The sequence below is a fragment of the Tursiops truncatus genome, chromosome X, assembly GCF_011762595.2.
Source record: "Tursiops truncatus isolate mTurTru1 chromosome X, mTurTru1.mat.Y, whole genome shotgun sequence".
In the NCBI taxonomy this organism is placed as follows: Eukaryota; Metazoa; Chordata; class Mammalia; order Artiodactyla; family Delphinidae; genus Tursiops; species Tursiops truncatus.
The window spans coordinates 69,534,450-69,605,662 of NC_047055.1; the positions used below are offsets into that span (position 1 = coordinate 69,534,450).

At 40.6% G+C, this 71,213-nt stretch overlaps 3 protein-coding genes across 6 annotated transcripts in view; 2 read left to right on the forward strand and 1 right to left on the reverse strand.

Moving 5' to 3' along the window:
- LOC117310192 (actin-like protein 7A) overlaps positions 1–989 on the forward strand; it is a 2,989-nt gene extending 2,000 nt beyond the window's left edge. The window contains exon 2 of the mRNA XM_033849294.1: positions 1–989. This exon is cut by the window's left edge and continues 362 nt beyond it. Coding sequence (XP_033705185.1) covers positions 1–989 — 989 coding nt within the window.
- A 15,994-nt stretch (positions 990–16,983) lies between these two features.
- LOC101321064 (protein Abitram) lies at positions 16,984–26,331 on the reverse strand. 4 transcript variants are annotated; one of them, XM_073799250.1, is made up of 7 exons: positions 25,788–26,331; positions 24,606–24,657; positions 24,365–24,472; positions 23,872–24,001; positions 21,651–21,727; positions 18,190–18,381; positions 16,984–17,398 (listed from the first exon to the last, which is right to left on the reverse strand). In XM_073799250.1, exons 1-6 carry the CDS (start codon positions 25,882–25,884, stop codon positions 18,192–18,194), a joined length of 654 nt encoding a protein of 217 aa, XP_073655351.1. In that variant the 5' UTR covers positions 25,885–26,331; the 3' UTR covers positions 16,984–17,398; positions 18,190–18,191. The 4 variants fall into 4 exon arrangements, with proteins under 4 accessions (XP_073655351.1, XP_073655350.1, XP_019802065.2 ...); XM_019946506.3 differs by lacking the exons at positions 16,984–17,398; positions 18,190–18,381 and adding exons at positions 20,110–21,406; positions 21,502–21,571 and having other exon boundaries at positions 21,651–21,718; XM_019946505.3 differs by lacking the exons at positions 16,984–17,398; positions 18,190–18,381 and adding exons at positions 20,110–21,406; positions 21,502–21,571.
- LOC117310123 (elongator complex protein 1-like) lies at positions 26,316–58,173 on the forward strand. Its single transcript, XM_033849078.2, is given in 14 exon segments — positions 26,316–26,424; positions 31,020–31,182; positions 31,975–32,127; positions 33,811–33,892; positions 34,557–34,637; positions 37,929–38,014; positions 40,577–40,650; positions 40,652–40,671; positions 40,980–41,070; positions 42,139–42,262; positions 43,219–43,312; positions 46,484–46,714; positions 47,820–47,990; positions 48,803–58,173. Coding segments are annotated over 13 exon segments (1,461 nt in total). The 5' UTR covers positions 26,316–26,424; positions 31,020–31,032; the 3' UTR covers positions 48,907–58,173.
- Positions 58,174–71,213: the final 13,040 nt, after the last annotated feature.

A 71,213-nucleotide genomic window follows, 5' to 3' on the forward strand; every position in this document is an offset into this window, starting at 1 on the left:
CCAAAACCGGGGACAATCACAAGGAGACATTTGTGTGGCACGAGCTTATCAACCCAGAAGTTTGTCTCAAGCTAATTAATCTTCTGCAACATGGCATCATCATGGACTGGGATACAGTGCAGGATATCTGGGAATATCTTTTCCATCAAGAGATGAAGATTGCCCCAGAGGAGCACGCCGCCTTGGTTTCAGACCCAACCCTGAGACCACACACAAATAGAGAGAAGTATGCTGAAATGCTGTTTGAGACCTTCAAAACTCCCGCAATGCATATCGCCTACCAGTCCCGCCTGTCCATGTACTCCTACGGAAGGACCTCTGGCCTGGTTGTGGAGGTCGGCCACGGTGTGTCCTATGTAGTTCCCATCTACGAGGGCTATCCTTTGCCCAGCATCACTGGACGGCTGGACTACGCGGGTTCTGACCTGACAACCTACTTAATGGGCCTGATGAACAATTTGGGGAAACACTTCACTGAGGACCAGCTGGGCATTGTGGAGGACATCAAGAAGAAATGCTGCTTTGTGGCCCTGGTCCCCACTGAAGAGAAGAAAGTCCCAGCTACTGAGCATACAATCCAGTACACCCTGCTGGATGGGCAGGAGATATACCTGTGCCAGGAAAGGTTCCTCTGCTCAGAGATGTTCTTCAAGCCTTCTCTGATCAAGTCCATGCAGCTGGGCCTCCACACCCAGACAGTGTCCTGCCTTAACAAGTGTGACATCACCCTCAAACGAGACCTCATGGGGTATATCCTACTCTGTGGGGGGAGCACCATGCTCAGCGGTTTCCCTAACCATCTGCAGAAGGAGCTGAGAAGCATGTGTCCTAATGACACCCCCCAGGTAAACGTGTTGCCCGAAAGAGACACTGCAGTGTGGACGGGTGGCTCCCTCCTACCATCGCTTCAGGGCTTCCAACCACTGTGGGTCCACCGCTTTGAGTATGAGGAACATGGGCCTTTCTTCCTCTACAGAAGGTGCTTCTGAACTCCGATGAAGCATGGTTGCTGTGGTGGCCATGCGTCAGCTTTGCTGGGTGAGCACCCATCCCATACATAGGGAGCTGAGCCAGCCAGTTCACTCCTGCAGCATTAAACAATCCTTGCGTTTCCCTCCACAATGTGTTTCTCTATTTCCTCATGCAATGAGAACTTCATACATGCAGCATCTGCCTTAAAATGTCCATTTGCCAAAACAACAGCGGGGGCTGGGTGAAGGAGACGGGCAGTGCGGGGGGTGGGGGGGGAGAAGGGGGGAGTGATTATGGACCAAAAAGACGTAGCTTATAGTTTAATTGCTTACGTATTGGGGGGAGAAACTACCTCTAAAATTATTCTGTCCCTTATTTTGTATATTCCCCACTTTAGGTACTACAGTATTGTTAAACTCTGCTTGGAAGGGGGAGTGTGATAAAGATAGACTAGGTAGATAGAGCAAATGCTGTTGTGGCCTATAAGACGATCCCTTTCAATAAACACCAACAGGAAGTATGCTGTAATGGTTCAGTCGCCCACAAAGCAGCAGAGTGCATTTCACACTTGATCAGTGACTCTGAAGACTTGGAAAGAGCTGATGAAGATGTCTGATGCCTGCTTTAACTGTACTTTCTTTTAGTTCCAGTAGTCATTTATGTCTCGATACCAGTTCTTACCAAGCCATCATGGTGACTGGCTGCTGAAGCCTGGTGTATTATGAGCAAGATATGTGTATCTTAAGGGAAAAACTCTTCAGGGAATAGATGCTATATAGATTTCCCCCTTTAAAAAATTGGGGGCAGATTTGTCTTGGGTTATCAGCACTAAGGTCATGAGGATGCAACCCACAGCCATTCTCCAGACACTTCAAGCAGCAGATGCTCCTCTCCAACCAGACTGGATTCTCCATCAACCTGCAGGGTATACAACTGGAGTCTGGAATGGGTGCGGGATAAAGGCTGCCAGTTCTGCAGTGTGGGTTTATGGGAGGCTGGTCCATGCTGGTCATTCTAACCCAACTAAGGAACTGAAGGAACATAAAGATCTTCATGGTCCGGGAAGCCTTTCCAGAGCCCAGCATGTTCTGTGGCATTTCCTGCGGGGCAGTTTATAATTGGACCTTCCGTTTTTTAGAGGAGTCCCCAGTACATTCTCTGCCCTGTCTCCAACACTGGCAGGCAGCATAAAATAGTGGAAAGAACATGGGCTTTAGACTCTGTGATTTGAAACTGTTTTGCTACCAACTAGCTGTGTGACCTGAGTCTGCTCACCTGTAAAATTGAATTCAAATGCCTACCTCACACAGCTGATGTAAATATCAGAGGTAAACACCTGAATACCAGTGTGTGGCCTCCAGGAGGTGATCCCAAGGGTTGTTAGCTAGTATTATCTTGTAGAATTCTACCTCTTATAAGGAGTCCAAATGCCTTACTATGATCCTGAGCCACACGTACACCCAAAGACACACACATTCAATCACTCATAGGAGAGCGATGGCATCTCTACCATTCCCAGGGAGAAGCCCTACAGAACCACCCTCATAGCCTCCAGGTTTACCTAGACAGCCTTGAAAGACCTAAATGCTCCACCCTGGAGGCCTGGTAAGTAAGCACAGCTGGCTGGCACCAGCAAGCTAGAGTAGGGAAGCAAAAATAGCCACAGAAGAGCTTAGTCAGCAAGGACTAAGCCTTACCCTGGAGGATCAGGGAATCAGCTAAGAGTTGGGTACATTGACTTGAGAGAGGTATGCCTTGTTCACCTCAGTTTCTGCCCAAACCACTACTGTCAACACTCTATGAGCATTCACTGATGGGTAGGTTGAAGTTTAGTTAATTCTTAACCTTTGGACCTCTTTGGCAGGGTGGTAAAGCCTATGGACCCCTCAGAATAATAGAATACTATTTTTAACTGTATCAAATAAAATACATAGGATTACAGAAATATTCTATTTTAGATCCCTTAAGGGTCTATGAACCCCCAGTCTATTACCCCGAAAAAGGTGAGGGTCTTGATGAAGGGGAGGCATGAGAGGTGGTTCTGGAGAATGGGAACTCCCAGGCCATCCTAGGACCAAATGCTATACGGCATTTTAAAATGAAAAATACCAATATAAGGGTAAACAACTGTGTAATCTCTTTCAAAGCACATTTATGAATTCTCTCACTTGATCCATATAAATCACCCTTGCAGAAAAAAAGAATCCTCCTCACACATTAAAAAAGATGAATAGTTTTTAGTAAGTATTTGGAAGTCATCTTAGCCCAATGGTTCTCAACTGAGGACAATTTTGAACCCCAAGGGACATTTGACAATGTCTAAAGATATTGGTGGTTATCATAACAGGAGTAGAGGGTACGTAGTACTGGCATCAAATGTGTAGAGGCCAGGGATATTGCTAAACGTCCTATAGGCACAGGACAGCAAAGAATGACGTAACCAAAACTATCAACAGTGCCAAGGCTGAGAAACCCAGGTTATCCCAGTGGGCACACAAGGTTGTAGAAAAGCAAGATTCAGTGAGATTAAATGACTTTGTTCAAGGACACTAAGATGAGTGGACCCATGACTTTGTTCTTTCCGTATACCAAGAGGACATCTGTTGGTCTTGAAGTTCCTGGGACTTCAAAGCTAGTAAGAATAATGGTGGAACAGCCCACTGTAGGCATGAAGCATAGGCAAGGGCTTAGGGAGCACAGAGAAAATAGGAATCAAGAGCAGGCCTTCAGGGTTGCCAAACATCACCAATATAAACTTTGGCTTGTCTACAGATCTCGGATATTTATGGTTACCTAGCTTCTAAGATGTTCATCCTCAACTCAGTTACTACTAAATATGACAGAAAAGGAAGGACAGCCAAAGACTCCCAAGGACTTGTCCAGGTGGTGCTTCTAGTGAAGCAAAGAAGGTTATGGGCCAGCACAGGAGGAGGAAAAAAAGCTAATTTTGCTTCCCAAACTTGTAGTCACCTTAAATTACTAAGAGTTGTCAGTTTTGTTTATTTTTAAAAACATCCTCTCAATTATGGCTATGAAAAATTCCTCAGATGTGTGCACATGTATGTATATACACACATAAATATGTGTGTATATATGTAGATATATGTGAAAAATAAATTTATTTTAAAATATGCAGCAGTGCTAAGAAATAACACCAAGCTGTACTCATAAAGGCATAATAAAAACATTAGCTTCTGCCTCAGTTTTTCAAAAAGTCTAAATATAAAATACACTTTGATTACAGGAGACAATCCTCTGCAAGTTTCCTCTTGATGTCTGGAGCATCTGAACAAAGCTGATTCCATGGAACAAACTAAATAACTGAGGCTTTTAGCTTCCTGCAACATGAATTTGGGAAGAGCCCAAATTTGGGGGAAGAATTATATACTCCTCTTTAGAACTTGATAGACTCTTTCCCCAAAATTAAGCATTCATCACTCCCAGGAGTTTCTCCTTTGCCTATACACAGCATTTCCCCCCATAAATTCACCCTTGACTTTGCCTTCTGCCTTCAATTTGGATGGTCTGCTCCCACCTGCTCCTTCTCCAAATGAATAAAATTCCATCTCGCTCAGAGGAGAGAGTAATTGATAGTAATTTGTATTCACACAAATTCTTTCTTGCTGTTTCCATACAGTATTTCAAGGAAAGTGAACATCCACGCAAAGTCACACCATTATAAACAGGCACATTTACTTCTATTTCCAACCCATCAGCATGGGTCCCTTTACTATTATCCATAGCAAGAGTACTATAATATATTAAAATGTCATATAAGTTACCATGTTCATTAATCCACACCAAAGAGTAGTCAAAAAGCACTTGCAACCTTTCAATGTTGGGCACTTAATTATAGATCTTCTTTTTCTATTATTTTGTGAAAATTTTCAGACACACAGAAAAGTTGAATTATACAGTGAACACACCTAGATTCTATAGTTTACATTTTGCTATATTAGGGAAAGGCTTCTTTAGTTACACAATTCTGGGTATACCTATACTCTGACTTCCTGTTAGTCTACATAGAGTAATAAAGGTCTGGTTCTGGTATTAAAAGCATGAAAGAGATTGTTAACCTTACCCAAGAGTCAGCCACAAAACTGTTGTCAAAACAAACTGAGCTTTTTCTGGACTCACCAAAAAGAGATAAATTCTCATTTGCTTCAAAGAAAATAACTAAAAGACATAGGTCAGTTAAGCACCATAAAGAAAAATAAATGAAATGGCCTAGATACTGACAAAAACACTATGTTAAAAGAAGCAACATTTGGAGAAAAAGGAGTAACTTACTACTGTTCATGCCTATGATGCACACTGCTCACCATCCCAAATGTACGCAATACTGTTTCAGAAATTCTAATCTGTTCCAGCTCTAACACTGCTAACTCTAGCAGAACATTCACAGGCAATGAAAATAGTCCGTATGGACCCTGTAGTGATAGGAGGCTCAAACCAGTTATAACTGGAAGCACATGACCTGGCAAGATACTACAAAATAACCGCTGTCAGCATAGGAAGGCTTAGAATATCAAAGGATAGATTTCGCTTTTCATTCTGCTTTAGTTCAAGGTGAAATCATTTAAATGATGAAATTTGACCAAATGTTAGGAGCACTAATAGCCATGTTGTTTATATATAATGCTTTCCTCAAGGAACATAAAACAGTTTAAAAACATTACTTTACTTTTCTTCACACTTTTGAGGTAGCAGCCACGAAACATTCCCAATTAACTGAGGCACAAATCAATTCTGTGATTTGTCTACAGTTCCAGTATGATTCCAACCTGTAGCTGGGAATGAAACCCAATGTCCTGATTACCATAAATACCAGAAATATGCTCTCAATAAGCACTAAGTAAAAGAACAGTAATTTTTACAAAATGGTGCTATATGGGTTAAAGCTTAAAGTCTTGCTTAATGATTAAAATTATATGCAAAATAAAATAGAATTGGTGTCTGCTGAGGTCTGCTGTACAGAGCAGCTCTTCGTAATGCTAAGGTAGATGGTCTTACTCTTCCCACTTCCCAACAGCCAGGCCTCGAGGAGTGAGGAGTGGAAGGAAAACAGCCTTCTCTGCCAGAGCCCTCCTAACTGGGGTCAGAGTCACTCTAGAAGGCTCAGTTTCCACTGGGTTCTTTTGTTGATCTTTGGTGGTATAAAAAGCTCAGCATCTGAAAGGAAAGAGAAAATGTGACAGACACACTCCTTCATGTTGGTGGGAGCTGAGGCAGTAACTCTAAGCTAAAGCTAGGCGACTGGGCTTTGCACCTACAAGACGACCATCAGAACCAGAGTTAATGTTTCTGTCACCCTAACAACCTCCTGGTCAGAGCAAACACAGCCTGGAGGCCCTGCCCCGAGAAGAGGAATCCCACTTCAACTTTAGGCATGTGGGAGGGTTGAAGAAAAAAATGCCCACTGAGTGATTCAAAGTGGAAGAATGTTCTGTATTTCAAATGGGAGGGGGTGGTGGTTGTGGTGCTTATGAGGCCGTATACATGTATTAAATTTCACCAAACTATACACCAAAGAGCTGTACATTTCACTGTATGTAAAATTTACCTCAATTATAAGAGTGGCGTGTATTCAGTAAGTAAAGTTAATGGACAGAAAACACTTATAATAAAAATTTCTACAAACACACTGATCAATAAAAATGTCCTTACTTGGGCTTCCCTGGTGGCGCAGTGGCTGAGAGTCCGCCTGCTGATGCAGGGGACGCGAGTTCGTGCCCCGATCCGGGAAGATCCCACGTGCCGCGGAGCGGCTGGGCTCGTGAGCCATGGCCCCTGAGCCTGAGCGTCCGGAGCCTGTGCTCCGCAACGGGAGAGGCCACAACAGTGAGAGGCCCCCACACACCAAAAAAAAAAAAAAAAAAAAAAAAATGTCCTTACTTAAAAAATAAATAAATAACTGGAAGAGGAAGGCGATGGTTGGGGGAAATTTGTCACTGTTAGATAACACTCCCAGGCCCTCTTTCAGTTAGATTTATGGAGTCTCTTACTTAAGTAGAAATCATACACAGGAAGTAGAGACATGAGAAAATATGTATATAGAGAGACATTCTTTCTCAGTATTATTCATGGTACACCTATACATATGATCCATACAGACATGAAAAATTCTTTTACGAGAATATTTTAAAATGTGAGAAAAATGCTCCAGATAAAATGTTTTAAAAACATGATTTTCATTATACATATACACATGCATGTACACACGTATGACTACAAATTATCAAGTCTTAATTTTCTTTGACATACTTTTCTGTACAATCCAGATTTTCTCTACTAATCATAACAGTATTATAATTTCACATACAATTACTACTCCCTACACTCCCAAACAAAAATCTATTGTATATAGACAAAAAGACTACAAGAGGTTTTGCTTATTTAACAATATTGGAAAAGGCTACTTAAATTCATGGTTAACAAGCCCCATAACTTCATGTTAAATAGTAACTAAACTTTCAATGACACCTTATCTGCTTTTTAAAAAAGAAACAAGTTTTGAAAATAGTGTATCTTATTTTTAAAAATTAGGCATAAGTACAATTATATTTGATTCTTAGACTTAACTATGTATAAATACCAAGTACTGACTTATTGGCAGGAAAGAAATTATTCTGACAAACTGTATGACAGCAGGACATGACATCTTTCACATTTCCATATTTGAATTTCACAGCACAGAGGGAGTCGTTTCACAAAAATATTTTGAGGGTTTTATCAGTTTTTCCAAAGACTTCTCTTAATCCTTTGATAGTCAAATCATACTCATTTGAAGTAATTTTGTTATCAGTTATAACAAGTCTAATTCAGCCATGATTTAAGCGCTATTCTGGTAAAACGTTAATCCATTTTATGAAATGGATTACATTTTTGCAAGACTTGCAATCAACCTGCATGGTACTACGTTGCATCTTAACGTGAAGCAATCAGAAAATGCCCCATCAAGTCACTGATCCCCCTACTACTGTTATCTGGGAAGGGGCAGGTGAGGAATATTTGAGAGGAACTAATTTTGTGAGTAGCTCATCTGCCTTTTTTAGGATTATGAGAACTTCTCCTTTCCTACACAATCTACACTAGAGTTCCTACACAGGGACACTGATAATACATACTCTGATAATGAGAAGGCTCAAAATTTTAAAGTCTTTAAGGCTCAGCTGGGAAATGGAAGTGCTCTTTGATAAAGCCAACTAGACCACCCTAGAGAAAGCTGTGACTGAACTTGACCTGAAGGTCAACATCAAGCCAGCAGTAAGGAAAACAGGGGACAGAAATCACAACTGGATTAGACACATTACAAACTAAACAATTACCAAACTGCCTCTGGTCTGAGATGAATTGTTAGCATCTCAGAAATAAGTGTACGTTTTGGGGCTGATACCAAAGGCAGCTTGCCAGCCTCCAGGAAGAAGGGGATCTAGGGATACAGCAGTTAACTGTCTGGCTATTTGAGCTTAGCTGGAACGGAAGGTGGTTCATTTATTCCTGGTAGCAACATAAGCCATGAAAGTTAAACTTGACATGGCTCCCACAAAGTCTACTTCAAATGCCGTCAAAATGCTACCAGAGTGGGCTTCCCTGGTGGCGCAGTGATTGAGAGTCCGCCTGCCGATGCAGGGGACACGGGTTCGTGCCCCGGTCTGGGAAGATCCCACATGCCGCGGAGCGACTGGGCCGGTGGGCCCGTGGGCCACGGCCGCTGAGCCTGCGCGTCCGGAGCCTGTGCTCCGCAACGCGAGAGGCCACAATAGCGGGAGGCCACAACAGGGAGAGGCCCGCGTACCGCAAAAAAAAAAAAAAAAAAAAAAAAAAATGCTACCAGAGTATAGCATTTAAATGAAAAAATTTCAGAACGTTGCCTCTCACATACCAGGAATGCAAATAGCAGCCGTAAAAATTGCCACCTTTCCAAAGCTAAAAAGAAGTTGCTATGCTTGATTGATCCACATGAAGGGTGAATACTGTGGCACCAAACTGATCTGTCAAAAGTTTTTTAGGGAATTCCCTGGCGGTTCAGTGGTTAGGACTCAGCACTTTCACTGCCAGGGCCCAGGTTCTTGGTCAGGGAACTAAGATCCCCTGCGGCCAAAAAAAAAAAAAAAAAGGAGTTTTTAACCGACTTTCAAAAGAAAGCCTTTAGGGCTTTTAACTTTGTTGAGGAATATGTAACCTAATTGAAGAGAATCCTCTCCCCCCAACAAATAAACAAAACATCCAAATAAACAAAACATTTTCGGTATAATTCAATAGGAAATGCAGGTGAAATGCTAATCTTCTTTGAATTTGTTTTCAAATTATACTGTCAATCCTAAGGATGACTAAAGAGTTCCAGCTCTTAAGCAAGGAATATGAAAATGTCCCCAAGACACAATGCAAAACTGCCAATAGCCAAAAATGATTCAGATGAATCCTTAAAATGTACATGCAAATTAGACTGTTTAGACTCAAACTTCAACTGTAATGTGCCTGTGTGGATGAGTGTATGCCACTGCACTGACAAGTGTGTATGTCAGAACAATTTTTAAAAATTATACCTTTAATGTCATGTTGGATTTCCCAGCCCTCCACCCAGGATCCCAACACTAAAGGCATTAAACTGATTTTAATAAAGATATAGTCTTAGAACTGAGGGAAAATTGTAGCGACTCCGCATTCTCTCCTAATACTACTAACCTTCTCAATACTTACAAAAAGATATTCCTTCTACTTACTAATGTAATAATTTACAGTGAAAAAAAATACTAACCAAGAACAGGAACTGAAGTCTTCTCTTGATGATAAGAGACCATGATACCATTTGCAGTAGAACTGGGACCTAGAACCCAAGAATTGGGTTGGCCAAAAAGTGCCTTCGGTTTTTAAGTAAAAATAAAAGACTCATTTTCACCAAGAACTTTATTGAGCAACATATTCACTCTTTTGTTCTACTACCTTCTGTCATTTTTCAGGCAACTTCATAATTCCATCTTCCCAAAAGGTTTTATCTTTTTGAGAAAAGAACTGTTCCAGGTGCCTTCTGCAGTCTTCCAGGGAATTGAATTTTTTTCTATTAAGAGAATTTTGTAAAGGCCTAAATAAATGGAAATCTGAAGGTGCAATATCTGGTGAATACAGCGGATGAATCAGAACTTCCCAGTCAAGCTTTTTTGCCTGGTTATCAAAGAAACATGCAGTTTTGCGTTATCCTGTTGGAAGATTATGCACTGACTAATTCTGGACGCTTTTCGTCGAGTGCTGCTTTCAGTTGGTCTAACTGGGAGCAGTACTTGCTGGAATTAATCGTTTGGTTTTCTGGAAGGAGCTCATAATAGAGGACTCCCTTCCAATCCCACCATATACACAACATCACCTTCTTTGGATGAAGACTGGCCTTTGGTGTGGTTGGTGGTGGTTCATTTCGCTTGCTCCACGATCTCTTCCGTTCCACATTATTGTACAGTATCCACTTTTCATCGCCCATCACAATTTGTTTTAAAAACGGAACATTTTCACTATGTTTAAGTAGAGAATCGCATGCAGAAATACGGTCAAGAAGGTTTTTTTTTTTGCTTAACTTATGTGGAACCCAAACATCAAAGCGATTAACATAACCAAGCTGGTGCAAATGATTTTCAACGCTTGATTTGGATATTTTGAGTGTGTCAGCTATCTCCTGCGTGGTATAATGTTGATTGTTCTCAATTAATGTCTCGATTTGATTGCTATCAACTTCAACTGGTCTACCTGACTGTGGAGCATCGTCCAGCGAGAAATCTCCAGCACGAGATTTGCGAAGGCAAACCACTTTTGACATGCTTGATCCATCACAGCACCTTCTCCATACACTGCACAAATCTTTTTTTTTTTTTTGCATTTCAGTCGCGTTTTTACCTTTCTTGAAATAATAAAGCATAATATGCCAAAAATGTTGCTTTTTTTAAAATTCCATCTTCAATGTTAAAATGGCTACACAAAAATTCACCAATTTAATGTCTTTTTTAAATGCACGCTTATACGACAGCTGTCACATACTATCTAACAAAGTTGTTTTGAGTGAAGTTAAAGACAACTAGGTGCTACTAGAGCCATCTTACGAAAAAAAAAAACAAAAAAACGAACGAACCTTTTGACTAACCCAGTAGAAAGTAGACTGAATCAGCAAAGATTATTTTATACTTCTGATGACTGCAAATACCCAAATCTCTGCCAGCAATAAATAGCCTTTCATTTTCATTGTGGTGTCAAACACTTATGTGATTTTAATTTGCCAGTTTCTCCAGTCTCAATGCAGACCACTACATCTCCTGTCCACCAGAAGAACAAGGTAATGATGGGGGAAAAACAGAAAAAGAAAATCTCAGTGATATATGCCTGGTCCTTTCCAAATGAGCGAGCCATAACCTGGAAGGAGGGGATATAATAAGAGGTTATAGAATACACAGAGCACCAGATCGTACACAAAGATTTGTGAGAATTTTTACATTAAAACAATTCTGTGCATATCATGGAGGAGAAAGCAAACTCTGCACACGTGTTTAAGGTAAAACAAGAGACTTTGCAAGGGGCTTCCCTCGTGGCTCAGTGGTTAAGAATCCGTCTGCCAATGCAGGGGACACAGGTTCGGGCCCTGGTCCGGGAAGATCCCACATGCCGTGGAGCAACTAAGCCCATGCGCCACAACTACTGAGCCTGTGCTCTAGAGCCCGCAGGCCACAACTACTGAGCCTGTGTGCCACAACTGCTGAGGCCCATGTACCTGGAGCCCATGCTCTGCAACGGGAGAAGACACAGCAATGAGAAGCCCACGCACTACAATGAGGAGTGGGCCCCACTCGCCGCAACTAAAGAAAAGCCCACATGCACCAACGAAGACCCAATGCAGCCAAAAATAAAAATAAACGAATGAATAAATAAATAAGAGACTGCAGGAATTCCACACCTGCACGAGCCTCAGCAGGCACACTGTAGGCCCTCCGCCTCGCCTTCACTCAGGTCTGCGTGTTCCCTCCTGGCGCACTCTCAGCAGTGATGTCACGTGCTCAAAACACTGCCATGTGACTCATGGTATCCTGCACAGATGACATTACCATGCTTTACCAACCAAAGCAAAAACACAATTTTCCTGGTCATTTCTCCTAGAAGACTCATAAGTTGGTATCTTAGATGTTAACATGATCTGAATAGATGAGGATAAGGGAGGGCATGGGGAAGCACTATAAATTTTTAGCTTCAAAACCACTAGTTCTGAAAGTGATCACATTTCTTCTAAGAAGTACCTATTACAGTAAATTCAAGTATTTATGGGAGGCTAATTCTCAGTTGTTTTTATTTCTATGGCTTGTAAAATTCTTTTATATCTACCCTCTCATCTAACCTTCAAAACATTCCAGTGAAGTATACAGGGGAGTATTATCCCCATTTATAACTGAGGAAATCAAGACCCAGTAAGCTGATGAGCTGATTTCCAGCTTCTCTCTCAGCTCCAAACCCACCCTTCCTATACACTGCTCATGATTCTGGGACTGGGGGCCTGAGAAAACACCCCTCCTTTGACAGCTGTTATGCTCCAACAGTAGCAGACACCAGAGGGACAGGGCAAGGCTGGATAGAGGAAGGGGAAGGAATTTGTTCCCTTGTTCGCTTGCTTTCACTCAACAGTAGCTCTGTACCCCGCAGCAGCTGTTCGTTCAAGTTTCTGTTTATTTCTATACAGTTAGAACCAGTCTCATCCTGCCCTCTCGGAAATACCAGCTCCAGCAGGCTGCCACCCCCTTCTCAGAGGTTCAAGAACCAGTTCTGCAGGGGCCTCACCGCCAAGCGTCTAAATTCTAAGAATCCCAAACTCTTCCTTTTGTTCCTTCAGCCTTAGGGGTATAAGCGGCTTCCCACAGTTTCAATCTCAACGTTCCTTCTCTGTATTCCCTTTCTGCCTTCTCAGGCCTCTAGTACTTGGTTAACCAGTTCCATATGTTAAACTCTCTCTGATAAAATAATAGCTGTGGTTTTTGTTTTCCTTAATGGACTCTGACTGATAAATCAGGCTTTCTGAATCAAAATCAAAACTCTGAAAAATACACCTAAGGTGTAAGAGACTGAGCAGATACACACAAAAATAGATGACAGTATATTAGAATTCTTGATGGGAATGGCTAATGGAATAATGGTAATAGATAACACCTTGTGCCAATTTGGTAAGTCTTGGTAATATGATTGGGGTAAAATCTCAAGCTGGCTTTGCTTTCTACCCACCCTGTCAGTATACCTGTTTTTTCCCAAACAATTTTTCTGTTTTCTCTTAAGACGATGGTTTCCCAGCCTCATCTAATTGCTTCTTTCTGAGACTCATCTGTTAGTTTTCACTGGATCCAGTTTTGTAGTTTTCCTGGGCAATTCTATAGCTTTTCTTCAGGCTAGTGTTTAAGGTTGTCTTAACAATTTATATAATTTCTTTATCATTTATATGCAGTTACTCATATTTCTTTATAATTTATATATTTTAGATTTTTTAGTGCATTATAGTTTTAAAATATTTCACACTTACCAGTGCCTTAGAGTTTTTAAAGTGGTTTCTGCTTCATATTTCATTTGAAGTTTATCTGAGAATAAGAATATTTTGTTCACGTCTCATAGCTATTAAGGGGCAGAACTTAATTCTTCTTAGTAGTTGTCAATGTGATATTCCCTAATCTTCTGATGAGAGTGGTAGCACAAATATTATTACGATTATTTTATAGACTCAGAATTGAAACTTAACTGACATGCCTCCTCAAAAACAACTGAATTCCTGCCAGAGTTGAAATTAGAATAAAAAGTGAGAATTTACTGATTTTTGGTCAGATCTTTTTTCCATTGTGGAACAAAGCTCTTTCAGTTAAGACATATTATCAGACCTTATATCTTTAATTTATGAAGCAAAATAAAAAAGTTTAAAAAGGAAAAATAAAACAACTATAACTTGTCACTTTTAAGTTTCTTACATTATAAAATGAACATATATAATGTTTACCTGAAATTTTTTGAAGTGCCTTAAGAAGTAATAGTTAAATATTAAAGTTGTTTCATCATCAAAAAATCTAGAAACAATAAATGCTGGAGAGGGTGTGGAGAAAAGGGAACACTCTTGCACTGCTGGTGGGAATGTAAATTGATACAGCCACTATGGAGAACAGTATGGAGGTTCCTTAAAAAACTACAAATAGAACTACCATACGACCCAGCAATCCCACTACTGAGCATATACCCTGAGAAAACCAAAATTCAAAAAGCGTCATGTACCAAAATGTTCATTGCAGCTCTATTTACAATAGCCAGCAGATGGAAGCAACCTAAGTGTCCATCATCAGATGAATGGATAAAGAAGATGTGGCACATATATACAATGGAATATTACTCAGCCATAAAAAGAAACAAAATTGAGTTATTTGTAGTGAGGTGGATGGACCTAGAGTCTGTCATACAGAATGAAGTATGGCAAAAAGAGAAACACAAATACCGTATGCTAACACATATATATGGAATCTAAGAAAATGAAAAAAAAGGTCATGAAGAACCTAGGGGTAAGATGGGAATAAAGACACAGATCTACTAGAGAATGGACTTGAGGATATGGGGAGGGAGAAGGGTAAGCTGTGAAAAAGTGAGAGAGTGGCATGGACATATATACACTACCAAACGTAAAATAGATAGCTAGTGGGAAGCAGCCGCATAGCACAGGGAGATCAGCTCAGTGCTTTGTGACCACCTAGAGGGGTGGGATAGGGAGGGTGGGAGGGAGGGAGACGCAAGAAGGAAGAGATATGGGAACATATGTATATGTATAACTGATTCACTTTGTTATAAAGCAGAAACTAACACACCATTGTAAGGCAATTATACTCCAATAATGATGTTAAAAAAAAAGAATACTCAAAATATTTTTAGTCTATTCAATATTATTCTTCAAAACTTGGGATATGTTAATGCATGAAATGCTCTAAAACTTTAATATAAAATCAATTCCCAGGCAATAATTTTTTCTTACCTCGTTAATAATTCATTTTATTTCCGGGGAGAGAGGCCACTAAAAACTTCGCAGGATTTAATTCATCAACTAGATGTAGATTTAATTTCCATTTCATGCTAATACTGTAGAATAAAAGTTGGGCTAAAAGTTGGTAATAGCTAGTTTTCTAAATGATTTAATGTAATTTTATGTTTACCTGTGCACACAACACATGTATACTATAGATGGTGGTAGAAAACTAGAGGACTTGCAGTAGCATTTTTTGGAGCCTTTTGGGTATCTTATTGGAAAAAAAACTTAAATATTATAGGGATAAAGTAGAATGGGCTTTGATAGTTACTAGATGCAATATTAAGTTTAAGTTTTTCCCAAGTAGGTGAAAATATCCTATCAGCAAATGAGTATCTCTTATACTGCCCTGAATGCGAGGAAAGGTTTTTGGCTTCTTCATTATTGAATTGGATGAATGACATTGATGAAATGAGATAACACATAAGAAAGCATCTGTCATAGGGTTGAGACCATTACAGTTCTCAGTACATGTTAGTTTCCTTTTCTTCTTCCATATTCCTGATGATTTAGGGCATTCAGGGAGAGACCATGTACTGACACTCACCCTTCTGCCCTACGTGTCTCATGAAACTCCACATAGGCCTTGCTCTAATTCTCCTCACTTACCTGGAGGTTTAGATTGATAAGTGGATTACAAGAGTCCTTTCTTACTTCCCCTGACTCTCTTGTTAGTCTGTTTGCCTCTCTAGAACCAAGGGCATTCTGGCATTTGAAATTTGAAATTTCTATCACTTTATCAACTTTATGTATTTTCCTTTGGCATTCCCATGTGCTTTCACCTGAGCCTCTTCAGGAAAGGGATTTCAGCTTGAGAGGATGATTGTCAACAGAGTCAGAAGAATTATAGAAAATACTTCATGTGGAATTTTCTGTAAATTTGACTATAAGTGAGTTTTTCCCTTTTTAAAAAGTTGGAATAGGGGCTTCCCTGGTGGTGCAGTGGTTAAGAATCTGCCTGCCAATGCAGGGGACATGGGTTCGAGCCCTGGTCCAGGAAGGTCCCACATGCCGTGGAGCAACTAAGCCCGTGCACCGCAACTCTAGAGCCCACGAGCCACAACTACTGAGCCCGTGTGCCACAACTACTGAAGCCCGCGCACCACAACTACTGAAGCCCGCGTGCCTAGAGCCCATGCTCCGCAACAAGAGAAGCCACCGCATTGAGGGGCCCGCATTGTTTTCCCTTTTAAAGGATAGGGAAGGATGCGAAGGACTATTTGACCTTGAGATCAGGTTATCCAATTATAGCAAGGCTGTTGGAAAGGGAATTAAAGTTAACCTTGACATTATTGCCTCCTTCTTCTTCATATGTTTTATCTAATTTATTACCAAGATCTATTATTTTTCTTCACAAATCACTCTCAGATTTGCCCTGTTCTTTTCATTCTTCCTGCTGCCACCTAAAGCTCAGTCTTCACTTCCCTGGTATCTCTCACCCTAAAACATTCTGTGTACCATTTAAAAGTAATCATCCCGAATATTCTAAAGTATTTTTCAGTATTCTTTCCCATCATCCTCTTCTCCTTGCTAAATTGTATAATGTATGGTGAATAGTGAAAAAATAATCCCCTCAAACGGCTGGTTGAAGAATGTGTATAGGTGACAAATTCTATCTTGCTGAGCTGGAAGCAGCAATGTTCTAACACTTTTGACCTCATCTAACCCTTTTGACCCCATGTTCCAAGATTCAGCACCCTCTTATAATTGGGGATATTATGAGATGAGCTTCGGATCCATCCAAAAGCCCAGGCATAATTTTTATGGCTAAGCATCAAATGTCTTGCGATCCTGCATGGTAATTGGAGGTGTCCCGGTGTAGGGGAGCCACTGCAGGGACTGATTCTGCACCAGGTCTGGGAAAACTGCTTCTGAATACAGTTAAACTCTTGTGTTTTCAGGGATACAACAAAAAACCACAGAAGTTCCATGACAGACCTTTTATGTTTAGGTTTTATTTTTTACATTCTGTATGAAAATTATCCATGAGTGTATTTCTTACCAACTATCTAGATGACATACACCTAACGTAGTGATGTTTTTCCTTTCTACCCAGTTTTTGCTGAAGAGGGTTTGAAGCTTGCTTCAAGTGTGCAAGTTTTCTCAAAACAGGTAATGCACGTATCCCTGCCTGGTGCTGATGGTGATGTCGTAAATACCCACTTTGAGGGTATATTATTGAGGTATAAAGGTACTTAAGGTTTAAAAGATGGAACTTCATTGGAGTTGTTATAACTTCCTTATTTACATTTCAGCTGAAAGATGATGATAAGCTTATGCTTCTCCTGGAAATAAACAAGCTTGTTCTTCTATGCCACCAGCTCCAGACAGTAACTGACACCCTTGCAGAATCAAGTGTTTCTAAAGGTAAAAGGGAGGGTGGGACATTCAGGAAAGCACTTGAGAAACTTTCACACTTCTTTTTTTATTAGGTTAGCTTCCAGTCCCTTTTTCTTCAAATAAAGTGTTAATACCCACAGAAGAACAATTTATTTCCATTTTTCCTGCCTTGACTGCAAGAACCATTTATCATCTGCAGTTACAACTGACCCCAGGAAGCAGTAGGTTCACCAAATAAATTAGCTTTTTGGACGTGATTAATACCATAGCACAGAGCAGCTACCCTTAAATCCCAACATCATCACCTGACTAACTAGGGCACAGACCCCTCAGAGTGAAGGGCTTCTATTGTTTGTTTTAGGGAGTCTCAGTGCAAAAAAGAGTGCAAGGAATTGCAAAGAAGGGGGTTCACTGCCACTATTTGGTGCCTTTGAGAGGCCCCTAAACCGTCTGAAATAGAACAGGTTGATTTTCCATCCATTTTTCCTGGGGTTCCATGAAATTGGCATGAGACTTGGGCAACAGTCCCTGCTTCTGAGTTCTGGGACCTTAGGTCATCAAGTCAGCTCAGATGCCTTAATCTACATACCCTTTGAGATCCCTTAGAAGAAATGTTTACCATTTTCAAACTAAATAAATGATAAAGTCTTTTGAGGGCCTCCTTATAAGAATTTGATTTGCTTGCTTTCTGTCACTATGGTTGATAAGAGTATTACAAAGACAAGAGGCATAATGGCTATTTTGATCCAACTTCTCTCATTTTGCTATAAACTGTTGAAGAAGGTAAGATAATTTCTCTATCTTAAACTCACATTTAAAAACTTAGTCTAGGGCTTCCCTGTTGGCGCAGTGGTTGAGAGTCCGTCTGCCGATGCAGGGAACACGGGTTCGTGCCCCGGTCCGGGAAGATCCCACATGCCGCGGAGAGGCTGGGCCCATGAGCCATGGCCGCTGAGCCTGCGCGTCCGGAGCCTGTGCTCCGCAACGGGAGAGGCCAAATTAGTCTAAAGGAAAATGCAGAAGAAAATAGATACTATTTAATTTTGCAATTTTTATTTTAAGAGTAAAGCAGAAACCAATTGTCTTAATTCTTTCCAGCTTCAAATGGAAAACAACCGATGGATCTCAGTTACAAATAAAGATTCTGTGGACGGTAAAACTTGAGAAGCTCCTGCGGTCAGATCTCTGGAACACCATGTGGCAAAGCTGACATTTTTAGAAAGCAAACGATCCTGTATATTTCAGAAATACAACAATTTTGTAAAGAAAACAAACTGAAATCTTGCTTTATTTTCTGATCATGAAACTGATTGTGAAGCTTTCTGACAACTATAAATGCCATGGTGGTTGCTATATTTCTAATTGAAGTGTGATTTTAAATGGGACATTGCCATGAATAGTGTTCTTTAAAAGGCAAACCGAATATCCTTACTGCCTTAATGACAATTTAATCCAAAGAAGCTATTTTGAAAATATGCTCACCTTTGGCACATTTGACCCTAACTTCCTATTTTTTTAAATTTAAGCTTATCATCTGGGACACTAATTTGCAGCAGAAGAGACACAGTAGTCTGGGTGATGCAGGGTTTTCCTTAAACCTGTGGACTCTTCTTCAATCCCTCTGTCCACTGAGTATGACTAGGCCTCTGCTGTCTCCTCTGTCATAGATCATGCATGCCAGGAGCACACGTTTGTTCTCTAGTAAGTGTTTCACAGAGCACAGGAAATCTGTTGTGATGCATGTCCCTCCCCCACCCAAAAACAGGGTCATGGAGCTCACTCCATGGAATCCTGGAGGAACTCACTAGGAGATGGTTTTTGTTCTTGTTCTAGCATAGCTGGCCTGTCTGCCCTTGATATTAGCTGGAATCCTAAGCCTATCTTACTGGCTTGAAAAGCAGTTTTTGTACTTCTCAGTAGTAATTGATGGAGCAGAAGATAGAAGACAGAGAACACTTGAACTAAGCTGTTCAAAATAATTTCTGAGTAAGTATACATATGTGCCTTTGGAATATTCATTAAATAAATGACTTTAGTCTTTTTAATTTTAGGGTTTAAAGCTTTTGTTTTTGTCAGGTGGGTTTTGATTGAAGGATCTGGTTATAAGTTCTGTCCTTATGATGTAGTATAGTTAACTTTGGTTTTTGGGGCTTGTATCCCAATGCTTTGAAATGTATTTTGAAATCTAACGGGACATGTCAGTTGCCAAACGGCAGTAGTTCTATAAGCTCGTCTGATGATCATTATCTGAGTCAGCCATCACAGTCAATATTCACAAGATCCTGAAGAACCACAGTGCTACGAATTAGCTAGTCAATATTTTATTGAAGGAAACTTGAATTTACTGTAGGCCTCGGAGAGAAAATGGGGTGCACTCAGCTTGGTTATGACCTTTATAAAATATTTCTTTATAAAAATCATCAAACATGATTTTTATTCCCTGAAACCAAAATATTCTTTTAAATTACAATGGAAATAATGGGAGAATGATGTGAGGTAATGTTATATGTAAAATAGATATATAATTCTTTTACTATCTTTAGTATTTTTGTTTTATGAAACCTTTGGGAACCCTTTGTGCTACCTGAAATGGGGATTTGCTGGTTTGTGCTTACACTTTCAGCTCACAACACTATCAGAGTAGATGTTTCTATAGTTACTACCTGTATCATGTCTAGTGGGTTTACTTAGGGGAGAGTTAGGGTTAAAAGAAGTTTCCTTGTGAGTCAAAAATAATTTAAAATTTTTATTTACAAAATATTTTACATACCTCAAATGAGAATATTCTCTAATTTAAATGCAAGTAGGGGTGGGGAAGGGATAACTTTTGACTTGAACAGCAAAAGACGATGGAGAACTAAAAGAATTTAAATTCAAGGATAATGGTTTTATTTAAAAACAGAAATGTTTATATGTATGTATATGTTGCAGCCCTTAAGGAAAAATAACAATTTTAAAAGAAGTCCTTTTATTTGAAATTCAATGTAAACAAGTATACAATCTTAAACCATGAATTCAGAGTTTTTTGTTTATTGTTTAAATGATGTGAAAGTTTTTGTTCTGTTCAAAAGCACCTGTGTCTTTGAATTCCAGGAACTTCTCGGGAACTTCTTCGCTGGTGACCCTGTAACTGGAGTGTGAGACTGAGTGACCACAAATGCACGTGTTACTTCATACCACATTATAATATTGATACTTCCATGTTAGCAAAGCCCCTTTCAAAGCCTTTTCATGTGTCCTTCATTAAGAAGCCAGTGTTACAGTGCTACATTGTTCAGAGCTGAAGGCCAACACATAGACTTAGAGAAGGTACACTCTACACCCTGCCTCTTCCCGGCAACCTGAGGGAGGCAGTTGGGGCAGAAGGGGTGGGACCAGACGTTTCGGTCGTGTCACACTGAAGCAGACTGGGTAAGAAAGGCCAGTTGTTGTTTTTCAACTTCAAAGTGATGGAAAATTGAGGCAAAAACAATAACCATGACATAATATTCAAACAGAATTATATCAAAACCTAGTAGTTACTAATGGGTTACAGGATGATGGGTAAATTATTTTTACTTTTCTGTCTTTTCAAATTGTCCTCAAAGTGCTTTGTTTGTTGGTTTTTAATCAGAAAAATGCCTCTCACTTGCCAGTTGTTAGAAAGAGAAAAGCAAAAGAAGAGCAGAGTGAGTACATGGGCAGGCAGATCTGGGAGGTTGGAGACAAAATGGAATCAAGGCTTGTTATGCAAGATAAAGAAGGAAAACTAGGTCAGGTTTTAAGATCAGGCCTCCCTGCAGATAGCCCGGTGTGAAGGATGCTTCAGCGCCTCTGGTTCTTCCTTAGTGCACTAACTCGTAGGCCAGGTAAGGATAAGAATGCCCTGTTGTTTTTACTCAATCTTAATCCTCATGAGGTAGCTGTTGTGGCATTGATGCTTTTCACCACGACTTCTTCATACTGTTTTTGTGTCAGTAACCCTTCTGTTATGCTTTTACTTTCCTCAAACTTGGGCAACACAACTGCAGTGTAGCCTTCGGTGGATGGCTAGAAGGGAAATAGAATACTTAATACGGTCAAACGGTAAAAAAAACCAGATAAAAAGTATGTGGATGGGATCTTACTTCCCCAGACCCTTTTACCTTCTCTTGAAGAATAGATGGCTTATGGAGAATGCTTTCATTCACTTCCATCAACCATCCTCTAACACAGCTATTTAAAGAAAAAATTGCTTTGAAGAAAAATATTACCTTCTTTGTTTCCCCAAAATTGTGGTTAAAAAGTAACTCACCTAGACATGGTGTATTCTTCTCCATCAGAGCAGTAAATCTTACACAGAGGTGCAAGTTCTGTTAGAAACTGTGCCCCCTGATAATAAAAGGGAAGAAAAAGTTAATTGATGTACATTTTCATTTCCTTTGTGAGGCAGCCCTCAGAGTCACAATAGGATATATTCCTGGAATTAGCATTTTAAATAAAAATGACTTAAGTACAGAAAAACCATTGATTTATTCAAATACTTATATACTAAATGCCTCTATGGGCTAGGCACCACCCTAGGCTCTAGAGGAAAAAGCAGGCTAAGACAAATGTGATAATAGGTAGTTTAGTACATATTAAGAATATATTTTATCTTAACTTATTATACTTTATATTTAACTGTACATGAGAAAGCTGCACATAGCCCAGTGTAAAGATTTCAAAAGGGTAGGAAAATCTTACCAATAAGCAGTAATATAAAATTCAACATTATAGAGAATGACAGCAATATTGTACAAAGTTAGTTTCATTAAGATTCCTACCTTATTTTTATATTAGAACTTAACAGAGAAAGGAACTTCTTTATTAGGTCAATCACTAAGACTTTCTGAAGAAGGGATATTTTTCTAATTTAAAAAAATGCAATTTGAGGAATATTTGGAAAACAGAAAAGTTTTAAGTAGCAGATAAGAGTAACTTACCCATTATCCTATAACCCGCTAGCAAATACTACATTTTGACATATGTCTGTTTAAATGTTGTGGCACGGTTATACTTTCATGTACTCCACTGTATGGATACATCTGGGGAGGTTCTGACAAATATCTATTGAGTCGGCCAAAAAGTTCATTCAGGTTTTTCCCTAATGTGAAAAACCCGAGCGAACATTTTGGCCAACCCAATACAAGGAGGCTCATGGGAAATGGATGCAAGCATGTCTGATGTGTTGCCCTTTTTTTCCCAGGAATTTTTACTGCAGTGAACATCTGAGGTCAAGATGCTGTTCTTTATGGCCTCTTTCCCACTCACAACATTATTAGACAGCATTCAGGTGTTACTGCATGCACCTCACTCCTCTGCCTGTGGGTACTTCGTTTCAAAATACTAGTCAGTGTGACTCCCCACTTTTAGGAGGAGGGGCTGGGGACTTGTCCCAGATGTTTTGTCTACCACTGGCTCTGTGTCAGAAAGAAGTGTTTTAACCCCTTTTTGTCACCTCCCATGGGAGAATAAATGATGGGCAGTGCTGAGATGTAATCAAAGCTTATCTACAGTGGGTTCCATATGCAGGTCTCTCTCTGTTCCTCAGAAGTAACAACAGTGTTACTATTTTGGACAAAGATTTATCATAGGAACATCACAAGCACTAACTGTTTTACTTGCAATTTGTAGACTTTTAAGAATGGTCTATGCTTTTTAAAGTCCACTTGCTTCTTGAGTGAGGAAAAATCAATAATTATAAGGCAGGTTATTAGGGGCCTTCAGGACTACAAAGGGGAGTATAAACAAGGGTCTTCCAGAACACTGAGGGTAATTAGCAGAAACTCTTAGTATGTACTCAGTAAATGAGGGACCTAAATCACCAACTGAAACTTTCCTATCCAGGGGGGTTTGTCAGGATAGTTTAGTATGGTAATGAGTTGTCCTTGGTGTGATACCCTCCTTTAACAATAAAATGTCCATCCTGCCTAAAGGTGTAGAGGGCAGAGGTAACATTTTCTATAACTAAATACTACGTGGAGGAGGAGGGTGTAGCTAGATGTGTATTAAATTGGCAGTGATTTAGGAATGGGAAATGATACGAAGCAAATACTGTATATTTTCTCAGATTGATTTTTTTTTCACTACCTCAGGACTTTTTTTACTTTTAAGTTCACATGTGAAAATATACGATAAAGAAGTATTGATCACCTAAATTTTATAGAATTCGAAATACTGGCTTAACAAAGCTAGAAAGGACAAAATATCTTGTTATATTGGTATTAGAGTTGTTCTTTCAAAGGCCCAGCTTCTCCATCCTTCATCCTGGAGATGATAGGGATGGTGGCCCAGAAGCTAATATGACAGATAATATACCTTCTGAAATACTTCATTTTGGGGGCCTGAGAATTTCTTTAGAGTTTACATAGTCTTAAAGTCATCTCTAACTGCCAGGGAAGTATGCTGAGCATACATTACTGGGTTCTAAGACTGGCTGGCTCTATCATTATTATGATAATAGAGGATTTAAATAGAGAAATACAGGAACATACCCGCTTAAATTTCCCAGAGACTTTGTTCTGAAGTCTGCTACAGTTGGTACTGATTTGATAGAAAATGCTTTTAATTGCTTTTCCACTTTGAAGAACTAGATGGGATCCTGCCAGTGTGATGACACATATTCTAAGAGGAGCAAAAATTGATCCTGTATTATTGCTTGGTATGATTCTTCCTCCTATAACACCGTATTCCTACTGGCACAAGAATAGCTGAGCTGACATTTGTTTAGTCAGCCTATCATTTCCCCCCATTTTCCTCTGGCTACTATTGTAGCTTAACTGAAGAAAAGAATGCAGTAATAAAAATGGAGAAAATGGGACTGAATTTCCTTCCCCCAAAGGGAAGAGTACCAGAGGTGTTTAGACAGCACTGAGGAGGAAGAGAGAAAAGTAAGGCATGCTGGTATGTACAGGATACCATCTGTGCTTCTACCCTAGCCCTCTCCATGGGCTTAGGCAATTCAGTGGTTAGGCACAGGCTGCTTACTTGAGGTAGTAGCCGACTGAGGGTGTGGTCCTCCATTTGGATGTTTGGGTAACCAAGTTTATTTGTTTAGCGTAGGCACTGCAAGACTCATTCTTGTCAACCAAACTCCTAGTATAAATAATACCATCTCAGTACAGTGGAAGATAATCATTTAATGAATATTTATTCAATACAAGACCGTACCAGGCTACAATGCCAGAAAAAATTTTTTTTGATAATTTAAAATTCCCAATTTTCTTACCGGTTAGAGTGTTGTAGTATACAGTGGTCCTCACAGGGTTTTCCTTTGACATCTAGAAGAAATGAATGAGTCTGATGGCTGTTGAATCAATATTTACTACCACTGCCTAGTACTTTCTTTGGTTCATAGAGGTAGTTAATTATGAAGGTTTGACACATACAACACTGGTATCCCTTCATTACTCAAAACGATATACCTAAAGGCTTACCATAAAGTATTTAAAGATATCTGGTCCAAATGGAATCCTTCATTCGATGTTAAAATGATGATTAACTCTTTGCTCCACCTTTTTTTATCCTCACTTTAAAATGAGTACAATCATTATTTCTATTAGAAAAAAAGTGATTAGTAATGTATTCTTTATTTAAGTTAGTAGCATGTTTTGTTGGTCGATTTTAGAGAGACGAACTTATCCTGGTTCGCCCAGGACTGTCCTGATCTTAGCGCTGAAAGTAATGGATTCCGGAAAACACCTCAATCCAGGGTAAACCAGACGGTCGGTTACACTAAGTCTGGCTAATAAAACGTATGCTATTGTAAAATATTTCAATATTGTAAAAGATGAGTACACCTCATATTATTCCTAAATGAATGGGAGGAATTTGGGTTACAGGAGGGTCCCCAACGATGCTCTCATCACTGATATTTGCTGGGTACACAAAGCTATACAACAGGATACCTACTTCTAAGTGGCAAATGTGTAATACCAGCGACTTCCTTTAAGTAAAACTGTTAGATTCTGCTTTCTAAATGACTCTACTCTAACCCACCCTCTTCTCTCCATCCCTATGCCTCTACCTTAGTTTAGACCGCTACCATTTAAATCAGTTTATGTATCGCCTCTTCTTGGAGGACTGAGCCCCTCAAATCCCTTTAGGCACTCATGGAGATTGCAACCCAGCTCCTGCCTCCCTCGGGGATCTCACCTTAGTCTACCATCTTCCCGCAAGCAACCCAACCTCATGAACTCGCACTGCGCTCGCCCTACCCAGCATGCACCCTGCTGTTTTCCACGTCTTTGCAAATGCCATTCCCTTGGCCTACAGGGGAACAGAGAGATCCAGTTCCTTCTGACGTAGGGAGGAAGCGCTGGGGAGGGCGCGTGTGGCTTATGATCTGTCATCATAGTCCCTATACTGTCAGACAAATTGGGCCCAGAGGAGACTATTATTCTCCACTTACCCGCTTTGTACCAGCGAGTGAAGTAACGATCCACAAGCGATGGCACCGCGGGCTCCGCAGCCAAGGCGGCCTCAGGGGTCTCGGGCTCGGTAGCCATGGCGACCTCAGGTGCTGCAAACCCCGCCCCCTGGGGGCCTTTACTCTTCCTCCCGCTTGCCACGGAGGAAGGTGTCTTTCCGGCGTGTAGCCCGGGACACGCGCTGTGCGCACGCCTGCTGCTCCCCTGGCTCTGCAGGCTCCACCTACCGGTGCCACTTACTGAGCTTTGGGGTCTGACGTCAAAGCGGGGTTCAAACACAATAGGCTAGTCAGTAGGACGTAGGGATAGGGGGCAGCGGCCAGCGCCGCTCCTCACAAATCTTTGCGGGGCGACGAAGAAGGCAGGCTACAGCCCCCCTGCCTCGCGGCGTCACTCCCGCGCCGCTCGGCGCGTGTCGGAGTATCTTCGCTTGCGAGTAAGTGTTTCGCCGGTCGCCCCTTCGCCCGGCTTCAGCCACTACCTGAGGGGGTCGAGCGGCCCGGCGGCTCGGAGACCCAGTGCGCGTCGCGAGAGCTCAGAAGCAGCGGACAGGGAGAGGCCCGTGCGCAGCCCTGGGCGGACGCACCGCTGTTTGGGGGTCCTCAGAGCGCGGCGTAGGTGAGCGTTCGAGCGACCTAGCTGGGGTGGGGGCACGGAAACGGGCCCTGTCCGCCAGAGGGTGTCCTGATGAAGGGGACCCTTTAGCGCCCAACCGCTGCCTGCTGCTGGTCTGGGAGTGAAGTGCGGCTTGACCACCTCTGCCCTCCTTGAGTCCTCTTTCTGCAGACTTGGCGCCTGCTGCACCCGCGGCCATCAGTGCGCTCTGCGCGGCGCGGCAGGAGGGGGAATGACATGCTGCTCCCCCAGCTGCACACTTACCCAGTCTCCGGATTCCTTGCAGTTGCAGACCATACCGCCGAACCAAGATATGCACCAATTAAAGCGCAACAATGCATGATAGAAGGTGACGGTAGTAGAGAGAAGTTTAGGTACTGTGCTGCGAGTCCCTTCTCGCATCTGCAACTTTTCCTTGGAGATGTTGTCCCCGTGCATTTCCATGTAACGTGGTATCTTATGTGGCCCTCTCCCCCGTTAAGCTGTGACCTCTGAGGAGGCAGTGACTGTCAGTCATCTCTTGTCCAGACTAGCACTTAGCAAGTGCTCAGTCGGTATTTGATGTAGGCCACAAACCGGATCGTAGGATTACGTACTATGTAAAGGATTCAAACTGTACACTGACAGGCAGGGCAGTAACCAGTGAATAGTTTACTGTGAAAGTGTGGGCAAAAGGGAAGCAGACACACAGTTTCAGCTTGGAGGACAGAGAAAGTAGGAATGCCATGTCCCCAGAGGGGAAATTAGTTTGGTGGAGAATAGCAGGTACTTCATTTAACAGGTTGCATTTGATGTGCTTTTGAGAAATCCCTGTGGTAACAGCAGGAGGTTGAGAATGTGAGCTTAGTGTTCAGTTTAGGGAGGGTCAGGGCTAGACATTTAGATCTACTAAGCATATTAGTGATCTGTTTGGTACTTGTGTCATGGGCATGATAATTAGCCAAGAGGTGGATGGATGAAGGAGCAAGGGAAGAAAATAGAGGCGTTGTCAGAAATTTCAGAGAGGATCCAGAATTGATCTATGGAGTGGAGAGATCTTTAGCGCATTTAAGGGCTGAGAAAGGATGATTCATTTGAGGGCAGGGGAGTTTGGAGATTGCAGATGTAAAAGAAAGGGTACTGATAAGCCAAGGTCCTGGGGGAGTTTGGAGGGTTCTCCTTTGCTGGTCTTGAAAAAGAGTAGGACACTTCTGAGAAGGTAAGGGAATAAGGATGATAGGTGTGAAATTTTAGAGAAGTTCATTTTGAGGCTGGAAGGGTTGGGGAGGAAGGAGATGAATGATGAGCTGCCCTTGTGTCACCAAGTCTAAGCTTGTACTGCTCACCACACGAGAGGCCAATAATCGAGAGACGAGTTGCTGGGGCAAGGAATAACGACTTTATTCGGAAAACCAGCAAACCAAGACGGTGGGCTCGTGCCCCCAAAGAACCATCTTGCCTGAGTTAGGATTCAGGCTTCTTTTATACTAAAAGTGGAGTGAGTAAAGTCAAACATTTCCTGGTTCCCATCAGCCTCCAGAGGGTTATGTGTTAATTTCTTCCTCCCTGCAGTCATTCACAGGTGGGCCTGGTCAGGATGTTTCTTGTGAGCTAAACAAAAGTATTTTAGCTTAATGCTCATTACCTGGGAGTCAGGGTTCTGAGAGTTGGGTGATTATGTATAATTTAAGCTTATAGGCTGCATCCCTTTAGTGATTAACTTGTAATGGAATACAAAAGGTTCTTCCCTATTACACTTGGCCGGGGATTTTGAAAGCTCAGTGATTTGAAAACTCAGGTTGTTTGATATGTTTGTCAGTCAGGGTCCAGTCAGGAAAGCAGAAACCACACAATATTTCAACAGAATTTAAAACGAAGAATTGGTTAAATAGCTGCTGGAGGAACAAAGAGCAAAAGGGAGCAGTGAAGTAACTAAAAAAGTAAACTGATGGAAGAAGTTACAACACTTAGCTAGGTCTGAGGATCAAAACAAGGGAAGCCATTGGGGCTATCATGACCTAACCTTGGAGGAGAGGCATTATAAAGCTGATGTTGATAACTCTGGAATTCAGAGGAGTAGCTCCATGTTACTAGATTTCAGGCACCTGGAGGGGAGCACCTGCCTGGTTAGTGCTGGTACCTCTGGGGTGCTTGTTATCATGCTGGTCATGGGAGTGCTAGAGGCTGGGACCAAGGGCCCCTGGAAGGATGAAGGCCCATTGCTGGGGCGATATTGACTGAAACAGCAAGGTAACAGGAAAAAGGGAGTCCTCCTCAGCTCCTTCTGCCTTTGCCTTCCAAATTCTTATGCTGGGGTCCACGGACCCCAGAGCTCCACAGATTGTTGGTGAATAGAATCCAAGTTCACAGGGAGACATTTTGATGCTCTGATCATGGCAACAATAACAGCATAATTATTATTAGTTAAACCAGGATGAAATACACCTGGTCTTCTCTCGCCTGTTTTCATCTCTTGCTACTCTGTCCCGTGTTTACTCCCCTCTAGTCAGACATCCTCTCATCTCAAATCTACCCATCCTCTCAGATCTATGTCAGTGGTCATCTTTATGGTATTTCAAGATGAAAGATAATGTAATTTTTATATGCTTTCAAAAACCCAAGCTTTCTATATAGAATTAGATCTAAATAAAAAGTCTTCATGGTGTAATACAGGTTCGAATAATTTCTAGAAGTTCTTGAATATAAATGTCATGAAAGCTTACAAGACCATTGTTTGCCTTGATTCTCTTCCTCGCTTCCACCATGTGTGGGCTTGCCTTCCTCTTAACCCACATTTTATGTTGTCTCACTCATACTACACTTAACATTTTATCTGCTATGTAGTATAAGGGTTAACTCATGTTTATACTTTCATTGTCATAAGTATGAAATGCAAGATGAGAGAATTCACCTTGGATTAAGGTGACAAGAAGGCCAGTGTGGACGGTGTAATTGTCACCCCTACCATAAGTTAGGGACTTCCAATTATAGTATAAACCTTAAAGGGGTCTGGATATAAATATACAGCACGTTAACTTTTCTCTTTCCCTCTTAGATAATTTATATGTTAAAACAAGTCTGATTTTGCCAGACCAAAGTAGATTTCCTATTGATCGTTCTTTTCTCAGCTTTTCTACTGCCCTGGTGAAAATCAGGCCGGGAAAGTGGAGTAATGTGAAGTAGTTATATCTGGTTATCAAGCTCCTCGACTTGTTGGTCATCATTTTGAAGTATACTGTTGTAATTTCATAGTGTCTTCTTTTCTCCCTGAGAGCAATAAAAGCTTTCCTTTTCTTTTTTTAAAAACAAATATTTATTTATTTATTTGGTTGTGCTGGGTCTTAGTTGTGGCACTCAGGCTACTTAGTTGCAGCAGGTGGGCTCCTTAGTTGCAGCATGCAAACTCTTACTTGCGGCATGCATGTGGGATCTAGTTCCCTGACCAGGGATCGAACCCGGGCTCCCTGCATTGGGAGTGCAGAGTCTTAACCACTACGCCACCGGGGAGGTCCCATAAATGCTTTTCTTTATTTCTATGTTTGATTTCAATTTTAATTTTTTAATGAAGATATAGAGCCAGATTATAAATAAATGTAGTTGGTGGTATTAAAGTAATTTTATTTTCTTCAACTGCCAGGATATATATGTGGATTTTTATATTATTTTGTAAATCTGTCAAGTTATGAAAACATCCTCATGTGCAAAAATAAAGTGTTTTCTCATTCATTGCATTCTTCTCAACTTTCCGGCAGAATAACTGATCTTAAATCTTTTTTGAAGAGAAAACTCTGAAGTTGAGAATCTTGCCTCTTTCAAAGAGTGAGACCGTAAAATAGATTTCACAGCCTCAATTTGTAGACCATAGATTTACACAATTGACTATGTTGCTACCACTCATCTCTGTGTGGGTTCAGATTAGATCATTTATTTTTCCTTTTTTTTCTTGGTTATTCTAATTTCTCTGCTCCCTGAATCATTTTGCTTATATTGGAGTGTCATTTATTGCTACTAAGCTGTTTCTATTTCTCAGAGAAATAAAAGCTTCATCCAGAGATATTTGTATATATTTGCCACATATATACAATGGAATGTTACTCAGCCATAAAAAGAAACAAAATTGAGATATCTGTAGTGAGGTGGATGGACGTAGAGTCTGTCATACAGAGTGAAGTAAGTCAGAAAGAGAAAAACAAATACCATATGTTAACACATATATATGGAATCTAAGGGGAAAAAAAGGTCATGAAGAACCTAGGGGTAAGATGGGAATAAAGACACAGACCTACTAGAGAATGGACTTGAGGATATGGGGAGGGAGAAGGGTAAGCTGTGAAAAAGTGAGAGAGTGGCATGGACATATATACACTACCAAACGTAAAATAGCTAGTGGGAAGCAGCCACATAGGACAGGAAGATCAACTCGGTGTTTTGTGACCACCTAGAGGGGTGGGATAGGGAGGGTGGGAGGGAGGGAGATGCAAGAGGGAAGAGATATGGGAACATATGTATATTTATAACTGATTTACTTTGTTATAAAGCAGAAAATGACACACCATTGTAAAGCAATTATACTCCAATAAAGATGTTTAGAAAGAGAGATATTTGTACTTTTCTTTCAGGAGTCGCTTCATCATGAGAAATCTAAAGTTATTTCGGAGCTTGGAGTTCAGGGATATTCAGGCTCCAAGGAAACCTCAGTGCTTCTCTCTCCGAACTGAACAAGACACAGTGCTCCTTGGCTCAGAACATGGACTGATAGAAGTGGACACTGTCACAAGAGAGGTAAGTTACTGATGGAGGATGCTAGCACTTGGCATGACTCTTGACTTGTCTTTTTCCAAACTTGCTTCCCCAAATACTATGTCCTTTAAATCTTTCTGAATTTATGTCCCGCCAAATGAATACTCCCTTCGCTTTATACTGATGTCATATTAGGCATAACTTAACTAGTACCCTATCTTTTAGTCTGCTTCTGTTTTAATCTACGTTGGCAAAACTCTGACATTGTATTTTGTGGGGGTGCCCTACTTTTTACCCTTTCTACCATGTAAATACTATCTATTAACAGTTCTTAAGTGGGAATGCAGATGAAAATTTCCTGTAGGGCTTTTTAAACTGTTTCAGTCACCATCTCATGCCAACTAAATCAGAATCTTCACTTCTGGAGCTTGAGCTTATGTATATTTAAAAGCTCTTTAGGTTGATTCTGATATCTTCCCTTAATTATAGTTTGCTACTAATGTATTTTAGGTGATTACATTATTAGTCCCCTTTCCCCATACCGTGTCCATTTTAGGAAATCATAGTTATCAGCTTCATGTTTTATTGGATATTTTCAAAGATACCAGGCTTTTATGTTTGCGTGCCACAAAGGTCATATTAACTGTGTTTTGTGTTAAAGGTGGTAGTGTTGTGATATTTCTCAAATGAAAGTTTGGGTTTTAATCTAGGAAAAAACATTTTAGAAAGCTTTTATATTATAAAAGAAACATTAAAAAGTATTTCTGGAAGTGTTGTGAATTGTTTTTGAAAGTAGATTGACTTAATTTGCATATTTGTTTGTTTTGGTGAAAGGTGAAAAATGACACTCCTTTGGTGGCAGAAGTCTTTCTCCCAGAGGATGGAAGTGGCTGCACTGTTGGTATTCAGGAGTTGCTGGATCACGAGTCTGTGTGTGTGGCCACAGCCTCTGGAGATGTCCTACTTTGCAATCTCAACACACACCAGGTAAGTGGAAGAGACCAGTGAGGAGGAAATCTTAGGCATCCTCAAATGCCTTTTTTTGTTTCATGTCACTAGTTTTTCGTAGAAGTTTAAAATGTCAGGAGCCATAATATTTAAGCATTTTGCAAGTTAAAGTCTTTGCATTATATAAGTCTTTACAGAAAATTGTTGGCATGGCTTTAGCTATATTTCAGGATTCTTCTAAAAGTCAGTTTTGTCTAGTGCATTTATTAATTAGAACAATCAGAACATTCCAAATAAGAACTTAACAAAAACTCAAACCTGGCCATTCTTGTATGGTATAGCTCACCTCTTACTAGAATCTGATCCTGAGTTGTAACCTTTATTTCTCGATTTATGAAGTCTTTGAAGTGTTTATATGGCTTATGTTTTCTTTTATGAATGCCGAGTAAGCCTCTCCTTGATGGCTAACTTTTAAGAGTCCCTGAACTACAGGTGCTAAGGTGATAATGCTATCATTATGTGCACATCTTGTGACTACCAGAGAAGATAGATTTCAACCATTTGCCTCCTTCTCTACTTAGCATAAGGCTGAGTTTCTGGATTTCTATCCTCACCTTCTTGACAGCTTTTTAAACTTTGTTGATTACTCCCTTAGTTGTGATCTCTTTAACATGGATGTATCACAAGTCATATTACTAATCATAGGACAATAATAGCAGCTGACATTTATTAAATGTTTACAATGTGCCAGGCACTTTTTCAAGTGTTTTTCACGCAAAATTGTATTTAATCTTCACTACAACCTTATGAGGTAGATTGTTGTTTTTCCATTCTTCAGAAGAGGAAATTGAGGCACAGAGGGCTTAAATGACTAGGCCAAGGTCAAACAGTTATCAGGTGGGATTTAAACCCTGGCAGTCTAACTCTGGCACCTTTGCTTTTAACGGTTCCATTTAGTCAAACAATAAATCTTGTTCTCAGTTCATGGTGATAAATATCAAAGCCATCAAGTATAACTTAATTAGTATATCTCACATTTAAAAGGTATGCTTTTACTTTCAAAACATTTTGTAGAACTTTTTCCTAATTACTGAGCTCCTCCAATCCATTGGTCTCCACCAGATGGTGCTGATCCTCCATGCTTGTGGCATCACAGTGTCTGCAAGACAGAATCCATGTTCCTTATTGTGCCTTATAAGACCTTTCACTATCTGTTCCCCAAATTCCTTTTTAGCCTCACCTCCCACCCCCATCATTCCTGTGTGTATATATACCTTATGCTCTAGTTGCAGCTGATTTTTAACAGCTCTTTTTAACTGCACATTTCCCCCCCCCCAGTCTCTTCCTCCTAGCCCTATTCCTACCCTTCAAAGCACCTCCTCAGAGAAGCTTTCCTGGACTCTCCGGGGCCGTTTGTCAGTCTCTGCTCTGGGCCCCCACTTAATTCCCAGAGACCTCGGTTACATCCCTAACCCTGCTGTAGAGGCATCTTTTATCTCTCTTTTATCTCCTTAACGGGAGGAATGGAGTGGCCGTAGTCACCTCCAGTCCCTATGGTCTGTATCATGCCTGGTCTTTTAATACCTGTTACTGAATAAGTGTTCACTGAATAATTTCACCTTTGTGTGTTTTGTTAATTGTTTTGATTAAGGTCATAGTAAATATTTACTGAGATGCTTATATTTTCATATCTCCCTTAACATTTTGAAATGTCTCTCTCAGCTGGAATGTGTCGGGAGTGTAGCCAGTGGTATCTCTGTCATGAGTTGGAGTCCTGACCAAGAACTGGTGCTTCTTGCCACAGGTAAGCATGTCACTGGTCCCTAATTCTTGACTTTTATAAAACATGACTCCTAATATCTCACAGGCTTAAGTTTTAGGGTGCTTAGGTTTCAAAAAAAAAACATTTCTTGGAACAAGGATACCAGCATGATAATCTATAGGGAATGTGGTGGTTTTGAGTTTAGTTTTACTTCTTAATATATTGTTTTTAAAAGTTGCTGCTAAGGTCCATAGTTATGGTTTAAAAGTCAGCAATATTTAATCTACTCTAAGAGGAAGAGTTGCTACATAAAATAAACTGATTCTAAGAACTGCTCTCCCAGTCCTATTTTTTTCCCTTAAGTCTTTTCATTCCAGATGAGTTTCTGCAAACTAGCACCCTGATGAGGTATACATTTGAAGAGATATCTTGCTGACTAAATCGTTGAAGTTAGTGGAGGAGGGCTATGTGGACTTTAATGTTAGCTTGACATACATAAATAGCTGAGAATAAGCACTAGGTGACGTACCCAGTCAAAACTTCTTTATAAAAATGAGAGTCAGAACATTTTGAATAAATTCTGTCTTCCCTGTTTTGACTATAAGCTCCTCCACTCCAGCTCAGTAGCTTCCAGTGCTATAGATACTTACGGAATGGCAGATTTGCTAAATGAGAACAAAATCATTCTTGTTTGTGCTCCTCCAAGGTCAACAGACCCTAATTATGGTGACAAAAGAGTTTGAACCAATCATGGAACAGCAAATCCACCAGGATGATTTTGGTGAAAGTAAGTGTAGCTTTGTTTGAAACATTTTGTGACTTGTCTTGCACACTAATAGGCACGTCATAAGCCCAAAGAACTTAAACCCTTACTTAATTCACTGTCTGATAGCCCAATTCCTTTAGTTCATTCCAGATTTTAAAAGGCATACCTCTGGTGCCTCTCCAAGTCTCAGAGTTGGCTTGGTCAATAACTTGGGGAATAGGGATCTGTGCTTAGAATCATCTGGGTAGTTGTTGCCCAAATCCCAGGACAGGCTTAGCCGGGGTGTTTAATGGAAAGGACTGTACTAGCTAGAATAAGGAGAGCATTTCTGAGGTACAGTTTTGGGGAGAAGACAAGAGAGGCAGGATAGAGAGCTGATTTTTGTTCCTGCTGATTAGACCTGAATTTTCATGGGAACCATCATATTGTTTTCTTGCTAAGATCTAGCTGAGGTGATATGGGCATTAGGCTGTGGAACTATTGAAGGGGAGATGCTTATTGAGTATAAGAAGCTCTGGCCAACTTGAGGGCACCAGGAAGCTGGCCTGATTGAGGAGAAGGATAGGGGAGATGGTATTTTAACTTTTGCTGAGGTCTAACCTCATGACTTCTCGTTCTACTAAGTAAGAAATCATTTAGAAAGGTGCTACTCATTTATTCATTCAAAAATAATTTGTTTGTTCAGAAATAATGTTTGAGTAGGTAGTATGAACCCAGCAGTGTGTTTGGTGCTGTGGCTAATTCATCTTTTCCCTTAAGGAGTCAATAATAACAGGATGTGCAGGAATTAGGGTAGCATAAGGAGAGAAAGGGAGTAATGGGGACGGAAGACTTCCCAGAAGAGGCCGACTTGAGCTGAGTTTTGGCTGATTTGGTGTTGGGTAAATCAGGGTTGAGGGTGGGGGAGTGGTCCAAGCAAGTGAATTAGTTCATTCCAAGGCAGGGATGTTTCATAGAAGCCTTTGACACAGCATGGCCTATTCAGGCAACTATGAGTACTTCAGCATTACCTAGTGACAGGACATGGATGTGGAATGAAATAAAGGGGAGGGATTTTGATTAAGTTTGATAGGGAATTTGGACATTAAGTTATAGGAGATCAGTCATTAAAGGTTCTGATGATGCAAGATTGATTGATTGGTGGAGAGGGAAGAGACGAGACAGGGTTATCTGGTAGGAGGTTGCTACAGGAATCCAGGTGAGAGATAAAGAAGGTGGGTGTGGGACTAGAAAAGGGAAAAATGCAGGAAAATTTTGATTCTCAATGAGGATAGGAGTACATTTTTTGGAATTATGGGAAACTTTTTTTGAATATATGTGCATGGTTCCCCTCCTGCCCTAGCTAGTTTGAGAAGTACCAGTTTAGAAAGTGAAATAAATAGGCTTTGGGTATGTAAGGTGAAGAAGAAAGTTTAGTAGGACTCTAGCCAGAAGCTCAGGTGGTGGAAATAAAGATGTAAATATCTGAGAGGGAAGGTGGGGGAAGTGCTGGTCTGTAAAGGGTGGGTGATGAGTTCCTTTTTGGATTTGTTTAAGGGCCGTATGGGATCACCAAGTAAAGCAGGTGAGTAGAAGGGGCTGAAGCTCAGAAGAGGCCAGAGCTGTGGACTGGGTGTCATTGGCATGTGGGGAATCTTTATAGTCTTGGGATTAGATGTGCCTGCTCAGGGAGCAGGTATGGTGCTGGATCTAGGGCCCAGGGTGGGACTCTGGGGCATCCAGCTTTGAGGGTAGTCATAGAGGTAGTAACCAACACATATTTGCATGGGAAAGTGCTCTGGACCTGGCTCATTCCACCGACTTTTCCATAAGAAGTCTAATAGAGTAAATCAAAGGAGAGGGAGTCCAAGTCAGGGTCTTAGGTCTCAGAAATGTATTTGTCAGTACAAAAAGTCACTCTGTGGAGTGGTGAATAGATATTTTTCTTCTAACCAGGGTGTCGACAAACTTGTTCTGTAAAGAACTGGATAGTAACTGTTTTCCGCTTTCAGGCCATATGGTCTGTGTTGCAGCTACTCAACTTTTTTTTTTTTTTTTTTTTTTTTTTTTTTGCCGCACGCGGGCCTCTCACTCTTGTGGCCTCTCCCGTTGCGGAGCATAGGCTCCGGATGCGCAGGCTCAGCGGCCATGGCTCATGGGCCTAGCCACTCCGCGGCATGTGGGATCTTCCCGGACCAGGGCACAAACTCGTGTCCCCTGCGTCAGCAGGCGGACTCTCAACCACTGCGCCACCGGGGAAGCCGCAGCTACTCAACTTTGCTGATGTAGTATGAAAACACTCAAAAGACAGTACCTAAAGAAGTGTGTTCCAATACAAGTTTATTTGTAAAAGCAGATGCAGGCTGTAGTTTACTGATTCCTGCTGTAACTCCACCACTTATTATCTGATCCCACTGGAAAAGTTGTCTTGCTTTGCTCCTTGACCCTTTATCTCTCTGTGGAAACTTTCGGATAGAAGCCCAGGGGTCTGCACCAGGATAGGCACTACTGTTTGTATACAGCAGCAAGGTATGCTTTGGGGTACTACAGTACTTGGATGTGCCCAAGCAGAGCAGACAGGAAATGGTCATGCTGACCCATAATTTATAGGAATTATAAACAGCCCTGCATCGTCAGAATCAGCATCAGTTATAGGAGGGAAATATTGGGTCCTGGATCTGGCCAATGCTTTCAGGGGCATCTCTGTAGTACGTCTTATAGGTGGATGTTAAGTTCTACCTTCAGCAACAGAAGGCTGCATTATTTCAAGCAACTCTGACTTTATATTTCAGGTAAGATCAGCATTATAATTTAGAAAGAAGCCCAGCCTGGAAGGCAGAAGCCCTGTGTTCTAATTTTGGCCTCTGTCACTAGGGGGTCTCGGTCTCTGTCTCTGTGAGTGGTTGAATTCCATAATCATGGTCTCTTCCAACACTAGCAGGGAGATTGGATACATTTAGTGGATTGAACACTTACAATCGGAATTTTGTTCCCAGCTCTTGTCTTCTTGAGTTTTATGTTTTGTTATCTGTGGACGTATTGCATAGATTCTTCATGTTTCATTCTCCTTGTAAAGTGGGGATGGATTGCTGACTGTCATCAAGGGAATTTATATACGATGGCAGTAGAGCTCTTTCCAAACTAAGGGCATTTCAACGTCTTCAAAATCACTTCAGCATATAATATGGAACATAGGTTTTTAAAATATTGACTGCTGGTCAATTTATTGAGAGGTCTCAGAGGACCCAACTTCATGAAGAATAGCTATGAAACTGCTTTTATTTTATTTAGCTTATTGGTTATCTTGCATATTCTCACTCAATTGTTCTCTAGGCAAGTTCATCACTGTTGGCTGGGGCAGGAAGGAGACGCAGTTCCATGGATCAGAAGGCAGGCAAGCCGCCTTTCAGCTGCAAATGGTAAGCTTGGTATGATGGATAAAGAACTTTCTTTGGAACAAATGGAAGTTCTGCTTACACACCAGGAGCTCTTAGGTGTCCAGGTGTTACCAAAAGTGGGGTCCAGCTGCTCGCCACTCTAAAGCCAATAAAGAGGCAAGGTTGGTGGAAAGGAAAGTTTGCTTTATTCCGCTGGATGCCAGCAACCGGGGGGTGGGAGTGTTGGGGGCGGATTTTTGTGCAAAGGCCGACTTCCCTCCCTGACAACCAGTGGGCAAGAGCTTTTATAGGCCGAGGGAGGGGGCTATATGCAGAAACAGTACAGGCAGCTCTGAGAGTCATCTTGAAATTGGTGATGTGGGGGTCTGACCAGCATCATCTTGATTATTAAGTACAGTTAGTCTTTACTTCCAGGGTCGGCTTGTTCCCATTTCTTTGAGGCCAATTCTTGGATTTGTGGCAGCTTATGTCATGGCCACAGTCTGGTCATCATGTAGTTAACTTCTTCCACCCAGTGGGGGTTTCAGTATCTATAAGACAGTTCAAAGGATATGGCTCAGAATATTATCTATACCCCTTGAGGAGAAACTAAAAAAGTCCTTGACTGTGCTTAATGACTAAACTATTATTATGTAGTCATGTTGGACTGTTTTCCTTTGTTTCTGCATTTTCTCACTTCTCTGATTAAACTTATTGTTTGGCTAAAGGTTTTCTGCAGACAAAAGGCAGGCTGAGGGCTTCCCTGGTGGCGCAGTGGTTGGGAGTCCGCCTGCCGATGCAGGGGACACGGGTTCGTGCCCCAGTCCGGGAGGATCCCACATGCCGTGGAGCTGCTAGGTCCGTGGGCCATGGCCGCTGGTCCTGCGCGTCTGGAGCCTGTGCTCCGCAACGGGAGAGGCCACAACGGTGAGAGGCCCTCGTACAGCAAAAAAAAAAAAAAAAAAAAAAAAGGCAGGCTGAGGACATGGGGTGGAGAGGGACCATATGGTCCTGCTCTGTTTCACAGGTAAAGCGTGTTAATGGACAGATCTCTTCTGCTCTAGTAAAACTGAAGTTGTTTAGAGACCTTAGGGAATGAGTCATCCTAGAAAGATCCTTTTTTCCTTTCTATTGCCAAGTTGTTTTGTTATTCTTTTTTTTCACATAGAGAATAATTATCACCAATATTCATTTTAAAAAATAAGTCATCACAGACAGAAATGAAACACTCTGTATCCCTTCCTGATACCCTTCCCCTTCCTCCCCAGAAGGAGCTGCTGCCCTGCATTCACTGTTGATCATTCACATGCATGTTTTTATACTTTTCCTACATATGTATATATTAGTCTTTCTTTTTCTGATTTCCCTTCCTGGATGAAACTATGTTTTCCTTCTTTCTGGATACATTTTGAAGATAGAGCTACAGGATTTATTGATAATAGATCAGATGTAGGGTAAGAGAGAGAGAGAGGAATTGAGGATAATCCCCAGATGCAGGCCAGAGCAAATGGAAGCATTTTGTCTATATTATATGTGGAAATTTCCCTGAGCTGACCTTCTAGGATAGATGAAATCATATACTGCCTGCCGTTACATTTTCCATCCTTACTTTATTTCTGGCTACATTCCGTGTAACTCATATTGTCTCCTAACCCTTCACTGGAGGAAGTTTGTGTATACCACAGGGCGATTTCATTGAGAATAAATCTTGTTAGGCTGCTGTGTATTCCCTACTGTGCAGCTTGTGGCACTAGCACCATTCCGACTTAGCCTATCACTGTAATGTGATGATGGATGTTCAGGTGGTCATTTGTCCCCAACCCCACAGAATTGGCTTCTGTCTTCAAGGCTTTTGGGACGGAGGTGCAAGTGGCACTGGAAACCTTTCTTCTTTCTGTGCTGCAGAATGCGGAGCTTGTCCGTGTTTTCATCACTGCTGCTGGCTTTATCTCCTCTGGCTCTTCCCTGCCCACCTTCCTCTCATCTTCTTAACTCCTCTGTGCAGCGTTGCGAAGTTTACTCAGTGAATGAAACTCTACCCGCTTAAATTTAGACAAACATAATTTCCTTGTATAGTTACCTGATAGATTCCTCAGCTCGTCATTTTATTTATTTATTTTTTGCGGTACGTGGACCTTTCACTGTTGTGGCTTCTCCCGTTTGCGGAGCACAGGCTCCGGACGCGCAGGCTCAGCGGCCATGGCTTACGGGCCTAGCTGCTCCGCAGCACGTGGGATCTTCCCTGACCGGGGCACGAACCCGTGTCCCCTGCATCGGCAGGCGGACTTGCAACCGCTGCGCCACCAGGGAAGCCCTCAGCTCGTTATTTTTAATATCTAGATCTGTAGCTCTTTTTCCCTGTTGCTATGCTTGGAGGCCACTTTTTAATGCCCAGAGAAAGATTTTGTTTTGCTTTGTTAAGTTCTTTTCTCTCGACTTCTGGGTCTAAGGGCCCTTCTGGAAGGGTACCTGAGGATTCTGTGAAACTCGATTTCTAGATAGCTTAAACCTTATATAAAAGGTTTAACTTTAATAGCCTGAGGCTTGTTTGGTTCTGGGCCATTTAAGGCCCCCAGTAACATTTGTGTTTTTTCCTCTCTTTATCACGAGTCTGCTTTGCCCTGGGATGACCATAGACCACAAGTTACCTGGCGTGGTGATGGAGAGTTTTTTGCTATGAGTCGTTTGCCCAGAGACAGGTATGGAAATAAATTTTTCTTCCTTTTGCTTTGAGAGTTTTCTTTCATTACACCCATGAGGTAACGATGTGCTGGTTTAGGTGTTAAATGAATATAGAGCTAAGAATCAGAAGAGTTCTTTGAGGCTATTTGGCCCAGCCTCCTACCTGTTGGATACGAATTTTTAACAAGATTCATCTAATTGGCTTTGTGAAACCATGACAGTTTTTATTAATAAGGAAGGTGTTTGGAAGTTCGGACTTGACAACATTTATCACAATGCTTTAAGTTTTGCCATTGTTGTTTTTCTCCCTCTATCTACTACACAGGGGCTCGAAAGTTCAGAGTGTGAGGCCGGGAGTTTGCTTTACAGTCAGCCAGTGAGCCTGTGGCAGGAGTGGGACCTGCTCTGGCTCGGAAGTGAGTGGGAGAAGAAACCTTGTAACTTCTTCCCAGAGAATTTCTTGGTACTAGGGTGGGAGTGGTGGTACCTATTGAATGTAGGTGTTTATAAAACACAAAGAGATAATTACTTTTTCTCATTTGGCTGTAAGCCTGTATCTTTCTTTTTTAGTTCCATGAAGTCTGAATGTGGTTTGAATAGTAGATTCTGAGCTTCACAGACCTCATCATTCCAAGGCCCACACGTTTTGTAGGTTATCGGCAGGGCCTACATGAAGCCACTGTGTAAAACAGAAAGTGGTGCTTAGAAGGAAAGTTGCAGTCTGTGAATTTCTGTGGGGCAGCAGAGCTTTGGTGAAAATTAGGAAAGGGCTTCCTTTCTCTGCACAAACTCCCACACTAAGGGGACCTGTCTGCTGAGGAACACGCGGGCTGGATTTGGGCCCGATTCACCTGTTGGCCTAGTACCATTGTGCAGGTCACAACTTGCTTGTGATATATGGCTGTCCTGATTATAGATAGAAGAAATATTTCCTGCCTCAGTAGCATCTGTTACAGGCAAAACCTAGGTCTCTAGGTTTTAGACATCTGTTTCCCACCAATATTTGAGTGGCAATTGGATGACAGAGCAAAGAGAGAAATGTATTTGAATTAAAACTAGAGACAAATGTAAACAATATGGGGCGATCAAGGTGTTTTCAGTAGATTGAGAAGTCTTTAAAAATACCTACCTGAGTTGCTGAAGTCATATAATTGAAGAAATAGTTCATGGTTTTATAGGACATTATACTGGGAATGGTTTAAATAATTTATTGGTTCTTTTAAAAAGTCACCCAAGTGCAGTCTAAATCTGTGAGTCTTTGTGGGCAGATAGAACCCTTGTGCAAATCAGGAAAAGGCACTACGTCCTCTGGGCAGATACAGTCCCACACTAGGGTGACTGCTTGCCAGGAAACATGGGATTTAAAACTTCCTTGGATGGAGGCTTTTTGTTTTTGCTGAAAGAATTGTTTCTCTGAATTTCATCTTGTGCTTAGCCAGCTGGATGAGCTTTTGGATGCTCTGACACTCTGGGTTTGCTTTAAGGCCCTCAGGCAGTTTGATTGCATCTATGCAAGATAAACCCAATCAGCAGGATGTTGTGTTTTTTGAGAAAAATGGACTTCTCCATGGACATTTTACACTTCCTTTCCTCAAAGATGAGGTTAAGGTAGGTGCCTGAGTTGTTTTACCATCACATTTAGAGGACTTTCCACAGCTATAGAGAAGATTTGTATTTGATATGGCTATGTAAATAGAAGCCCCAGAGTAGACAGTAATAAAAATAGTGGCTTCCTATGACTGAATTTTTTTTACACACCAAATTGTTTTTATTAAGGAGATTTTGCAGGGAAGAAATAGCATTCCTTCCTCACCCTAGATAAAACACAGAAAGGAAATAAAAATGTCAGTTTTTATTGTTCATTTTGAGAAAAGCATAATTCTTCCAGTGATAAAGATACTTGTCATTTTTAACATTTAAACCTTAAGGAGGTTGTGTACCATTTGGATCTTTGCTGGAGCAGAAACAAATCATGGTAATTTTTAATTGTGTGAAAATTTAAATATATTAAAAGTTGAGAGAAGAGCTTAATGAACTCCCATGTACCTATTACTTACTTTCAACAGATATATACCAGCATTTTGCAAAATTATTTTCATCTATTCTTCACTCTCTGGCGCACCCACACACGCACACACACACACACACACACACACACACTCTTTGTAAAAATTTCCTAGGGTTTCAATTTTAAAAATCATATTTTCAATATTCATTTCTCTAACAGTTGAGAACATTTTTCTTTATATAAGCACAATTCCATTATCACACCTTATAAAATTAGTAATAATTCCTTAATAATACCTCGTCCATATTCAAATTTCCCTGATTGTCTAAAAATGTCACCTTCATTTGGTTAAGTATTTAAACATAATGCATTTTTTTTGAAGTCCTCTACATATGATGACAGAGATTTGTTTAATAACTCCATAGGTTAGTAATTTACAGCTAGGAATCAACTCAAGTGTGGGATTATTTGACTTGTGAGAGCAGGGAATTTAGCTATCATAAAGATTTTGAGGTAAATACGTAAAGGCCAGTGACAGGTCTTTTTTCCCTACTAGGTTAATGACCTTCTCTGGAATGCAGATTCCACCGTGCTTGCAGTATGGCTGGAAGACCTTCAGAGGGAAGAAAATTCCACTCTAAAAACCTATGGTAAGACAGCTCTAGTATCTCAGCCTTCTGCCCCATAAAATGTAATTGAAAGTAGTAGGCCGTGGAGTTTCCTTTATCCCTTTCACTTAGTCCTATAATGGAATCAAAGATAACTGAGGGGGGTAGGTAGAGATGAGGGAGTGGTTAGCTTTTGATGGGAGGGATTTCAGTTATGTATCAGGCAGGGTATCTAGAGAAATAGAATCAGGGTAAGCTGGCTGGTTGGAAATTCAGTGAAGAGTTGATGTTGCAATCTTGAGTCCAAAATCTGTGGGACAGGCCCACAGTCTGGAAACTTGGACAAGATTCTGTGTTACAGTCTTGAGACAAAATTCCTTTTTCTCTGGGAAGCCTTAGTTTTTGCTCTTAAGACTCTATAAACTCTTTGGATGAGATCTATCCACATTATGGAGGATAGTCTGCTGTACTTAAAGTCACCTGATTATAAAGGTTAATCACATCTGCAGAATTCCTTCCCAGCAACATCTAGACTGGTGTTTGACCAAACAACTAGACACCATAGCCTAGCCAAGTTGACATGTAAATTAACCATCACAAGTCATCAGTGCTTTCTCTTCATGGATGGTACCAGTGTAGCAAATCAAAATGCTAGCCAAAGGAATACTGTGGAAGTGAAAGAGAAATGAGATTAGATATAAGTAAGAATCTTCTGTAGCTTTTAAATGGTAAATCAAATTGTAAATAAGTATTTTTCAGTGTATATGTAATATGTGAAAGCATTAGAAAATAAAGATGGGAAGAAAAAAAGTTCTTCCGTAATTCTGTCACTCAGTAATAATCACTATTTAAATTTTCTTGTCTTCCTGATTTTATGTATACATCTCAGTATAGCTGTGATCTCATTTTTGTTAAATATGTAGGTATGATACCTGCAGTTTTGTAACTTGCTTTTACAGTGTGTCACAAACTATTTCCATTTCAGATATCTATCTGTATCATTTTAACTTGCTGTATATTCATTTATGCTACAGTTTATTAAATCTTATGTTGTTAGACGTTTAAAGTTTTGTAATTTTTCACTGTCATCAATAGTGCACTGAACATTTTTTTCATAAATCTTTTCATTTACTTGATTATTTTCTGAGTGGCTTTCAAACGTTTTAATCAATAGAACTAACTGAAATGTTATTAAGAAGCTCATTCATTCATTTATTCATTCAACACAATAGTTCTCAACCCTGGCTGCAACTTTAGAAAAAAAAATGCTATCCATGTCTTATCTCAGAGTTGCTCTCAGTGCGTTATAATGGGGACTATACATCAGTATTAATTAAAAAAAAAAAAGCTTCCAGGTGATTTTTTTTTTGTAAACACTGACATTTATTTATTTATTTATAATTTTATTTATTTATTTATTTATGGCTGCATTGGGTCTTCGTTGCTGTGTGCGGACTGTCTCTAGTTGCGGCGAGCGAGGGCTACTCTTCGTTGCGGTGCGCGGGCTTCTCATTGGGTTGACTTCTCTTGTGGAGCACGGGCTTTAACTGCACAGGCTTCAGTAGTTGTGGCTCGCAGGCTCTAGAGCACAGGCTCAGTAGTTGTGGCGTACAGGCTTAGTTGCTCCACGATGTGTGGGATCTTCCCAGACCAGGGCTCGAACCGATGTCCCCTGAATTGGCAGGCAGATTCTTAACCACTGCGCCACCAGGAAAGTCCCCAGGTGATTTTTTAAATGTGTAGCCAGAGTTGAGAACCACTGACTAACCAGGTGTTAATGGCTGGCCCTGTGATGTGCTCAGGATAAAAGTGTTGCTGCAAGAACAGCCACAACATCTGTCTTCACAGAGCATGAGCATGTAGTCTAACTTAACCCAAAGCTAGGTCAAAGTATTGTAGTAGCCTTGTTCTAGAACTAGGTTGGATTTGCTGTGACTGCTGAGTTAAGAATTAGTGATCAGGGAGATGTTTAAAGAAAAGAAATTCCTTAATATAATTAAAATCTTCATTTATGTGTGTCACCTGTTTAACAAAGGTTGGCTTTGACATGATTAGGTCTTTTTTCCCCAGGTTTATTGAGATATAATTGACATGCAACGTGTACATTCAGGAGGTACAATGTGATGATTTGATACATGCATATACTGTGAAATGTTTGCCACAGTAAGGTTGATTAACTCATCCTTCACTTCACATAATTACCGTTTTTGTTGTTATGGTGAGAACTTTATTTTGGCTGCGTTGGGTCTTCGTTGTTGCGTGTGGGCTTTCTCTAGTTGCGGCGAGCGGGGGCTATTCTTCCTTGCCGTGCGCGGGCTTCTCATTGCAGTGGCTTCTCTTGTTGTGGAGCATGGGCTCTAGGCACGCGGGCTTTGGTAGTTGTGGCACACGGGCTCAGTAGTTGTGGCTTTTGGGCTCTAGAGCACAGGCTCAGTAGTTGTGGCACACGGGCTTAGTTGCTCCGTGGCATGTGGGATCTTCCCGGACCAGGGCTCGAACCCATGTCCCCTGCATTGGCAGGCGGATTCTTAACCATTGCACCACCAGGGAAGCCCGGTGAGAACATTTTAAATCTACTCTCGTAGCAACTTTCAAGTATACAATACAGTATTGTTAACTGTAGTCACCACGCTATACATTAGATCTCTGGAACTTGTAACTGAAGGTTTGTACTCTTTGACCAACTTCTTTCTGTTTCCTGCACTCTACAGGTCTTGGTCTTGTTCTTTTAAGGGTAATTGCATGCTGATCTCCCTTGGACATAACTGCATGCAAAACACCTGGAAGAAAATAATAAGTATCTTAAGCGTAATACAACATAGTGATGCTAGTCTAGTGCTCTTGGATTGGGTGTTTTAATACTTTTAATCTAATTGCCAAGTTTTCTTCTTTCTAAGTCTTTATGGGAAAAAAAACAACTCACTAAAGCACTGTCCTATGGTAGGAGCCTTCCATCATCATGATCATGAAGGTTTGAAGGTAGAGGCAGAAATGAACACGTGTGCTTCTGACCTTGTTGATGCTTAATATTTTGTCCTCATGAAAAGCTATACTTTAACAATTATTGTTAATATTATTATCTTAATGAAGAGGCTGAGCAGAAAGGGTCATTTGAAAAAGAAAAAGGTGTCCTCATCCCTCTCTAGCAAGTGGTACGAAGTCTGGTCCTCTGGCCCCTGCCTCTGATGGCCTCCTTTTCATTTTCCCCTGCAGTTCAGCTCTGGACTGTTGGAAACTATCACTGGTATCTCAAGCAAAGCCTGCCCTTCGGCACCTGTGGGAAGAGCGAGATTGTGTCCCTGATGTGGGGCCCAGTGACCCCATACCAGCTGTATGTTCTCTGTCAAGGCTGGCATTACCTCTGCTATGACTGGCACTGGACGACTGACCGGAGCTCAGGAGATAATTTAAGTGACATGGCAAATGTGGCTGTTGTTGATGGAAGTAAGGAGCTGAAAAGTGTGTCCATGGGCCTGCAAGGGGCCTGAGCCAGGAGCCTGCAGATGTGGTAGTTTGACTTAAACAGTGCAGGATTTTTATTTGATTGATTATTCTGGTTGTTTGGTTTGTTTTTACTTGCTTTGGTTTCGATTGGATGGGAACACCCTTAGGTGAGGCGTGTACTCCCCTGAGGACCATAGTCTCTCCTCTCCCCCCCACCACATCCCTCAACTCCCTTTTCTACTACAACCATGGCCTTTACATATTTACTTGTCTGGGCTTTGAAGACATTGACATTTCTGACCCTGGGTGGAGAGGAAGACAACAGTAGGCTTGTGGCATTGGTGTGTCAGCCTTGTCTTTGTGCCCTGACAAAGCATTCCGTTGACTCTCACACCACTCCATTGTGTTGCTTTGTTTTTTGATATAATGCTTGCTAATTATGTACCTTTCCAGTATCTTCAGTTCAAGTCACAGACATCTGCCTAGTACTCGGATTGGATTGGTGTTTTTTAATTAGGTTGAGGGCTTTTGTTTAGTGAGGGGAAAGAAACTAGGGAAAGTCAGTCTTTCCTGAATAGACAGTTTATTTATTGCTGATGACATAAAGGAAAACTTGCTTCTAAGATTGTAATGTGAGTTGGTGTACTAATTTATGTTCTATGTAGTGATCATAATACTGATTTTACAATCATATGTTCTGTATAGAGGACTTAAGCACATATGCCTTATTACCAGATCCATGTACAGGGAAGTGCTTTAAGGATTTTGGTTTATTCTGGCTTGGTTGCAGGCCCAGGTTTAAAGCTAGAACTCTGAACTTTTGGCCTGCTTGCCGTAGTCCCTGGCACCTGAAACTCCAAGCCCCGTGATGGACTGCTATAGGCCTGGAGGTGACAGTAGCCAGATATAGACAGATCTCTGACACTAACTTTCCTCCTCTACACTGTATTTAAGCTTATTCATGATAAAAACACCAACAATTACTTTTAAGAATCGCTGTATATTTTCTCCCACCATTATTAGTTAGTGGTACTGTGCTGTTCAGTTGCCTTGTTTTACAAATTGAACATCCATGTGTCTAATCCTCTTTCTCTCTCGCATGCAGACAGGATATTGGTGACAGTCTTCTGGCAGAGTGTGGTTCCACCTCCCATGTGCACCTACCGACTGCTGCTCCCACACCCTGTAGCTCAAATCATGTTCTCCACACACCCTAAAAAGAGTAACGACCTCGCTGTCCTAAATGCCAGTAACCAGATTTTTGTTTATAAATGTGGTATGTTCAAAAACTGTTATCAGGATGTTCTGAATCAAATCTCTCCTACGCAAAAGCAAACTATAGTTTGGTGTTGCGTTGGCTCTAGGGCTTTGAAAAATTTTGAAGTTTATAATTAATATCATTATTACTGTGATGTTTAATTGACTTGTAGGGTTTTTTGTGTGTTTGTGTGGGGGGCTTCAATCCTACTCTGGCTAATAAGAACAATTCTTTTTGCTTTGTTGAACTTGAAGGGTTAGTTATTTAAGAATAATTCTCAATCCTAGAAAGAACGTAGTATCTCATTACATCCTTAACATGTTTTACAGTTTTCATTGCCATTGCACATATTTTCAGTTGATCTCACAGCTTTCCTAGGAGCTATGTCAGAGGTGGAGTTTTTCTGTTTTATAGATGAGGAAACAGAATGCCAGAGGGTTTGCAGTCTGCTTGAGCAAGAAAGGACAAGGACCTCTACTTAGGTGTTTTAGCGTCTAATCTAGTTGTCCTTCCACAGTCCTGTTGCTCGCAGTTTCTAGTTGCTTTCCTGATGTACTTGGAGAACCTGTAATTTGTGAATTCTATGGTTGTATCGTAAGTTATACTGGCACATGGCAGTGGTAGCCTTGTTTTCAAATAAGTTTTGAATTCTCAGCCTGAAAGGTAGGCAGAAATTTAAGAAAGAGGTTGAGATGTGGTTATTTTCTAGATTGCTTTATTTGTAAAGTGGATTACCTTCTAGAACCCATTAAATGCAGGACCCCATATCCGTGGTATCAGGAAAAATGTTTGTAGCTTACTATGATAGGATTTGCATTTTTTCCCCCTAGGTGATAGTCCAAGTGTAGACTCTACGGTGAAACTGGGAGCTGTGGGTGGAAATGGATTTAACATTTCTCTTAGAACACTTCATCAGGACAAGAGATACACGTAGGTTGTTCTTAGTTGCCTTGGAACTCTGGGCACAGAAGCAGCCAGCATTTAGTCCTAAATTCAGCCAACTGTTATTATCTTATCCTGTGCCTGTTGCTCAGTGGAACAAGAAGTAGATACAACACCTGGGCCCTGGTTTTTCAGCCTGGTTGGGGAAGTCAGTTACCTATATATCTGAATGTCATATATGCTGATGGGTGGCAATGGAGCATAAGTCTTAAGCTGACTTAGAACCCATTCCCCCACCATCCCTGGGGGGTTTTCAACAGGGAATATCCCGTGGGAAAGATGGAGATGCAGATGATAGAGCACAGTGCATTTGCCTACACAGATGAGGATACGTACATTGTTAATGTGCGGCTGACCTAATGCAGTCTCTAGTTTGTCTCATCCTACAGTGCAGAACTTTTGGCTGCTGTGTTTCGAGGCTCTCAGGTTGGAAATCAGAATTCATTTTCCTATGGAAACGATAGTATGAACAGTTGGATATAATTGAATACCTCAGGTACATTATAGGCATTGTAAAATGACCCAGAAGCCAAATTATTAATTATAAGTCCATTTCTGTGAGAATCCAGAATTTGATTCTGTTCTGTTTAATGAGCCCATGTTCTTTTTTTTTTTTTACTTTCCACTTTATAACAAAGTGAACCAGCTATACATATACATATATCCCCATATCTCTTCCCTCTTGTGTCTCCGTCCCTCCCACCCTCCCTATCCCACCCATCTAGGTGGTCACAAAGCACCGAGCTGATCTCCCTGTTCTGTGCGACTGCTTCCCACTAGCTACTGATTTTACATTTGGTACTGTATCTATGTACATGCAACTCTCTCACTTTGTCCCAGCTTACCATTCCGCCTCCCTGTGTCCTCAAGTCCATTTGCTAGTAGGTCTGCATCTTTATTCCCGTCCTGCCCCCAGGTTCTTCATGATCATTTTTTTTAGATTCCATATATATGTGTTAGCATTCAGTACTTGCTTTTCTCTTTATGACTTACTTCACTCTGTATGACAGACTCTAGGTCCATCCACCTCACTACGTATAACACAATTTCGTTCCTTTTTATGGCTGAGTAATATTCCATTGTATATATGTGCCACATCTTCTCTATCCATTCATCTGTCGATGGACACTTAGATTGCTTCCATTTCTGTCCTGGCTATTGTAAATACAGCTGCAATGAACATTATGGTACATGACTCTTCTTGAATTATGGTTTTCTCAGGGTATATGCCCAGTAGTGGCATTGCTGGGTCGTATGGCAGTTCTATTTTTAGTTTTTGAAAGGACCTCCATACTGTTGTCCATAGTGGCTGTATCAATTTATATTCCCACCAACAGTGCAAGAGGGTTCCATTTTCTCCACACCCTCTCCAGCATTTATTGTTCGTAGATTTTTTGATGATGGCCATTCTGACTGGTGTGAGGCGATACCTCATTGTGGTTTTGATTTGCATTTCTCTAATGATTAATGATGTTGAGCATTCTTTCATGTATTTGTTGGCAATCTGTGTATCTTCTTTGGAGAAATGTCTATGTAGGTCTTCTGCCCATTTTTGGATTGGGTTGTTTTTTTCTTGTTATTGAGCTGCATGAGCTGCTTGTAAATTTTGGAGATTAATCCTATGTCAGTTGCTTCATTTGCAAATACTTTCTCCCATTCTGAGGGTTGTCTTTTGCTCTTGTTTATGGTTTCCTTTGCTGTGCAAAAGTTTTTAAGTTCCATTAGGTCCCATTTATTTATTTTTGTTTTTATTTCCACTCCTCTACGAGGTGGGTCAAAAAGGATCTTGCTGTGATTTAGGTCATAGTGTGTTCTGCCTATGTTTTCCTCTAAGAGTTTGATAGTGTCTGGCCTTCCATTTAGGTCTTTAATCCATTTTGAGTTTTTTTCTACGTATGGTGTTAGGGAGTGTTCTAATTTCATTCTTTTACATGTAGCTGTCCAGTTTTCCCAGCAGCACTTATTGAAGAGGCTCTCTTTTCTCCACTATATATTGTTGCCTCCTTTATCAAAGATAAGGTGACCATATGTGCGTGGGTTTATCTCTGGACTTTCTATCCTGTTCCATTGTCTATATTTCTGTTTTTGTGCCAGTACCATACTCTCTTGATTACTGTAGCTTTGTAGTATAGTCTGAAAACTGGGAGCCTGATTCCTCCAGCTCCATTTATCGTTCTCAAGATTGCTTTGGCTGTTCGGGGTTTCTTGTGTTTCCATACAAATTGTGAAATTTTTTGTTCTAGTGCTGTGAAAAATGCCATTGGTAGTTTGATGGGGATTACATTGAATCTGTAGATTGCTTTGAGTAGTATAGTCATTTCACAATGTTGGTTCTTCCAATCCAAGAACATGGTATATCTCTCCATCTATTTGTACCATCTTTAATTTTTTTCATCAGTGTCTTATAATTTTCTACATACAGGTCTTTTGTCTCCTTAGGTAGGTTTATTCCTGGATATTTTATTGTTTTTGTTGCAATGGTAAATGGGAGTGTTTTCTTAATTTCACTTTCAGATTATTCATCCTCAGTGTATAGGAATGCAAGAGATATCTGTGCATTAATTTTGTATCTTTCTCATTTACCAAATTCATTGATTAGCTCTAGTAGTTTTCTGGTAGCATCTTTAGGATTCTCTCTGTATAGTATCATGTCATCTGCAAACAGAGACAGCTTTACTTCTTCTTTCCCAACTTGAATTCCTTTTATTTCTTTTTCTTCTCCAATTGCTGTGGCTAAAACTTCCAAAACTATTTTGAATAATCCTGGTGAGTGTGGGCAACATTATCTTGTTGTTGATCTTAGCGGAAAAGGTTTCAGTTTTTCACCATTGAGGACGATGTTGGCTGTGGGCTTGTCATATATGGCCTTTATTATCTTGAGGTGAGTTCCCTCTGTGCCTGATTTCTGGAGGTTTTGTATCATAAGTGGGTGTTGAATTTTGTCAAAAGCTTTCTCTGCATCTATGAGATGATCATATGGTGTTTCTCCTTCAGTTTGTTAATATGGTGTATCCCACTGATTCATTTGCGTATATTGAAGAATCCTTGCATTCCTGGAGTAAACCCCACTTGATCATATTGCATGATCATTTTAATGTGCTGTTGGATTCTGTTTGTTACTATTTTGTTGAGGATTTTTGAATCTATGTTCATCAGGGTTATTGGCCTGTAGTTTTCTTTCTTTGTGACATATTTGTCTGGTTTTGATATAAGGGTGATGGTGGCCTCGTAGAAAGAGTTTCAGAGTGTTCCTCCCTCTGCTATATTTTGGAAGAGTTTGAGAAGGATAGGTGTTAGCTCTTCTCTAAACGGTTGATAGGATTTGCCTGTGAAGCCATCTGGTCCTGGGCTTTTGTTTCTTGGAAGATTTTTAATCACAGTTTTAATTTGAGTGCTTATGATGGGACTGTTCATATAATCTATTTCTTCCTGGTTCAGTTTTGGAAAGTTGTGCATTTCTACGAATTTGTCCATTTCTTCCAGGTTGTCCATTTTATTGGCATAGAGTTGCTTGTAGTAATCTCTCATGATCCTTTGTATACCTGCAGTGTCAGTTGTTACTTCTCCTTTTCCATTTCTTTTTTTTTTAACATCTTTATTGGGGTATAATTGCTTTACAATGGTGTGTTAGTTTCTGCTTATTAACAAGGTGAATCAGTTATACATATACATATGTTCCCATAGGTCTTCCCTCTTGCTTCTCCCTCCCTCCCACCCTCCCTATCCCACCCCTCCAGGCTGTCACAAAGCACCGAGCCAATATCCCTGTGCCATGCGGCTGCTTCCCACTAACTATCTACCTTAATACGTTTGTTAGTGTGTATATGTCCATGACTCTCTCTCACCCTGTCGCAGCTCACCCTTCGCCCTCCCCATATCCTCAAGTCTGTTCTCCAGTAGGTCTACGTCTTTATTCCTGTCTTACTGCTAGGTTCTTCATGACATTTTTCTTTCTTAAATTCCATATATATGTGTTAGCATACGGTATTTGTCTTTCTCTTTCTGACTTACTTCACTCTGTATCACAGACTCTAGGTCTATCCACCTCATTACAAATAGCTCAATTTCGTTTCTTCTTATGGCTGAGTAATATTCCATTGTATATATGTGCCACATCTTCTTTATGCATCCATCCGATGATGGGCACTTTAGGTTGTTTCCATCTCCGGGCTATTGTAAATAGAGCTGCAATGAACATTTTGGTACATGACTCTCTTTGAATTTTGGTTTTCTCAGGGTATATGCCCAGTAGTGGGATTGCTGGGTCATATGGTAGTTCTATTTGTAGTTTTTTAAGGAACCTCCATACTGTTCTCCATAGTGGCTGAACCAATTCACATTCCCACCAGCAGTGCAAGAGGGTTCCCTTTTCTCCACACCCTCTCCAGCATTTATTGTTTCTAGATTTTTTGATGATGGCCATTCTGACTGGTGTGAGATGATATCTCATTGTAGTTTTGATTTGCATTTCTCTAATGATTAATGATGTTGAGCATTCTTTCATGTGTTTGTTGGCAGTCTGTATATCTTCTTTGGAGAAATGTCTATTTAGGTCTTCTGCCCATTTTTGGATTGGGTTGTTTGTTTTTTTCTTATTGAGCTGCATGAGCTGCTTGTAAATTTTGGAGATTAATCCTTGGTCAGTTGCTTCATTTGCAAATGTTTTCTCCCATTCTGAGGCTTGTCTTTTGGTCTTGTTTATGGTTTCCTTTGCTGTACAAAAGCTTTGAAGTTTCATTAGGTCCCATTTGTTTATTTTTGTTTTTATTTCCATTACTCTAGGAGGTGGGTCAGAAAGGATCTTGCTGTGATTTATGTCATAGAGTGTTCTGCCTATGTTTTCCTCTAAGAGTTTGATAGTTTCTGGCCTTACATTTAGGTCTTTAATCCATTTTGAGCTTACTTTTGTGTATGGTGTTAGGGAGTGATCTAATCTCATAGTTTTACATGTACCTGTCCAGTTTTCCCAGCACCACTTATTGAAGAGGCTGTCCTTTCTCCATGGTACATTCCTGCCACCTTTATCAAAGATAAGGTGTCCATATGTGCGTGGGTTTATATCTGGGCTTTCTATCCTGTTCCATTGATCTATCTTTCTGTTTTTGTGCCAGTACCATACTGTCTTGATTACTGTAGCTTTGTAGTATAGTCTGTAGTCAGGGAGCCTGATTCCTCCAGCTCCTTTTTTCGTTCTCAACATTGCTTTGGCTATTCGGGGTCTTTTGTGTTTCCATACAAATTGCGAAATTTTTTGTTCTGGTTCTGTGAAAAATGCCAGTGGTAGTTTGATAGGGATTGCATTGAATCTATAGATTGCTTTGGGTAGTAGAGTCATTTTCACAATGTTGATTCTTCCAATCCAAGAACATGGTATATCTCTCCATGTATTTGTATCATCTTTAATTTCTTTCATCAGCATCTTATAATTTTCTGCATACAGGTCTTTTGTCTCCTTAGGTAGGTTTATTTCTAGATATTTTTTCTTTTTGTTGCAATGGTAAATGGGAGTGTTTTCTTGATTTCACTTTCAGATTTTTCATCATTAGTATATAGGAATGCCAGAGATTTCTGTGCATTAATTTTGTATCCTGCCACTTTACCAAATTCATTGATTAGCTCTACTAGTGTTCTGGTAGCATCTTTAGGATTCTCTATGTATAGGATCATGTCATCTGCAAACAGTGACAGCTTTACTTCTTCTTTTCCGATTTGGATTCCTTTTATTTCCTTTTCTTCTCTGATTGCTGTGGCTAAAACTTCCAAAACTATGTTGAATAAGAGTGATGAGAGTGGGCAACCTTGTCTTGTTCCTGATTTTAGTGGAAATGCTTTCAGTTTTTCACCATTGAGGATGATGTTTGCTGTGGGCTTGTCATATATGGCCTTTATTATGTTGAGGAAAGTTCCCTCTATGCCTACTTTCTGCAGGGTTTTTTATCATAAATGGGTGTTGAATTTTGTCAAAAGCTTTCTCTGCATCTATTGAGATGATCATATGGTTTTTTTCCTTCAATTTGTTAATATGGTTTATCACATTGATAGATTTGCATATATTGAAGAATCCTTGCATTCCTTGAATAAACCCCACTTGATCATGGTGTATGAGCCTTTTAATGTGTTGTTGGATTCTGTTTGCTAGCATTTTGTTGAGGATTTTTGCATCTATGTTCATCAGTGATATTGGCATGTAGTTTTCTTTATTTGTGACATCCTTGTCTGGTTTTGGTATCAAGGTGATGGTGGCCTCGTAGAAGGAATTTGGGAGTGTTCCTCCCTCTGCTATATTTTGGAAGAGTTTGAGAAGGATAGGTGTTACCTCTTCTCTAAATGTTTGATAGAATTTGCCTGCGAAGCCATCTGGTCCTGGGCTTTTGTTTGTTGGAAGATTTTAAATCACAGTTTCAATTTCAGTGCTTGTGATTGGTCTGTTCATATTTTCTAATTCTTCCTGATTCAGTCTTGGCCGGTTGTGCATTTCTTCGAATTTGTCCATTTCTTCCAGGTTGTCCATTTTATTGGCATAGAGTTGCTTGTAGTAATCTCTCATGATCTTTTGTGTTTCTGCAGTGTCAGTTGTTACTTCTCCTTTTTCATTTCTAATTCTATTGATTTGAGTCTTCTCCCTTTTTTTCATGATGAGTCTGGCTAACGTTTTATCAATTTTGTTTATCTTCTCAAAGAATCAGCTTTTAGTTTCATTGATCTTTGCTATCGTTTTCTTCATTTTTTTCCATTTATTTCTGATCTGATCTTTATGATTTCTTCCTTCTGTTAACTTTGGGGTTTTTTATTCTTCTTTCTCTAATTGCTTTAGGTGTAAGGTTAGGTTGTTTGAGATGTTTCTTGTTTCTTAAGGTAGGATTGTAGTGCTATAATCTTCCCTCTTAGAACTGCTTTTGCTGCATCCCATAGGTTTTGGGTCGTTTTGCTTTCGTTGTCATTTGTTTCTAGGTAGTTTTTGATTTCCACTTTGATTTCTTCAGTGATCTCTTGGTTATTAAGTAGTGTGTTGTTTCGCCTCCCTGTGTTTGCATTTCTTACAGATTTTCTCCTGTAATTGATATCCAGTCTCATGGCATTGTGGTCGGATAAGATACTTGATACAATTTCAGTTTTCTTAAATTTACCAAGGCTTGTTTTGTGACACAACATATGATCTGTCTGGGAGAATGTTCCATGAGGAGTTGACAAGGAAGTGTAATCTGTTGTTTTTAGATGGAATGTCCAATAAATATCAATTAAGTCCATCTTGTTTAATGCGTCATTTAAAGCTTGTGTTTCCTTATTTATTTTCATTTTGGATGTTCTTTCCATTGGTGAAAGTGGGTTGTTAACGTCCCCTACTATGATCGTGTTACTGTCGATTTCCCCTTTTATGGCTGTTAGTATTTGCCTTATGTATTGAGGTTCTCCTATGTTGGGTGCATGAATATTTACAATTGTTATATCTTCTTCTTGGATCGATCCCTTGATCATTAGGTAGTGTCCTTCTTTGTCCCTTGTAATAGTCTTTGTTTTAAAGTCTATTTTGTCTGATATGAGAATTGCTACTCCAGCTTTCTTTTGGTTTCCATTTGCATGGAATATCTTTTTCCATCCCCTCGCTTTCAGTCTGTATGTGTCCCTAGGTCTGAAGTGGTCTCTTGTAGACAGCATATATACTGGTCTTGTTTTTGTATCCATTCAGCCAGTCTATGTCTTTTGGTGAGAGCGTTTAGTCCATTTACATTTAAGGTAATTATCGATATGTATGTTCCTATTCCCATTTTCTTGATTGTTTTGGGTTTGTCATTGTAGGTCTTTTCCTTCTCTTGTGTTTCCTGCCCAGAGAAGTTCCTTTAGCATTTGTTGTAAAGCTGGTTTGGTGGTGCTGAACTCTCTCAGCTTTTGCTTGTCTGTAAAGGTTTTAATTTCTCCATCAAATATGAATGAAATCCTTGCTGGGTAGAGTAATCTTGGTTGTAGGATTTTCCCTTTCATCACTTTAAATATGTCCTGCCACTCCCTTCTGGCTTGCCGAGTTTCTGCTGAAAGATCAGCTGTTAACCTTATAGGGATTCCTTTGTGTGCTATTTGTTGTTTTTCCCTTGCTGTCTACAATATTTTTTCTTTCTATTTAATTGTTGATTGTTTGATTAATATGTGTTGTGGCGTGTTTCTCCTTGGATTTATCCTTTATGGGAATCTCTGTGCTTCCTGGACTTGATTTACTATTTCCTTTCCCATATTAGGGAAATTTTCAACTGTAATCTCTTCAAGTATTTTCTCAGTCCCTTTCTTTCTCTCTTCTTCTTCTGGGACCCCTATAATTCGAATGTTGGTGTGTTTAATGTTGTCCCAGAGGTCTCTGAGACTGTCCTCAATTCTTTTCATTCTTTTTTCTTTATTCTGTTCTGCAGTCTTATTTCCACCATTTTGTCTTCCATGTCACTTATCTGTTCTTCTGCCTCATTTATTCTGCTATTGATCCCTTATAGAGAATTTTTAATTTCATTTATTGTGTTTTCATCATTGCTTGTTTGCTCTTTAGTTCTTCTAGTTCCTTGTCAAACGTTTCTTCTGTTTTCTCCTTTCTATTTCCAAGATTTTTGATCATCTTTACTATCATTACTCTGAATTCTTTTTCAGGTAGACTTCCTATTTCCTCTTCATTTGTTTGGTCTGATGAGTTTTTATCTTGCTCCTTCATCTGCTGTGTGGTTCTTTGTCTTCTCATTTTGTTTAAATTACTGTGTTTGGGGTCTCCTTTTCACAGGCTACCGGTTCGTAGTTCCCATTGTCCGTGGTGTCTGCCCCCAGTGGTTAAGATTGGTTCAGTGGGTTGTGTAGGCATCCTGGTGGAGGGGACTAGTACCTGTGTTCTGGTGGATGAGGCTGGATCTTGTCTTTCTGGTGGGCAGTTCCGCCTCTGGTGGTGTTTTTTGGGGGGTCTGTGATCTGATTATGACTTTAGGCAGCCTCTCTGCTTTTGGGTGGTATTTTGTTCCTGTCTTGCTAGTTGTTTGTCATGGGGTGTCCAGCACTGTAGGTTGCTGGTCATTGAGTGGAGCTGGGTCTTGGCCTTGAGATGGAGATCTCTGGGAGATTTTCACCGTTTGATATTACGTGGATCTGGGAGGTCTCTGGTGGACCAATGTCCTGAACTCAGATTTCCCACATCAGAGCCACAGGCCTGCCACCTGGCCGGAGCACCTAGACCCTGTCATCCACACGGCTAAGAAGAAAAGGGAGAAGAAAAGAAAGAAAGAAAGAGAGAGGGGGGGAGGGAGGGAGAGAGAGAGAGAGAGAGAAGCAAAGACAGAAACAAAGAAAGAAAGAAAAGAAAGAAAGAAAGAAAAAATATAATAAAGTTGTTAAGATAAAAACAAAAAATAATTATTAAAAATTAATTTAAAAAAAGGAAAGAAAGAAAGAAGAGCGCAACCAAAGCATAAAACAAATCCACCAATGGTAACAAGTGCTAAAAAGTATACTAAAAAAAATGGACAGACAGAACCCTAGGACAGATGGTAAAAGCAAAGCTATACAGACAAAATCACACACAGAAGCATACACATGCACACTCACAAAATGAGAATAAGGCAAAAAATATATATATGTCCTTGCTCCGAAAGTCCACCACCGCAATTTGGGATGATTCATTGTCTATTCAGGTATTCCACAGATGCAGGGTACATCGATTTGAGTGTGGAGATTTAATCTGCTACTCCTGAGGCTGCTGGGAGAGGTTTCCCTTTCTCTTCTTTATTCGCACAGCCCCTGGGGTTCAGCTTTGGATTTGGCCCCACCTCTGCATGTAGGTCGCCTGAGGTCATCTGTTCCCGCTCAGACCAGATGGGGTTAAAGGAGTAGCTTATTAGGGGGCTATGGCTCACTCAAGCTGGGGAGTGGGGGCTGGTGGGCAGGGAGGGAGGGCGGGGTGCGGAATGCAGTCCGAGCCTGTGGCGGCAGAGGCCGTCATGACATTGCAGCAGCCTGAGACATGCTGTGTGTTCTTCCGGGAAGTTGTCCCTGGATCACGGGACCCTGACAGTGGTGGGCTACACAGGCTCCTGGGAGGGGAGGTGTGGATAGTGACCTGTGCTTGCACACAGGCTTCTTGGTGGCTGCAGGAGCAGCCTTAGCATTTCATGCGCATCTCTGGGTTCCTCGCTGATAGCTGTGGCTTGTGCCCATCTCTGGAGCTCCTTTAGGTGGCGCTCATAATCCCCTCTCCTCGTGCACCGTGAAATAAAGAGGCAAGAAAAAGTCTCTTGCCTCTTCGGCAGCTCCAGACCTTGTCCCCGGACACACTCCCGCCTAGCTGTGGTGCACTAGCCCCCTTCAGGCTGTGTTCATGCAGCCAACCCCAGTCCTCTCCCTGAGATCCGACCTCCGAAGCTGGAGCCTCAGCTCCCAGCTCCCACCTACCCTGGTGGGTGAGCAGACAAGCCTCGCAGGCTGGTGAGTGCTGGCCGGCACCCATCCTCCGTGAGGGAATCTCTCCACTTTGCCCTCCGCACCCCTGTTGCTGTGCTGTCCTCCGTGGCTCTGAAGCTTCCCCCCTCCAAGCCCATGTTCTTAATTACTGCACTACTTTGTCTCCTGGGAACATTTATTTCTAAATTAATGGGAATAATGAGCCAATAACTGAATATAACAAATAATATGTTTCTTAAATGTCATTATATGCAATATATTTAATAAATGAATATATTTCCTACCTGTGTATGATTTGGGAGCTGTCTGTATAATGCTTAGTAATTTTTCAAAGAGCATGTACATGGATTATTTCACTTCACAGACTTGAAAGTTTAGAGGACAGATTTAAGGCAAACTAGAAAGCATGAGGCAACTGAGAATGTAGTTTCATGTTTTAAAAGATTGTGAGAAGGATAGCTCTTAGTCATTTAGAGAAGATTTCATGAAGGGCATAAATAAATTACCTTGAACTTTGAAAAAGAGAGAGGTTTAGGATTGCCAGAGAAGGATTGAGAATGTTGGGTGTGGTGGGCAGAAGAGTGTCAGTGAGAACCCGAGGCAGGAGTGCTCCTGTGTGGGGCTGAATGCAGTGGAGAGACTGAGTCCAGGGAGAGCTGGTTGAATAGGAAGATCAGACTAGTGCCTCAGCTTCTTCAGTGCCCGCTGAGGATCTGCTGCTTGAGCTGAAAGGCAGGAAGTAGCCATTGTGAGTTGCCGCGTGAAGTAGCCCTCCTCCAGTGTCTAAATGCTACAGGAGGAAGGCATTAGCAGCAAAGAAATCATCTCCCAAACTAATTACTCATTTTGATATGAGATGCTTAGGAAAGGATCCATTCAACTGAGGCCTAAATATCTGCTGGAGCCTGGTTTGAATGCTGGTAAGTGGTAACAATGAAACACTCCTGGGGTTTATTAGTGTAGGACCTGGGGCAGTCAGTTTTTCTTCTGTAGTCAGTTTCTTGAAATGTTCTCTTCAAATCTAAAGATCTCAGAGTATAAGGTACTTAATTTTAAATACTAGAAAAACATATTCTTAAGCAAGGCAAACATTATTTTTGGATTTTCTAGTATTGGGCATTACCTCAGGTTTTGTCCCTCCAAATAAGGAGTTGACTGTATATAAAGTGGTTCATTCTTCATTCAGGAAAATCTCGGTGATGTTGAAGTCTTAGTCATGTTTTGAAAATTCTTCAATATTTAAAACAGAATTCAGTTTGAGAAGAGTGAAGATGAAGAAGTAAACCAACTGAAGCTCAGCCTTCTCACCTGGGTTCAGGAAGACGTTTTCCTGGCTGTGAGCCACAGTCAGTCCACCCCAAGCTCTGTCATTCACCATCTGACTGTGGCCCCTTCTGAGATGGATAACAAGCAGGGACAGCTCAATATTAGGCATTCCAACAATTCCCTGTATTCCATGTGTTAATATATGGATAGAGTTAGGCTTCTGTCTTTTATGAGCCTAGGACTTTATTTTTTTTTTTTTTTTACTTCCACTGAGCAGAGTTGAGGGGCAGTGGCTTCCTTTTTAGACATACTTAGCAAGAGAGTTAAGTCTAGTTTTTAGTCATGTCAAAATATAGATTAAAATGCATCAAGAATTGGTGAAAAATAGCACAAATACCAATAGATGAGGCAAAACATTTTTAAGGTGTGTTAAGAATTTTAATTCAGCTTATACTTACATTCCAGCAGAGTAATTATTAGCCTATGAGAATTAGCCACTCTAATTACCCTTGTTAGTTATTAAAATCAATTATGAGATCTATATATATGCACTTCATTTTGATTTAGTGACTTCAAAATACTTCTTCCGGCCTCCTATACATTTTGTTTGGCACTTGATTGCATTTATTACTAGAAAGCCTCTTCTATTTTTCTTTGCTAAAATTTCATAGCTCCCTGGCCCTGAGTTTCATTTTGATTCCTGACTACATCTTTGTCACGTAACAGGTTTCATTAATGGATGCTGTTTTCTGTATTGCAAGCCCTGTTGTGCAGCAGATAGCATTGTCTGGACAGCTCCGAGAAATCATCAGGTTTCTAGTGTCAAAACTCGGCACCTTAGGCATACATTGATAGTAATCCCCAGATTCACATGTAATTAAAGGTCTACTGGTTAGCTTGAAGTTTTGAAAACCGTTGTTGCAAAATTAGGAACCTGTCTTTATTGTATACATAAAGCATATTCCAAATGCAGTCATTAACTTCTAATCTTTGAATGATAATGCTTCATGTTTTTAAAAAGTATTTATTTATTTTTGATTTATTTTGGCTGCGCCAGGTCTTAGTTGCGGCACACAGGATCTTTTCTAGTTGTGGCATGCGGTATCTAGTTCCCCAACCAGGGATTGAACCCGGGCTCCCTGCGTTGGGAGTGTGGAGTCTTAACCACTGGACCACGAGGGAAATCCCAATAATGCTTCATATTTTTAAGAAGGTTTTGTGAATATGTCTGGATGCAGAATATGTGCTAGCTGCATGCAGACTTAACAGGGCTTCCTTTGGAAAACAGAGCAATTTACATTAGAAATGCCTAAATTATGCATGTTTCTACTACTCCAAATTTGAAGTTTTTTTTATCATTATCTTGTAAAAGGTAGATGCCGTCATCTCATTTGCTGTAAAGGAAGTGAGAAGTCATTTAAAATATATTTCTGCTGCTTTGACTTTTGTTTCTCAAAGAAGACTGTTTTGTTCATGCAAAATGTTAATGTCTTTGATGAATATGTAGTTCCCCAATCAGCTTATAGCTTACATTTACTATAGCTTGTGCTTTGTAAAAGGTACTCTTTTAAGTGCATTTCCTATATTAACTCACTTATTTCTCACAATACCTCTCTGAAGTATGTACTGTTTGGCGCCCTCATTGTACAGCTGAGGCAGCTGAGGCACAGAGCAGTTTAAGTAACTTGCCTGAGATAACGCAGGTGGAGCCAGAATCCAACTCTAGCCATTGCACCTCCAGAGTCTATTCCCTTAACTTGTCAGATAATTTATCCTCCCCAAATTTGTGGCATTTTGGGGTTTTTTGTAGATTTGTTAAGAACTCTTTGAATAAATGTTAGCATTGGCACCATTTGCTTTTATCGTACCTCTTCCACTTCCTTTAAGACATGTCTACTCTTGGTTCGTTGACTCAGGAAAAACTAAAATGGCAATAACAGATTCCCCTCTTCCCATTAAGGGAGACCCACAGATTTCTATGAATGAATATAATAGCAATAGAGGTATTAAGTGTGCTCACTTTCCTACAGATTCACTGCTTTATTTAATGCAGTAAATTGAAATAAGTTGCAATAAGTTATATAAAGTTTCTGCCAGAATAGGAGTGATGACCTCACAATGTAGACACCTAGTTTATTGACATTGTGGAAAATAATGTCATGTGACAGGTAATTGCTTTACTTGGGCTTGCACGTGCAATAGTTTATCTATTAGTGTGTATATACATATGGGTGTGCATTTATTATATTTATGTTATATTGAAATAGGCAGTGCAGCACCAAAGGAAAATTATATCTTTTTCTGTTTTGCAAAATCAATGAAATGTCAGTACTTTTGAGAAAAATGGTCTGTTCAAGCCTTCCTCATTTCCCTTTTTTTTTTTTTTTTACTCTTGTCAGTTCATCTGTGACAGTGGATGGGGTCATAATCCGTCTGTGCTGCAACTCCAAGACCAAGTCAGTAGCACTGCAGGTGGCTGGTGGTCAGATAATTAAGTACCTTTGGGATGAGTATCAAAATGTTAGGAAAGCATGTTTATGGCTTACGTAGATATTTAATTCTTGAGCACATATACTTGTATCTTATCAGTGCTGCGGTGGTTATTAGGTCTTTTAACTACCCTGAAAAACTATCCCTAATCTATAGAGTGGAATTAGCAGGTGTGTTCTCCCTGTATTTTCTCTTGTAATGAACTGGAGTACTTTAATGAGTTTCTGAAACACATTTGGAAAATGATTTAAATTGCATGTTAAGCATTTTAGCAAGTATTAGTGTAACAGTTTTTTGGTTTTTTTTTGTTTTTTACAAAGAGAAGATCAGCTCTTGGTAAACCTCATCTGCCAATCCTGCAGAATCACCCTCTCTGGCTGTTGAACCATGGAAGAACCCTGGTGAATTTCTTGTTCGATTTCCTTATCTGTGCGCACAGACCGAATTGGCCATGATTGGAGGAGAGGTAAGTAAACACAAGGCAGAAAAACTTACCACTTAGAGCAGTGACCCAGAAAGTGATAGCATTAAGTAGAAAGAGTGTGTGCTTTGGAGGTGGACCTGAGTGTCCACTAAATCTCAAGGCAACAATGAGAAGTTACTCACTGTCAACAATGAGAAGTTTCCTGAGTCTCAGCCTCTCAATCTCTGAAATGGGATTAAGAGATTGCCTGGCATGTAGTAGTTAGTTGATTCCTTTCCTTGGAAGTATAAATTCAAAAATAGAAAAATGCAACTGGCAGACATTTATCTCCAGTTGTACACAACATTCAAAGTTAGTTTTATAAGTAACTTTTGGGGACAACAGAAATGTAATCTTGAAACTAGTATTCAGTAGGTTATCATTCATCAAATATTAGAATGCCTATAATTGTGGCAGGTGGTAGGACACAGTGGTTACAAAACCAAACAGCTGACTAATTCCTGCCCTTCTGGAATTTTTAATCTATCAATATGGGTATGGCTGTCCCTTCTGATAGGAGAATGAAGTAAATGAGCAGGGTGTAATGGTAGAGAATAGAGAAGTGTTTGAGGCTAGTTAGAGGATGGTAGCTGTGAGGATGGGGAGACCAACTTTTGGTGGTCTGGGAAAGCCTCTAGGAGGTGGTGGTGTATGTGCTGAGTGTGAAGAAAAAGAAAGCTCTATCTCTGAGAAAGGGAGAGTGTTCCAGGGAGGAGGAACTGTACCTACTGTGAGCTTAGAAAGAGCTCAGCTTATTCCAGGAACCTAATGGAAGCCATGGCTAGACCTTAGTGATAGGCCATGGGAAGGAGTGTGGCTTTGCTCATTTAACATAGATTGGGAAACTGATGATTTTAATCAGGGAGTAGTGTGATGTGCTTCATGGTTTGAAAGGTTATTCTGGCTGCCCAGTAGAGAGTAGGTTGAAAGGGACGAGAGTTGAAGTGGCTGTGAGTGGAGGCAGTGAGGGCCGAAAGGTGATATGTTTGAGACATGCGTAGAAGATAGAAATGGCAGGGCTTGCTGATGCACTGGATGCGCCATAGTCCACTTTGCACTAGACCAACCACATCTTAGGCATCTTAAGTCCCCATTGCAAGGACCTAGATGTGAAATCATAGGGCAATGGAGCCATGTAATAGAAGAGTTTGGTTTAACTAGTTTGGTTAGAATTGTTTGTAATTTCATATTTTATTTCTTTGAAGGAATGTGTCCTTGGCCTGACTGACAGATGTCGCTTTTTCATCAGTGACACTGAGGTATCAAGGCTTGTTCTGACACTGGATCTTTCTCAGTCTTGGCTCCAGGTAATATAGCTAACTCTCCCCTTTGCCTCCCCGACCTTTTGTAGGTTGCTTCAAATATCACATCATTTGCAGTATATGGTGAGTTTTTATTGTTAACGACTCATTCCCATACTTAACACTGTTTTTTGCCTGAGAGATGCTTCATTGAAAAGTAAGTTTTCAGTGTATGAAATAGAAAATAGTCCCTGCTGTAATATCATTTGTCCTTTGAAGTCTTGATGACTTAAGATTGTTGCATACAATTTGTTGCTGTTTATCATGGAGTCCTAGACTGGAGAAAACTTTTCAAGTTCATTTACTTAGCCCCTAATCTCAACATAATATCTCAGTTGAATCACTCCACACCAGTTAGCACAGAGAAGGAGGTCCTTCCTTAAGCAGCACATCCTAAGGTAAACAAAAATTTTCAGGAAATTTTTTAATATAACTAATATTTTACTTTGAATTACCATGTAGGCACCAAACTGGCAATATGCTCAATCTTCTTTGTAATCTTTCTTTTCTCACTGTGGCAACCCTCTATTGTATATCTGAAGGACTCCATCTCATGGTTTGTAGGAAATCGGCCGCACTTTTTTCTGTGTTCCATGCCCACCCCACCAAGTGTGTATGTGTGTGCATGCACACAATTTTCTTATGAAAATAAAAATAGCCCACTTATTTGCTTTGCTTCTATTGATAACTTGGAAACAGGGAATCTTTCACTGATACGATCATAGCTTTATCCGTACAAGAAGACAGAGAGAAGCTACCCAATCCTCCCTGTGTTTTCCATATCAGTGGAGAAGTTGTGTATGGGCATGTGCATGAGGGCTCTGTGAGAGAGCACAAGATTCTGGGATAAGGTTGTTTATCAGAGGGGCTAATGGTCTTGAGGCTGAGTGAGAGAGCAGTGTGGCTTAGTTGTTAATTGCTTCCTTCTACTTTGGATAATGTGCAGTTTCAGCTGCAGTTAATGGAGAGTGGCTTGTCCTGTGTCTAATGGGGAATCTCTGCGGAAGGTGGAGAGGGGTTCATGCATTGTCACTGTTGTGCCCCAGGACACAAAGCTTATATTACAGGTAAGCTGATTTTTCAGGCTATATTTCTGATAGTCATTTGGCAGTAAATACCAAACAGAATTCTTGTGGATTATATTTTAGGCTCTCTTACCATTTGTATTAATTTATTATAAGCCTTTCCTTGCTAAGTTCTCTGTTAGCTTTATACAAAGGAATGTTAATACAGGCTCTGCCCAGTAAGGCTAAGAGGGAAACTTCTCTTAAAAGTCAAAATAAATTTTGAACACAACTAAATTTTGCCAAAAGTATGCTCATTTGACAGTGTTGTATTAGTTCTCTAAGAAGAGTTAGGTAAAGTTGTATATCCTGGGTATTTAATTTTTTTCTATTTAATTAAAAATGTTATTGATTTGATTTATTTATTTTAAGATGCCAAGGGGAAACTTAGAAGTTATTCATCATCGAGCCCTGATTTTAGCTCAAATTCAGAAGTGGTTGGGCAAGTAAGTACCATGTATATGATTAGTTAGCTTATTGTTATGACTTATGTGTGAAGACAGCAAGTATTCCATTAAGATTTTTAAAACTTAAAAGTCTTTAAATCTTTTATTACATATGTCTTCAATCAGATTCTCAGAGGTTCACTTTTTGTCACACTTTGCTTCTTATATCGTATGGTGTAATAGACATTCCTAGCAGAAGGAATCATGAGGCTCATTGTATGAAACAGGGCTTCCTAGGCTAAGGGGAACCATATGGGCTTTAGATGGCCTGTGAACCCAGGGAAATTTTACACCATCCTGTGTCTCTGTGTATTTGTCCGGGCAGAAGACACAAGGCTTTCAGCAGACTTATAAAAAGGCCTGTGACTCAAAAATGCCTGAGCCACTGTTGTGAAGGAAATGATCCATTGTTTGAATCTCTGAATTTGGGGGAAACTTTATACTGGAAAGATGTTTACTAATATTTTGTTAAAAAAGAAACTAGACATCTACACATGGAACAACTCCTACAGAACACCTACTGAACGCTGGCAGAACACCTCAGACCTCCCAAAAGGCAAGAAACCCCCCACATACCTGGGTAGGGCAAAAGAAAAAAGAATAAACAGAGACAAAAGGATAGGGATGGGACCTGCACCAGCTGTAGGGAGCTGTGAAGGAGGAAAGGTTTCCACACACTAGGAAGCCCCTTCGCGGGCAGAGACTGTGGGTGGCGGAGGGGGGAAGCTTCAGAGCCATGGAGGAGAGCACAGCAAGAGGGGTGGGGGGGGCAAAGCGGAGAGATTCCCGCACAGAGGATCGGTGCCCACAGGCACTCACCAGCCTGAGAGGCTTGTCAGCTCCCCTGCCGGGGCGGGCGGGGCTGGGAGCTGAGGCTCGGGCTTCGGTCGGAGCACAGGGAGAGGACTGGGGTTGGTGGCGTGAACACAGCCTGCAGGGGGTTAGTGCACCACGGCTGTTTGGGAGGGCGTCCGGGGGGAAAAGTCTGGACCTGCCAAAGAGGCAAGAGACTGTTTCTTCCCTCTTTGTTTCCTGGTGTGCGAGGAGAGGGGATTAAGAACGCTGCTTAAAGGAGCTCCAGAGACGGGCGCGAGCTGAAGCCAAAAGCGTGGACACCAGAGACAGGCATGAGACGCTAAGGCTGCTGCTGCCGCAACTAAGAAGCTTGTGTGCGAGCACAGGTCACTATCCACACCCCTCTTCCGGGGAGCCTGTGCAGCCGGCCACTGCCAGGGTCCCGGGATCCAGGGAAAACTCCCCCGGGAAACTCACAGAGTGCCTCAGGCTGGTGCAATGTCACGTCAGCCTCTGCCGCCGCAGGCTCACCCTGCATCTGTACCCCTCCCTCCCCCAGGCCTGAGTGAGCCAGAGCCCCCGAATCAGCAGCTCCTTTAACCCCATCCTGTCTGAGTGAAGAACAGATGCCCTCCGGTGACCAACAAGCAGAGGCGGGGCCAAATCCAAAGCTGAGCCTCTGTGAGCTGTGAGAACAAAGAAGAGAAAGGGAAATCTCTCCCAGCAGCCTCACAAGTAGCGGATTAAAGCTCCACAATCAACTTGATGTACCCTGCATCTGTGGAATACATGAATAGAAAATGAATCATCCCAAATTGAGGAGGTGGACGTTGAGAGCAAGATTTATGATTTTTTTTCCCCTTTTCCTCTTTTTTGTGAGTGTGTATGTGTATGCTTCTGTGTGAGATTTTGTCTGCATAGCTTTGCTTCCACCATTTGTCCGAGGGTTCTTTCCCTCCGGTTTTTTTTTTTTGAATTTTTTTCTTAATAATTACTTTTTATTTTATTAACTTTATTTTATTTTACTTTATCTTCGTTCTTTCTTTCCTTCCTTCCCTCCTAGAATCATCCCACATTGACGAGGTGGACTTTGAGAGCAAGATTTATGATTTTTTCCCTTTTCCTCTTTTTGTGAGTGTGTATTTGTATGCTTCTGTGTGAGATTTTGTCTGTATAGCTTTGCTTCCACCATTTGTCCTAGGGTTCTATCCGTCCATTTTTTTTCTCTTAGTCATTATATTTTTATTTTAATAACTTTATTATATTTTATCTTTCTTTATTTTATTTTACTTTATCTTCTTTCTTTTTTTTTCCCTTCCTTCCTCCCTCCCTCCCTCTCTCCTTTCTTTCTTTCTTTCTTCTTCTACTAATGCTTTCTTTCTACATTTTCTGCCTTTTATTACAAGCTGTGTGGATGAAAGGATCTTGGTGCTGAAACCAGGAGTCAGTGCTGTGCCTCTGAGGTGGGGGAGCCAACTTCAGGACACTGGTCCACAAGAGACCTCCCAGCTCCACATAATATCAAATGGCAAAAATCTCCCAGAGATCTACATCTAAACACCAGCACCCAGCTTCACTCAATGACCAGCAAGCTACAGTGCTGGACATCCTACGCCAAACAACTAGCAAGACAGGAACACAACCCCACCCATTACCAGAGAGGCTGCCTAAAATCATCATAATTCCACAGACACCCTAAAACACACCACCAGACGTGGAACTGCCCGCCAGAAAGACAAGATCCAGCCTCATCCGCCAGCACACAGTCACTAATCCCCTCCATCAGGAAGCCTACACAGCCCACTGAACCAACCTTACCCACTGGAGACAGACACCAAAAGCAAAGGGAACTACGAACCTGCAGCCTGCAAAAAGGAGACCCCAAACACAGTAAGATAAGAAAAATGAGAAGGCAGAAAAACACACAGCAGATGAAGGAGCAAGATAAAAGCCCATCAGACCTAACAAATGAAGAGGAAATAGGCAGTCTACCTGAAAAAGAATTCAGAATAATCATAGTAAAGATGACACAAAACCTTGGAATAGAATAGACAATGCAAGAAACATTTAACAAGGACGTAGAAGAACTAAAGATGAAGCAAACAACAATGAACAACACAATAAATGAAATTAAAAGTACTCTAGATGGGATCAATAGCAGAATAACTGAGACAGAAGAATGGATAAGTGACCTGGAATATAAAATAGTGGAAATAACTACTGCACAGCAGAAAAAAAAAAAAGAATGAAAAGAATGGAGGACAGTCTCAGAGACCTCTGGGACAACATTAAACGCACCAACATTCGAATTATAGGGGTTCAAGAAGAAGAAGAGGAAAAGAAAGGTACTGAGAAAATATTTTAAGAGATTATAGTTGAAAACTTCCCTAATATGGGAAAGGAAATAGTTAATCAAGTCCAGGAAGCACAGAGAGTCCCATACAGGATAAATCCAAGGAGAAATACGCCAAGACACATACTAATCAAACTGTCAAAAATTAAATACAAATAAAACATATTAAAAGCAGCAAGGGAAAAACAACAAATAACACACAAGGAAATCCCCGTAAGGTTAACAGCTGATCTTTCAGCAGAAACTCTGCAAGCCAGAAGGGACTGGCAGGACATATTTAACGCGATGAAGGAGAAAAACCTGCAACCAAGAATACTCTAGCCAGCAAGGATCTCATTCAGATTTGATAGAGAAATTAAAATCTTTACAGACAAGCAAATGCTGAGAGAGTTCAGCACGACAAAATCAGCTCTGCAACAACTGCTAAAAGAACTACTCTAGGCAAGAAACACAAGACAAGGAAAATACCTACAATAACGAACCCAAAACAATTAAGATAATAGGAATAGGAACATACATATCGATAATTACCTTAAATGTAAATGGACTAAATGCCCCCACCAAAAGACACAGATTGGCTGGATGGATACAAAAACAAGACCATGTATTTGCTGTCTACAAGAGACCCACTTCAGACCTAGAGACACATGCAGACTGAAATTAAGGGGATGGAAAAAGATATTTCATGCAAATGCAAACCAAAAGTAGTAGCAAATCTCATATCAGACAAAATAGACTTAAAAATAGAGACTATTAGAAGAGACAAAGAAGGACACTACATAATGATCAAGGGATCGATCCAAGAAGAAGATATAACAATTGTAAATATTTATGCACCAAACATAGGAGCACCTCCATACATAAGGCAGATACAAACAGCCATAAAAGGGTAAATCGACAGTAACACATTCATAGTAGGGGACTTTAACACCCCATTTCACCCATGGACAGATCATCCAAAATGAAAATAAATAAGGAAACACAAACTTTAAATGATACATTAAACAAGATGGACTTAATTGATATTTATAGGACATTCCATCCAAAAACAACAGATACACATTTTTCTCAAGTGCTCATGGAACATTCTCCAGGATAGATCATATCTTGGGTCACAAATCAACCCTTGGTAAATCTAAGAAAATTGAAATTATATCAAGTATCTATTCCGACAACAACACTATGAGACTAGATATCAATTACAAGAAAAGATCTGTAAAAAAAAATTACATGCACATGGAGGCTAAACAATACACTACTTAATAATGAAGTGATCACTGAAGAAATCAAAGAGGAAATCAAAAAATACATAGAAGCACATGACAATGGAGACATGACGACCCAAAATCTATGTGATGCAGCCAAAGCAGTTCTAAGAGGGAAGTTTATAGCAATACAATCCTACCTTAAGAAACAGGAAACATCTCGAATAAACAGCCTAACATTGCACCTAAAGCAATTAGAGAAAGAAGAACAAGAAAACCCCAAGTTAGCAGAAGGAAAGAAATCATAAAAATCAGATCAGAAATAAATGAAAAAGAAATGAAGCAAACGATAGCAAAGATCAATAAAACTAAAAGCTGGTTCTCTGAGAAGATAAACAAACTTGATAAACCATTAGCCAGACTCAACAAGAGAAAAAGGTAGAAGACTCAAATCAATAGAATTAGAAATGAAAAAGGAGAAGTAACAACGGGACACT

Bases quoted from the DNA above. Each gene is read 5' to 3' on its own strand.
- LOC101321064 (XM_019946505.3), bottom strand. From the start codon at position 25,884: ATGGCTACCGAGCCCGAGACCCCTGAGGCCGCCTTGGCTGCGGAGCCC. The intron at 24,658-25,787 runs GTAAGTGGAGAA...CATTTCTTCTAG, and splicing joins CACTCGCTGGTACAAAGCGG to ATGTCAAAGGAAAACCCTGT. The intron at 21,407-21,501 runs GTAAAAGGGTCT...TTTCCCTTCTAG, and splicing joins CATCTATTCTTCAAGAGAAG to CCATCCACCGAAGGCTACAC.